At 33.9% G+C, this 72,089-nt stretch overlaps 4 protein-coding genes and 2 pseudogenes across 12 annotated transcripts; 4 read left to right on the forward strand and 2 right to left on the reverse strand.

Moving 5' to 3' along the window:
- Positions 1 to 6,537: 6,537 nt before the first annotated feature.
- On the forward strand, positions 6,538 to 10,316 carry LOC147401255 (aquaporin NIP2-1-like). 4 transcript variants are annotated; one of them, XM_086442463.1, is made up of 5 exons: positions 6,538 to 6,796; positions 6,962 to 7,186; positions 9,481 to 9,564; positions 9,773 to 9,834; positions 9,934 to 10,136. In XM_086442463.1, exons 1-5 carry the CDS (start codon positions 6,554 to 6,556, stop codon positions 9,995 to 9,997), a joined length of 678 nt encoding a protein of 225 aa, XP_086298589.1. In that variant the 5' UTR covers positions 6,538 to 6,553; the 3' UTR covers positions 9,998 to 10,136. The 4 variants fall into 4 exon arrangements, with proteins under 4 accessions (XP_086298589.1, XP_086298587.1, XP_086298586.1 ...); XM_086442461.1 differs by having other exon boundaries at positions 6,539 to 6,796; positions 9,929 to 10,316; XM_086442460.1 differs by having other exon boundaries at positions 6,539 to 6,796; positions 9,481 to 9,675; positions 9,929 to 10,314.
- Positions 10,317 to 17,288: 6,972 nt separating this feature from the next.
- On the forward strand, positions 17,289 to 24,434 carry LOC147401256 (uncharacterized). 3 transcript variants are annotated; one of them, XM_086442466.1, is made up of 8 exons: positions 17,289 to 17,502; positions 18,023 to 18,383; positions 20,765 to 20,836; positions 22,404 to 22,471; positions 22,702 to 22,810; positions 23,227 to 23,311; positions 23,404 to 23,495; positions 24,106 to 24,434. In XM_086442466.1, exons 2-8 carry the CDS (start codon positions 18,108 to 18,110, stop codon positions 24,202 to 24,204), a joined length of 801 nt encoding a protein of 266 aa, XP_086298592.1. In that variant the 5' UTR covers positions 17,289 to 17,502; positions 18,023 to 18,107; the 3' UTR covers positions 24,205 to 24,434. The 3 variants fall into 3 exon arrangements, with proteins under 3 accessions (XP_086298592.1, XP_086298590.1, XP_086298591.1); XM_086442464.1 differs by having other exon boundaries at positions 17,293 to 17,502; positions 22,654 to 22,810; XM_086442465.1 differs by having other exon boundaries at positions 17,300 to 17,502; positions 22,654 to 22,810; positions 23,227 to 23,298; positions 23,406 to 23,495.
- A 5,681-nt stretch (positions 24,435 to 30,115) lies between these two features.
- LOC147401257 (malate dehydrogenase, chloroplastic pseudogene) lies at positions 30,116 to 32,691 on the reverse strand (annotated as a pseudogene). 2 transcript variants are annotated; one of them, XR_015178383.1, is made up of 2 exons: positions 32,547 to 32,691; positions 30,116 to 31,765 (listed from the first exon to the last, which is right to left on the reverse strand). The product of XR_015178383.1 is annotated as a malate dehydrogenase, chloroplastic pseudogene, transcript variant X1 (transcript). The 2 variants fall into 2 exon arrangements; XR_015178384.1 differs by lacking the exon at positions 32,547 to 32,691 and adding an exon at positions 32,400 to 32,540.
- A 2,184-nt stretch (positions 32,692 to 34,875) lies between these two features.
- On the reverse strand, positions 34,876 to 47,288 carry LOC147401258 (beta-1,3-galactosyltransferase GALT1-like). Of its 2 annotated transcripts, XM_086442468.1 has the most exons (9): positions 47,014 to 47,288; positions 42,424 to 42,486; positions 40,657 to 41,771; positions 39,308 to 39,540; positions 38,922 to 39,203; positions 37,791 to 37,919; positions 37,512 to 37,691; positions 36,050 to 36,157; positions 34,876 to 35,430 (listed from the first exon to the last, which is right to left on the reverse strand). In XM_086442468.1, the coding sequence occupies exons 3-9, from the start codon at positions 41,414 to 41,416 to the stop codon at positions 35,221 to 35,223; spliced, it is 1,902 nt and encodes a 633-aa protein (XP_086298594.1). In that variant the 5' UTR covers positions 41,417 to 41,771; positions 42,424 to 42,486; positions 47,014 to 47,288; the 3' UTR covers positions 34,876 to 35,220. The 2 variants fall into 2 exon arrangements, with proteins under 2 accessions (XP_086298594.1, XP_086298593.1); XM_086442467.1 differs by lacking the exon at positions 42,424 to 42,486.
- Positions 47,289 to 58,388: 11,100 nt separating this feature from the next.
- Positions 58,389 to 61,135, forward strand: LOC147401259 (uncharacterized). The gene is made up of 4 exons (XM_086441563.1): positions 58,389 to 59,139; positions 59,341 to 59,727; positions 60,210 to 60,430; positions 60,762 to 61,135. Exons 1-4 carry the CDS (start codon positions 58,470 to 58,472, stop codon positions 61,008 to 61,010), a joined length of 1,527 nt encoding a protein of 508 aa, XP_086297689.1. The 5' UTR covers positions 58,389 to 58,469; the 3' UTR covers positions 61,011 to 61,135.
- A 6,684-nt stretch (positions 61,136 to 67,819) lies between these two features.
- Positions 67,820 to 68,777, forward strand: LOC147401260 (E3 ubiquitin-protein ligase MPSR1 pseudogene; annotated as a pseudogene).
- Positions 68,778 to 72,089: the final 3,312 nt, after the last annotated feature.

A 72,089-nucleotide genomic window follows, 5' to 3' on the forward strand; every position in this document is an offset into this window, starting at 1 on the left:
CTTGCCCGAGTTGCAATGCTAATAGTAATTGTTAAATTGGAAAAACGAATTTCTTTGAGTCCAACTAGCCTTACTAATTTAGTAAGATTTCAATTCTTGCTAACAATCATTGACCTCACCTTTTGGTACCCCAAAACATGATCTAATTCCACCAAAAATTGGGAGATCCATGGATGTATTCGATAGCCATCCATTTTCAAAACCTTGGAAGCTCAATAAATAATAATAATAATAATTTTTTTTATTATTTGAGTTTTTACATGAAATCTAGAGGGATGCATTGTTGGATTGCCAATGTGGCATTCCATTTTAGCAAAACGACCCTCTTACAGGACTTAAAATAGCAATAACTATTCTCTTTTGTAGAAAAAAAAATATATCAATTGTTTGAGTACTGTTCCTATGATATTCATGTAAACCAATTTTAAATTATGATTATTGGAGAATTATTTTTTTTAAACAAACCAAGCCTAACTATGGTCATGGGTTTGAGCTTGGTTCAAACTGAATAGTTAGGGATTGGTTGGGCTTCAAACAACGAGGCCCATGCTTGGCATGACTTAATCCAATACCAAGTGGGCGCAAGGTGAGAATCAGGTTGGGCCAAGCTTTGGGCCAGGCCAGGTTGAGTCGGGTTGGAGCTATGCATGATTTTTATTTTTTAATTCTACACATGAGGGAAACAAATAGATAAATTTCTCAAAAAATGAGTTATACATGTTAGAACATTAGTTTATGTTTTTTTTTTTAAAGTAATGGGGGGTATTTAGCAGATCCCCAGCCGACAAAAGATGGTTATAATCTCACAGAGGATTTGCCCAAGGCATCCTCATTTATAATGGTAAGAAACTGAGTTAGGAACTCAAAATGAGACAAAGTTGAACTTCGAAATTATCTAAACCACAATGTCAGGAAGTCAACAACGTTGTTTGTTTCTCTATAGATGAACGAGAATCTAACCTCTTGAAAAGACCTCGAGACCTCCTTGATAGAGTTGATCATCCTCCTTGCATATTAAGGCATAATTGCTTGACCCGAGATAAATTGAACATCAAGCTTAGAATCAGAATCCACGCATAGCATGTTAACTTATAAGGAGATAGCCAACTTCAACCCTTCTTGGATAGCCCAAAGCTTATGCATTAGAACATTGTCTCCTATAATGCAACTAGCACGAGATGCTAGAGGAGACCTTGGATCATCCCTTACAATGGCCCCTTGGCCCCCATAGAGCCCTCTAAGAGATTCATTTGTATTAAAAGTGTGCCATTCTCAAGGAGGCTTTTTTCCACTGGCACCTAATACACTCCTCGTGGTAAAATATCACATTAATCATCCAAGAGTCAACAAATTGTCTAGAATAAGACATGTCTTCAACCTTTAACCTTAAGTAAGAGAATCTCATTCGAACATAATTAGTGATCAGTCCTTCAACCTGAGTAGCTAACAAGTATTCATTTTGGAAGATTCTTCGACATCTTTTTGTCCATGCATTATAAATAAATGCATAAAAGTTGCTTCTTTTAATCTCAAAGACTGGGTCATTACCTTTCCAATTTCTTGTAATTCACTCAATTTTAGAGTCCCTAATTTATGTTAATTTATATTAAGGTGTGTGGAGATGCACCAAATAATATTTGATGTTAATTAGGATTAGATCATGTAAGAGCTTCTCTAGCCATAACTTAAATTTGAGTAAAAGATTCATTTAATATGAAGAACTTTAGTTGCTAACTAAAAAAATATAAAGACAAGGTCAAATCTCCTTTTTTATTTTTTCCTGAGATCACATTGTTACATCTTAAAACATGATACAATCCCTTAGAGCTATAGAAGACCAAATTTTAAGAACTTAAGAGGGGGAGGGGGGGGGGGGGGTTGAATTTTAATTTTAATTATGACGGTTTGGTAGTCATCCATTTTCAACACCTTGGATGAAGTCAAATTTATTTATTTATTTATTTATTTTAATTTGAGTTTTTCCATAAAATCTAGAAGGCTTTGGTCTTGGAATGCTAATGTGGTAATCCATTTAGTCCCAAGATCCTTAGTAAGATTTGGAATCTTAATTGAAATATGACCATTGAAGATTTGAGTAAAATTTTGAATCTCCTTTATTTGAATCGAGGTTTGAGTCTCCTTTGATTTGGCATGGATTTGAATAAAACACTAGTGGAGCACCTATTTTATATTTTCACTTAAATTTTGAACGAGTATGGGATTGAGTAAGGACTGGTGATGCTCTAATTAGGTTACTTATATTGCATTGTATTAAAGTGTATGGAGATACACGAAATCATGTCAATATTATAGTTAAGAGGTGTAGTTCAGTTACGTAATTTTTATGTGCCCATCGTTTATTTATTATTGAAATTTAACTAGGGATCAAAATTTTATGATTTTTCACATCATCTTATCAAATTCTATTATGGTATTAGAGCAATTGATCATCTGATCAAACTAAGATTTTGTTGTCATACTGTGGATGGGCATACTACGATCTTCATCACCGTTGTTTTATTACTTTTATTATTTGATTGAAATCATCGACAACTAGATCTCTAGGTACTATTAGTGAATGAACCAAAACAAGAAAAGGTAGTGCTTCTTACATAGTACTTTCGTCAATACCACATCCCTCGTTGTTTTGCATCGTTGACATAACTTGGATATGTTGAGTTTAGTCCCACAACATACATTCATTGTCTTGTCTTTCCTTATAATCTCTTAGGCCTCACCACCCATTTTACTTTTTACTCTTAAAAAGTAATTTTTGATAAAAGTAAAATGTAATTTTAACGAACTTAACTCACTCAATTCTGCAAGTAAAAAAGGTTAATAAAAAGATGGGGAATATTGAAAGATGATAGCTAGAGTGGTCCTAGACCACAATAAAGTTACCCGAAAATGATGTAATTATGACCGTACGATCTTCAGTTGAGATGTTCAGATCAGGCCCATCACCTGAAGTCCTTTTCACATTTATAACAATCATCTCCTTCTACATTATTATATGAAAAAGAGGAAAAGAGATTAACAATTGACCACTAAAAAGAAAAATATCACAGCAGCCATTATCATACAGATAACGATTCATTTGAAGAGAGAGACTTTATTTGACTCACATCCTCTAATAAAACAGTCGTGCTGGGGTGACACAGGATTTACTGTGATTCTCACAATTTTGACGTGGAGATGCATGCATAATCATAGATGATTTTTTCTAGTATTATGAGAAAATACATCTATGATTATGTGCACATCCCACGTCAGACTTGTGAGAATCACAGTAAATATCATGTGTCATTCCAGCATTTTCCTTAATAAAATGGAATATATTAAAATTACGTCTCTAGAGTCATCCAATATTTAGAATATTTTGAAAATATGTAACAAAAAGTCTCTTCTAAAAAAAACCTGGACACTTTAGTACTCATTTGATCAAATATTAGACTAAAATGATTCTTTGAATTGAAAATGCCGTAATTACCCTTTCGATGATTTTTGAGATTTAAGGAAACGTATTTATTTGAGAATATTTGAAGTACTCATATGTTTTAAAACTAATGACAGCCCCCTTTACCTCTTATAGATCAATGAAAAAACAGATGTAAACAAATTTTTTTTTTAAACCCTTATTTGCTGAATGCCCTTGACACACCTTTCTCTTTCTTGCCTATAGTGAAAAAAAACTTTCTGATTTGATCATCTTGTGACATTCAAAAACATGATCTGATGCAATGCAGTTGTAGAGGACAAAATTATATGAAGGTTTTTTTTTTTTTAAATATGAATATTTTCATGAAATCTAAAAGGTTGTATTGTTAGATTGTCAAAAAAGAGTTCTCTCTATTGTTGATGGCATTCGCGCCACATGTCAAATGTTTGTTGGACTGTGAGCAAACAAGTTAGAATGCGTTAAAGGTGTGCATCAAAATAACGTCAAATTATCAACAGTCTATAATTATCCCTGAACAAACCTTGAGGGCTTGGCTCAATGGCAATTTTAAACCAATAAACGATTAAATGCTAGTAGGTCGTGAGTTCGATATCAAGTATGGACATTAATTCCTCAAGGATCACTTATAAGGACATACCCTTACTTACCTAGTGCATGTGATGTACGGGCATTGCACGTGCTCCGAGACTAGTCCTCGGATAAAATCATGATCTATGAATTGGACAAAGTCTAATACGAGCCTGGTCTACTATCTATAAAGATACTCAATTATCAAAAAAAGAGTCGTGATAAGATAACACCCCCATCACAGAACGAAGATCAATTGTCTCGGGATACACAAGAAAAAGATTTATGATTATGGGGTCGTGTGTCAGAGGGGGGATTTTATTTTAGCTTTAATATTCACCACTTAGAGGTTAATTTTATCATTTCAAAACACACTTTATCAAAACCGAATGAAAAAGTGAGAAGGAGACAAATAAACTTTCATAACCTAGAAAACATGCTCCAATACGCAAGTTTAGTGCGGGTGTCAAGTTAAAAAAATCACCTCCGTATTTTAATTTCATTTGGAAATCTGAATCATATACTCCAGAAGTAGGATAAGATTTCTCAACTCCACTCCACCTTTTTATTATACGAAATACTGCTAGCCCACAAGCCTTTATACATTTGATTTTTTTCTTCGAAAACTGTATTAATTAAATATAATTTAGCACTTGGCGGTCGGGATTTTTTTCATCATGAACTCCAACTCCAACCGTATAATAGCTTAAATATCCTCTAATCGTGACAAATTCCTTCTTGTCCCAAAAAGATCTTCTAAATAATACTCATAATATTATTTATGACAATCTCACTGGTTTTTCCTATCGAAGTGAAAATCCCGAGGAACTAGCGAAACCTACAAGATAGTGAGATTGTCACTTTAGAACCTCTAATATCATTAAGAATACCCTAACCCTCTATGACTCACATTAATCAAGATCTTATCCACCATCAACAATCATCTATCATGCTAATATTTGTGTTCATTTTTTAATAAAAAGAAAAGCAAATAATTTTATTTTTATTTGTTACTTTTTCATCTCTCTTGTTTTTTATGTCTCTTAAAAGTGTTAATTAAATATTAAAAAACGAGTGCACGTTATTATTGCAATCCTTTTCTACGTTTGGTCGCAAGTGGCATCCATCCTTTCTCCATGAGTCGGGGTAGGCCACGGGGCGTGGAATGATACAATGATACGATACGGTGTGGTGTAGTTTTTGACATGCAGCAATGTTGTATTATCCCACCAAACCAAGAGAGCTGCGATTGGATCCCCAACCTTTCCTTATTACACTCTAATTTCTTAAATTATGAGTCCGCCGCCACCAATAAAAGATTAGAACACACTATTTAAATAATACAATGATTTGGCTATTGAAATCCCAATTTTTACTTATTACACCCCAATCTCTAAAATTATTTGTCACATGGTAATTAAAAACTAAAACACACTATTCAAATAATACAATGGTTTCACTCAAGTTATTATTTCAACATTATAGAATGCATTCAAACAATTTTAATGTTTATTTACAATTATGATTAGGCTCATATAAAATCCTGAACCTAATAATAGAAATTTGGCAAAAATAAAATAAAGGAAAGAAGTACTTATTGGTAGTCGACTCAACTTAAACTTATTCTCAATCATTCACGTATTTTCTTTATTCACAAGTAATTGAATTTTAATAAATACAAATTGAAGTGCCAATGGCAATTTTCTGAACCACTGTATCTAAAGACCTATTATTGGGTATGTCTCTTCCCATTGTAATGTCATAGATTGTTTATAGAAGGGAGTGGATCCTCTGCAATACTTCGTTCCTATAGTGCGATGAGACAATTTACAGAGCGCCACTTGACAAACACATCAAAAACCATTTGTGAAAATTTCGAAATTCATTGAGCATTTTCAAGGCCACAAATCAAGCTTAAAAAATAAAATTTTTAATTTTTAATTTTTTTTTTCAAATATGATCTAAGTCATGACCATGCATTACATGATCTATGTGTAAGTTTTTATTTTTCAACATGACCTCTTCACCATTTGAAGGCTACTACAGAGGATTTGCTCCCTTTATAGAAACCCATATGCTCCCTATTATTGCCCCCCCTCTTCTCGCCGCTCAAAACTATGGTATTTTGAAAATAAAAAACATTCTAGAATTTATGCTTTGTTCCCTAAGTTTACTCATTGACGTGGCATGTGCAAAAATAGTAGCTTTTCCCTCAGGATACACAACTGTGCATCCCCATAAAACATGTGCAGTAATGTATACCGAGGAAATAAATCTACGATTCTTACATATATATGCACAAGCCAAAAATAGATCCAAGAAATGAATTAATTATCTCTACCTACCACTACAAATTAGGTTCGTTCCTGAGTCGTGTCCAACCAAGCGAACCCACAAACCAGTTAGCATTGGGTTAAACACTAATATTGTTGAACTGAAAGAATTTATCAATTAGCATGCAAAATAGACCTGGAGTAGGGTAGCTATCCATCTCCATGCATTACAGGATCACTTTCTTTGCATAAAATGCGTGCAGTTCCTGCATCTTGGGCACTTGGGCTAAGCTCTTTAATATTGCTTCTCCTTCATTCATCAAGTATTTGCAGGTCTTTGAACCCCCAAAATATGGCAACAGATCCAAAACCCAACAACTTAATTGAGAACCATAACGTGGCCTCAGTAGAAAACCCACCAAAACCCAATATTCCAAATCTCAATTTCCTTCGGAAATTATTTGAAGAACGTTACCCACCTGGCTTTCTCAAAAAGGTTATTTACCATACAACTCAATCAACCATCACTTCTATATATAATTCTCTTTAATGGGGTTTTTGAATCTTATAATTTGTAAATAAAATTAGTTTTATTATATGGGTTTCTTATATTAATTTGGTTTAATTTTTAAATGTTCAATTTTCTGAGATAATTAAACAGGTGGTTGCAGAGACAATAGCAACGTTTCTATTAGTTTTTGTGACATGTGGTTCGGCTGCACTGAGCGCTGTCGATGAACACAAGGTTTCGAGATTGGGAGCTTCGGTTGCTGGTGGGCTTATAGTAACAGTGATGATCTATGCTGTGGGACATGTTTCTGGTGCGCACATGAACCCGGCGGTCACGTTAGCATTTGCTGCAGTCAGGCACTTTCCTTGGAAACAGGTGCGTGTTTTTTTCTTTTTAGAATGGCTATGTTCTAACGTGCGCCTTAGACCCATTTGATCCATAAGCATGTATGGTATTAGTCTGGGTGATGTGCACACCCACATGGAAATAGGTTGGGTGGGGCCGAGCCCATGGTTCTGCTGTACCTACATGTCTCAATTCTTAAGCTTGGCTTGTAGTGGCAATCATTGAGCCTTGTATAACTTAGCATAACTCAACTTATGGAAATTAGAAGAGGAAGCCTGACCATGCCCACCTAAACACATTAAAGCCATGGAAAATTATACTCACAATCGAGGCATCAAACCTACGGCTGAGATGGAATGAAATTCTTAGAGATATGGAAGTAAAGTTGATCCTATAATGACGAGTACTGATTCTTAGGAAACCTAGTAGGCGTTTGGATAGGCCTCCTTGGCTACTTCTGACTCTTGTGGGAAGTTAGAAGTCATTTGGATGCGTTTGGATGAACAACTCCTTCGAAGAGTTACTCCGCGCATGAGCAAGAAATTACTCTTTGTAAAGAAGTCGAAAAAACCTATTTCTCAAAACTCATCTTGCGGGGAGTCAAAATCTAACGGTTCGTTTTACCAAAATACCCTTAACTGTATTAATTTTCTATGAAAATATTCATAATTCATTTGCCCTTAAATCAAACAAAAAAATCTTTATTAATATTTAATTTTTTTTTTTAATTTTGAGTATAATGGATTTAAACACATTATATTAATATTTAATATTTAAAATATTATATTATATTAATATTTATAGTTAAAATGTCAAAAAAGTATAGTTTGAATGCATATTATGACATTAAAAGACAAAAAACAGTAACTGGTATAAAATAAAGGTATTTTGGTCTTTTTTCTAGAAGTCATGAGAAGTCAGTATGATTCCCAAACAGATTTCCTGTACAAAAGTACTTCTACCAGTATTTCACAGAGTTGATTACCAAACGCCCTTTTTACACAGAATTACTTTTCCAACTCCTCCATAGAGTACTTCAGCTCCTGTTCTTTGGAACATTAGTTCTGCTCCTGGTATCCAAACAAGACCCTATATTTTTCTCCCAAAATGACCTTTTAAACTCTTTCAAATCTTTTTTGACAATTTTATAGGATTCATATTTTTGCCATGTTTCTGATCCTAATTAAAACTTGATATAATTTTAAAAATAATAATCATCGGTGGAAAAATTTAGAGGTTCATGTCTTGAGATTTATTTTGACAATCATGATTAAATCACACACAATAAAAGAACAACAACCCAATGAGAGGGAGAGAACCCCCAAGATTTTTTACGAAGGTAGTTGCTTGACTTGTTGATTGCATCGCTAAACTCTCATATTTGTTTCACTTTATGAGATTCATGTCACAAAATATATACCAAGAATTTGGTAGTGCCAGCTAGTTTAAATGATAAAGTCATTGGGTGATGATACCATAAAATTGGGTTCAAATCCTGTCAGCATTGAATTACTAAACTCATTAAAAATAGGTGTACTAGTCAAAAAACAAAAACAAAAAAAGGTATATACCCACCATTTTCTCATGTCTTACACCTATTTATAAGAGGATGTGTGGTTGAAATGTTAAATCAAACATAACATGCACAAGTTAATGAGTACTTCTAAGTGAGAAGTCAAAATATAATGTCGATCATGCATCTTGATTGGTTGGGTGTCATCTAGTTTGTTGATCACTTCATGCCTTTATTGAACATTACAATTCTTATACATTTAGTGCTTGAGATACCTCCATCTCAACTCTAAACCAGACAAATGTAACTCTGAACTAGCTTTCGACTATACTAACCAATCCTAGAGCTCTGAATCAGGCAATCATTCGTCATAGATTAAGCTACCTTGTTTTATGGATTTAATTTGGATTTTCAGTTCATGAATACAATGATGATTAAATTAATTTGGTTGGGACCTTTTAGATATTGCAGTCAGATTGGGTTTCTTTGTTGTCGAATATAATTCATACATTGAATTATCGTATATGCGATCCATGTCAAATGCAATTTATTACATCCATAATACTTATTACTTTAACCGATAAATTAATAAAGAGTGCCCTAAGGGCACATATTATATAAGATACATTAAATACACTTCGGAAATAATTAAGCATTTTAGAGCATGGTTTCAAAACTCAGTTCGACGTCTCCTTTTATAGCACCCGACTAATCCTCGGGGACTTATTGTTTGGCATAACCAACACTAGGGCAGGTATTGTGATTATGATGATGATGATGATTATTGGTGGACTAATTGTTTTCTTTGTAGATTCCCTTTTATGCTGCAGCCCAACTTACAGGATCAATATTAGCTTCATTTACACTTCGCCAGCTATTAGACCCAATTGAAAAGGTGGGCACTACATCTCCTTCAGGAACACATCTTCAAGCCTTGATCATGGAGATTGTTGTTACATTTTCAATGATGTTCGTCACCTCTGCTGTGGCCACCGATACCAAAGCAGTATTTCTCATCATTAATTAATTTCCATTACTAAATTATTATAATTATATTTTTAAATTCTATATATGATGCATTATTTATGTTTTTAATTTCACAGGTTGGAGAGTTAGCAGGGATAGCAGTTGGTTCTGCAGTTTGCATCACTTCCATCTTAGCCGGGTTAGTCAAATTACCAAAATATCCTTCTTCATATCATAAAATACAAACCTCACCTAAGCTAACATTAATTTGAATTATTAATTCAATTTCTTAGGCCAGTGTCAGGAGGATCGATGAACCCTGCAAGGAGTATTGGTCCTGCAATTGCGAGCCATTATTATAAAGGAATTTGGGTATATGTGGTTGGACCAGTAGTGGGAACGCTATTAGGAGCAATGTCATACAATCTAATAAGGGTTTCAGATAAGCCAGATCATACAATTACCCCAAGATTGTGTTCGTTCAAGCTTCGTCGACTACGGAGTGATGATCATGATCATCTCCCCAACAAGGATCCTCTCGAAACTGTATAGTTCTTTTATGTATGTATGTAACTTCTGTGAGCCCGAAACATCTTACAATTCCATGTATTATATGTAAATCAAGTACTATGTATTCTATTCAGATATGCCTTCTCCCTCTTTGATATATTAAAGGGAAATTTATCAAGAAGGAAGAAAACATTATCCTTTTTTGACTAACTCATTAGTCACTCAAGTTCCATGACCGCAACTAAAAACATGATCAGGTGCCACAAGGATGTAGAGCACAAATTTGAAGAACTCTTTTAAAAAAATCCCATTGAATTTAAATTTAACTCTAATCTAGGCCATGAATTTTGGAGGGTTGATGTGTTATATGGGTCATTGTTGCGCGATTTGAGCGGAGGAAGTGTTTGTAAGGGTGGGTGTGACTAAAATAGTCATGAAACTTGAAAAACTCTAGCCAAAATATGTTAATAGGACAAGAAGTGTTAGTTAGGCTAGCCCAACTCATGAAACTAAGGTGCATTGATGTTTAGTGGGTCTGTTCTGATAAAAACTTGGTCCACCAACTCATGGATGTTTTCCATTAATTGGCAGGATCATCACTCTAGATTTAATGGGCTGGGGTTAGATTTGAGCTTGCCTAAGCTAACCCAACCCAGGAAGATATGCCATAAAATTAAGCCTTGTACCAGTGCAATGGGCCTGTGAGAATGCCAAGCCCAGGTTATGACCATTGGTCTCCAAGCTTAATGGGTCAATCCAAGTACCAACTGATTAACACCCCAAACTATACCAAGGGGGATGTTTTACAAGGTTAAATAGATAATGGTTGGTCTTTGACCCAACCCAACTTCATTCTTCTGGGACGGGACCCACTTAGGAGATCTTCATTGCCAAAAACCAACTTGATCAATGTGCCTTGTTAAAGCTTGATGTACCACATTTTGTGATCAAGATCTCGTTTGATGATCATTCGATCAATTTGAATTTTAAAGTACAAGTCACTCTCGCCTAATAAGATCCAACAAGTTATGATTTTCATTCATGCATCTACGACCTTGGAATGCATTACTTTTTCCGATTAAGACATCTGACATGCTAATTGTCAATCATATTTAAAAATAAATAAATAAATAAAAGAAAAAGAATAATGGTGAAGTAACATTAAAATGTACATAGTGTGGTGGTACATACATAATCAAGGGCAGAGCTAGTAAGGAGCTGGCGGGGGCAATTGCCCCAGAAAACTTTGAGACACCCCTATTTTGTCAACTAATTACATGCCCCATTTGTCCTCACTCCCTCACTTCTCTCCCTGTTTGCCCCCACACCCCTCATCTCCCTCTAATTTTTGCCCTCACACACTCACCTCCCTCCCTTTGAGTTCTTCAACTATACAACTAATGATAGTTTGCCCCCATTACAAGAAAATCCTAGTTCCGCCCCTGATCTCAATGGGTTACTAACGTTGGTTTCGGGTTAAAAAAAGAACTCGAGCCTGCTTATGGAAAGTAGAAATGAAAGCAGTCAAGTTTTGAATAAATGGGTAGTCTGATAAAATGAGAAAAATAACGAGTTTTCCAACAACCCTTAGAAGGATCGCGATAAAGGAGTTTGGGGGAAGTATCCCATTTATTTTACATATTGATATTTTGGATCAGCTCTAGATCCAACCAAGACTGAAGGGGACTGGGTTCAGATTACAAGTAGACTATACTAGTCAGGCCAAAATATGCACTTTATATCACATTACAATGTAGTCTTGTAACTCAATTGGACTTACCACGATGAACCCATTGCGGAGGGTGAAATAATCAGATTTGGTGACGGAACCGCTGAATTGTCTAAGGAAGTTCAAAAAGATAAAAAAAAATGTTTAACATTCTTCTTTAATAGTGTTCATGTATCTGATCATGTATAGCACCAATGCCACGATGTCGAGTAGCAAATAGATTTGTTGGTTGTGTGAATAACGCAATTAAGCAATAAATACTTGATTTACAATTAGTGGAATAAAAACTAAAAAGTGCAAACAGATTGAACGGTATTACAAATATTTAATATATAGTATGTCGAACTTCCTTTGTAATATTATATATTTTGGTTGTAGTTCCTAGGATTTTCAATTTCAAGTTTGGATCCATGAAACTAGAGCAAGTGTGGAGGCTCAGACATGATCAGAAATCAGAAATTGAACCATTTCATACTCTTAATAAAAAGAAAAGAGATTCCAATTTACGAGTCCAACTTTTAAACGACCAGCTTCAAAATTTTGGAGGAACCCTCCTCTGCTACATGACATAATCTTTGCGAATATTTCACACCCCCTACTTTTTTGTTTATATTTGGGATACCTCCCTCAAAGCACCACGTGTCATACATCTAAAAGAAGGGGTTCTACCAAAATTTTGAAGTGGGATAGGCGCTTGAAAGTTTTCCCCCAATTTACTATAAAGATTCTAATTATCAATTCTAATATATATATATATTAGAATTCTCTAACAATTCTGTCCATAAATTATAGATGATTAATTAAAACAATAGATTGTGAAAACTTACTGGTCAGATCAGAAAAGGTTGGCCACTCCAACACTTCAGGTGTCGCCTTCGATCCAAATGATGTTTGACAGGTAAGTCTGAATCTTCTTGGATCTGTACATTTGAGATTTTGGTGAAACCAAAAAGGGACAATGACTGTAAAGACCTATTTTTTGAAAATATGTACTAAAAAGTCCCTTTTGAAAAATTATGGACTCTTTAAAAAGATTTTTGAAGCAAAAATGACATAATTACCCTTTCAAGGATTTGTAGGGTTTAAAGAAACGTGTTTATTTGATAATATTTGTAACACTCCCATGTTTTAAAATTAATTACATGCCCTTGACTATGATCATCTTTTACATATCAATGAAAAAAATATCTTACTGAAAGAAGAAAAAAACTCATTGTTTTCTCTTCCCAAAACTAGTAAAATCTTTAACTCACATAAATGATAATGACGATGATAATAGAGATGAGTGTTGTCATCATTATCAAATTGATTTCGTCTATTGATATTAGATTCATTAAAATATATAAATAAATTTAAATAAATAAACCATAATTTTAAAAGTCAGCTTCAATCTTTATCGATTTGATTTAACTCAAAAATGAGCAAGTTGACTCAAATGAGTTAAATAAAATTATATTAAATTTATGAATAACTTTTAATAAATAAATAAAAATCATTTTTTATTTTCACAAAAATATTAATAATAAAAAAATTGGTCAAGTTTTTTATTTGACTAAATATATTTTTAGATCAAATCACGTAAAGTTGTTAAAAGGGTATTTCAGACATTTTTCTTAAAATACTCTTCAAAAGATCCTTAATAGATTAATACTTTATTAAGTGAGGCTTAGTTGGTCCTTATTCTTTACTAAGAGACTAATTGGTACATATTCGCAATAAACAGTAGTTGAATATAGTCACTTTTATATGGATGGGGCATATAGAGATTCGAAGGTGAGACCTGGGGAGCACACCCAGTCTCCCTTACCATCTCAACTAGTCCTTAGAGGTACCTAAATACGATATAAGAACATAGTATAGTATTATAATATTGGTGATGCCATCTAGGGGCGGATTTACAGTGGGGGCACTTGCCCTCTCAAGAATTTTCATAGTCTATAGATTAGTGAGTTATTGGTACAAATTTTAACGATGGATAAAATAATTTGCCATATTGCCCCCATAATTTTTTTTCCCACTCTTAATTACTCCCACAACTTGAAAGCGCCCTCGATCCGCGGGGTACGCGGATCCACTTTTGACTTTTGAGGTTTGGGAGTTGCCACCTAGTTATTACGGTCTAGGAACCAAACTTTGACTCTAAAAGGCAAATAAACTAATTTACGAAAGAAAAATACGGGTCCGGGGATCACGTTACGGGGTTAGAAAGTGTTAGGCACTAATCCCGCCCGACAAACGCCGGTCTCTACTAATTTTCAAATAAAACTACATTGCTAACAAGACCTAAATAATAATAAAAAAATAAAAATACTCACCTTTTCCGAGCACAACGATTTTGTTCCCTCAAATCTGATAAAACCGCTCCTTGTTCCGTACTTCTTGCTTCGTTCTGTCTCCGGATCTAATTTCTGATCTCCGAGGTAAGGTATATCTTTCTTAGATCTAGATTCTTCGAACTTTTTTATGGATTTTGTGGTGTTTTTGAAAGGCTTCTAGGTGTTTTTCAGGCTAAAATCGAAGTATGGGTGTTAGGTAAGGAGTTGGGGGCTTCAAAATTAGGGTTTTGAGAAGGTTGTGGAGGCTTTTTGACCTACTTTTTCTAGGGTTTTTTCTTTGATATGAAAATATGGTGTGAGGACCCCTATTTATAGATATTTTTAGGGGTTGATTTAGATAGAATTAATGTTTAATTAGAATTCTTTTAATTACAGTTATATTTTAGTTAGAATTGTTTTAGGTAGAGTTGTATTTTAATTAGAATTGTTTTAGGTAGAGTTATATTTTAGTTAGAATTCTATTAAATAGAGTTATTATTTAATTAGAACTCTATTAGGGTTTTGACTTTTGGTCTTATTTGATTGACTTTAAGATTTTGACTTTTAGTCTTACTTGATTGACTTTAATATCTTGACTTTAGTCTTACTTGAGTGACTTTAATTTTGACTTTAGTCTTACTTGATTGACTTTAATATCTTGACTTTAGTCTTACTTCATTGACTTTAATTTTTTGGAGAACCCCCCTCTATTTTATCTTCAATTCTTTTGGACCCTCAAATGGAGGGGTCCTTAAAGAAATATCTTGACAACCCTCAACAATTTTGCCTGAGAGCCTGATTGATCGATTTTTTTAATTTAAAATTTAAAATTAATTTTATTAATGTTTCACTTTAATTATTTAATATTTTATTTATTAATTTTGAAAATTTTAATTATAAAAATTGTGAAATTATCGTTTTGCCCCTAGAGAGGACTTTTCGCGTTTTAAGTCGATTTTTTATGTTCTAGGATGTTTTAGAATCGATTTTTCGTAAGGAATTCAATGGAAATATTGGTTTGTGTCATTTATAAAAAAATTTGTGTTAAATGGTCGTGAACTTTATGAGGGGCATTTTCGTAATTTTGTCAAATTCTGTGAAAATTGGCCAAATGATTTATTTAGTTCTGATTTTGTTGTTTTATGTATTCGAAAGGGTTTTTCTAAGCGTAATGTAGGCTCTAGATATATTTTAAGGTTAGGGATATTTTGATAATTTTGTCATTTTTTAGCGATTTTTATCGTAAAACTTCTTTTTATCTGCAAGATGATGATTTCTAAGCTTTTGGACTTATATTTTCCTAGCGTAGCGTGGTTTCTACAATTTTGTCAGTTCGAGATACCTCATCCGAATTTTCGAAACATATCTGATAACAAAATAAAGCATTAAAATAAACATCCATCGTTGGGGACCATTGCGATCGGGTTAACAAGTTGATTAATCAGGCGAATGCAAAAATGGGGTGTCTACACAACTATTTTTATTTTCACTCTTAGTTGTTCTCACAAAAAAATTTCTACTTTTGATTGCCCTCACATGGGCAAAATCCTAGCTCCGCCCCTGTACATAATCATAGATGCTTTTTATCAAGATAGGAGTGAAAAGCATCTATGGTTATATGTGCACCACCATATCAGAGTGTTAGAATCGATGTACATTTCAATGTTACTCCAACAAGACTCTTAAAAAATAAAATAATTCCTAACGTCTTAACTCATACTAGGTTGTCAAAGCTCTCGATTGCCTATTGCTCAAGAACTTCAACACGATAATAGTATGATAGATTGCCCTTATGATTTACTCAACTTTTACTAATATAAGAGAGATTCTATTGGTACAACTTTTACTAATAAAACACCAATCGTTTTGAAATTGGTGTAGGTTAAATTGATGGTGTGTTGTCATTAAAAGTTGGTGAGCCAATAGAACCTCCCAAATACAATTGTAAGTCATCCCACTCTAGAGGGGGCGGCTATTTGCACAAGTCGAAATGACTCATTTCACCTATTTTCTTGCAATACCCACCTTAACTTTAAAATAACACACCCCTATTGATATATACTTTAACTTAAACTGCTTATTCTACACACCTAAAAATATAGAATCATTTTTCTTCTTTTATTTCTTTTTTGCATCTAGAAACATTTCAATGAGGATTTTAAATTTTGATCTTATTTATTTATTTTATCTTAAATACTTTTAATTGAGTCGAAGTCATTCACATTAGAAAGTTCTATTTGGTAAGTACCTATTGAATCTATTTTTTAAGATTCGGTAGATACTTACCAAATTAGTTTTGTAATGTTCGATAAGTACCCATCGAATTTGTTTAGTAATATTCGGTAGGTACCTGCCGAATTTGCTAAAACAAGTTTAGTCTAAACTTATCGAATAAAATTATCAAAATAATTTCGAGTTCTTTGATTCAAAATCATTGTTTTAAGATTTTAATAGTGATTTTTCATCTTCTTTGTTGATTAAATATAAAAAAATAAAATAAAATTTTAAAAAATAAGATATATTTTTTTTTAAAATCCTAAAAATCTAATCTTCATTGATTTAACCTCATAAAATTCAGAACGAGATGAATAAAAAGAAAAGAAGAGAAGGAGGAAGGAAAGAAGAAGGAAGGATGGAAGGAAGGAAGAAAAAAATGGGCCTTGAATCGGTAGGCGATGGGTGCAATAAGTCAAAATGAATGGGTAAAATGATAATTTTTAATTTACAAAAGTCATTTAAGCGGTGCATTTAGCCATTTCGATGTGTGCAAATAGCCGGCAGAAGAGGACGTCTTCCTATGGTCGGATGGTTCTCCAACAACGATCTCGAATCTTGAGGATCATCCAACAGCTTCAATTCTAGGGAAAACGTCTTCCTCAGGGAGGACTCCAAGGTTTCCTCTAGCAGAGAGAACAGTCAAAGTCAAACGAAAGAATTCAAAAGATTTAAAGAACCGTCGCCTATTCGCCATTACGGTCTTCACGTTGCTTGGTTTGGAAATTTTATATAAAATCTCCCGAACCTGAAATATATAGGTTATTCATGGATTGCCCCTTGAAAATTAAACATAATTAGTAATACCCTTAGAATCATGATTCCAGCAGATACGAGGCAAAATCCATTCTTTCTTCACGTTGACTGCCGTTACTGAGGCTGAGGTTCGTTACGTCCGAGCCTCCTGCACTAATAGTAGCTATAAATAGTAGTCTTGTTTGAGTTGTCATCTTGTATATTCAAACAAGAGAAAACGCGGAAGAAAGCTTTTCTTGAAGATAATTTCAGGACCAAACGCGCGATCGAAGAGCATTGGAAGGTACATTTGATCGATTTCCCCTTTTTCTTTGTTGATTATCTGTTTGTGATTGTTTGGGACCGATCCGATTCTTCGAGTCGCTGTGATTTTCAGCGAAAATCACATTTCTAGGGTTCACCTCTGCGTTTGAAGTGTTTTGCGATTTGTCGTTCGTTTTTAATGTTCTAAGCATCTCTGAAGAATAACAGGCTTTGACTGACCGAAAAAAAAAAAGTGTGTGTGTGTGTGTTTTTTTCTTTAAAAAATGATCGCGTAGGGTTTTGTCGAGTTAGAAATCCACAAAGTTTGGGAATTTTATTGATTTGAAATACTTTCTGACTTTTACTTCGGTTTTTGAAGTTTTTCTTCGAGAATGTGGCTTTCTTTAATAGAAATTTTTTAAAATGTAAATTTTTTATTTGTAGTAACGTGTGACAGTTCTGGTGGAAGCAAGAATATGAGATTTTAGGCTTTTGTTGATATTGATTTCTCCACATTAAGTTTAACAACCGTTATGACCTGTAAAATTTTGTAAATTTAGATAAAAACAAAAGCTTTGGCGTCAAGGACAGTGGGCGAAGTTGACTTGAATCAGCTCTTTACGTTCAACAAAAATTTGCCGAGGAATGAGTGATAACGTGGTTTTGTATGTCAATCGTCTCATTACATCTGCTACCTTACAGTCCGTTCTAGGGTCTGAGGCTCCAGGGTGTTATGGAGAAGACTCTGTTGCCCACACCGCAATTCCTTCGAGTTCTACCAGCAATTGCAGAAGAGTGGACGAGCACATGGTACCCGAAGAAGAAGAGCTACATATTCAGATGGTAGAGTGCCGAATTTGTCAAGACGAAGACCACATTGAGAACTTGGAGACCCCATGTGCTTGTAGTGGCAGTTTGAAGGTATATTTTGAGTTAACCCTTTCTTCATTTTGAAAATCACTGTAGAATTATGTTATTCAAGCCAAGTTTCTGTTCTTGCAAGGAAGAGCCACGAATTCCTTCATCCCAAGATTTTTAGTTTCCCCCTATGGCACTTAGAGTTGCTGAATTACTCTGATTCTACTTTTTTCTAGGTAGTTAGAGGCATTTATGGTTTTCCCAGCTGTAGCATATTGTATTGGGATTAAGGATCTTGTCGTTACAATCCAAAGCGTTGCAACACTATGGCATGAGTTCTATCCCAGTTTTGAGTCCATATATATATATATATATATATACTTATCGTGGGTATCCCCACCCTTTGCGTGAGACTAATCCCATGGTCATGTACATCGCCCCCTCAGAAAGTCCTACTTGCAACTGGTTGAGTCTAGGGTCACTCTAACCCTGGAGGGTGCCCCCAAGGAATTCATTGCTTCGTGAGGTTTTGAATGCTTGACCTACCCTTCCTGAGGAGCTTATCAAGGCTTGGCTTGCCACTAAGCCAACCCCTTGGGGTTATTTTGAGTCCAAATATAACACGTCGTTTTATTATATGGGTTATGTTTCTTTGAGCTTATATTTGGAAACTTTATGAGAGATGAACTCCGGTTGCGTGAATTCCATGGATGAGAAATGCTATCATGTCTTGGAGCCTTTATGACAATTATAGACTCTTTAGATATTGAGTCTGACTAGCCTCACTAAGTTAGTAAGAATTTCACCCTTACTAAGGGACCTTGAGCTCATCTCTTGGTTTCCAAAAACATGATCTGGTGCTTTAGGGTTGTAGTAGACAACATTTTATGAACTTCAAAAAAAAAAAGTTCTTTTTCACCTTTGAATTTTCTATTTTAAGTAGGACTGCAACTTGGGCAGGCTAATCCGAACTCAACCAAGGCTCAACCCGATTGATGTGCGAGCTTGAGTTGGGTTATATGGAAAATGAGTTGAGCATGTGCTAGGAAATCTCAACCCGAATTAAATTCCGGTTGAGCTTGAGTTGAGGCTCCGGGCAACCTAACTCAACCCGAACCCAATGCTATATATTTACATATAAATATTTTTATTTATTTATTTAAAAAAATATTAGTTTTCTCCTCTTAAACATATTTGTAAAACTAAGGAAAACAATTATAATATAAAAATTAATGGATTTGGAGGTTTTGTGCAAATTTATTTACTATTGATTTTTTATTTTTTATTATTTTTTATATATTGTATTTATTTTTTAAGATATAAAAGAAAATTTATGTGTTGATCAAAATGAAATTAGGCTTGCTCAATGAGTCCAACCCGCCCAAAATTACCTAATTTGGGCTAACCCGAGCTCAACATGATTTTAGAAGCTCAATCTCGGGTTGAGCTTGGGTTCATGAGCTCTAGCCCGATGGTTAGGTTGAGTTGAGCTAGGGTTGAGGGTTCTACAACTCGGATTGAGCCTGGATTACTCTCCAACCCACCCTAATTTTAAGTTTGGGAGTTATGTGGAAGTTCGGTAGCTGTCCATTTTCAAAACCTTGGATCTACCTCAAAAGAAATTATTTTATGAATTTTTTTTTCTTTTGGATCTGAGTTTTTCGATGAAACTTATTAGTATGTGGTGTTGGATTTGTAATGTTGTAATCCATTTGAGCAAAACGACCCTTAGTAAGGCTTAAAATCTTACTATGTTAGTTAGGAACGTACTTCACTTAGATATTTCTCATTCTACTTTGGTTCCCCCTTTCTTCTACTGCCACTTGTGATGGTGGGTGTGCTTTGTGCGTTTGACTCACATTGTATTTTCTGTTCAGTCATGATGATTAGTGTTTTGGACTAAAGACTGACTCGTCCCTTCAATTCTGCATGTTCGATGCTTTACATGCCATAGTATGGGTATGGTAGGCATCTTAATGTTTGTGATGAAAAGCCTCAATTCTTAGGTGACTTTCTCTTATTAAAATAGTCATTTTGAACGAGAAGGTTTCACTGCCTCTTTTTTTTTCTCTCTGGCAAACAGATCCTGTTATGCACACTGCTATTTGAAAGCAGAAGCACTTATGAATTTTTTTGCACCAGCCAAAAAGTGTTATAACCTTATGTATCTCTTATATTGCAGGAATCTGGGGAATTTTTTTCGTGTTTATCTAGTTTTTCCAAGAAACAAACATGAGTTTGTTATTGGCATGTACTTTTGTATTTATAGTCATAAACCTTGTCATATTCCAAGACATAGCCCAAATAAGATAATATTATTTTAGATTTCTCTGAGATCCAATTGTTTGTTGGAATACATTTCTCTTGTCCTATCTATCTTCTCCAATGTCATATGTGAGACATATAGATTGAAAATACGGAGCTTACAATCATGTTTTATCCAGTTTGCTCACAGGAATTGTGTACAGAAATGGTGTAACGAGAAAGGTGATACTAATTGTGAAATATGCAAACAGGTATGTTCACAGCTTATTATTTTTTTGATTATTTATCATGAACCAATATATATCGCTTAAAATTCATGAAAACATCTTAGGTGCTTGAAGTTGTCAAATAAACAAATTTTTGGAGTTATGACTAATCGCAAGAGTTGTCTCACAAATATAAACATGAATTGGGTTTTATTGAAGTATAATTAAAAGTAGAGCTGACATTATTTCTTTTTGGTCTGTCTAAACTATTGAAATCTTTGCAAGATGTGTTTTTCAACTACCATTGTATTTCTAAAAAGATTAAGTTCAATGAATTTCGTTCATTCTCTTTGTTAATTTTATGTTGGTGTCGATTCCTCGAAATATGCTTCATAGTAAAATCTCAATCTTCAAAGAAGAACATTTATTCACAATTTCATGAAAACCAAGAAAGGGTAGGAGAGGAATAGAGACGCCATATTTTTTATGAGGCTCATTTCAAGTCTGATGATTACATCCGTAGGCTTCCTTGATGTAATTCTCTACTCCTTCCTATAGCTCTCTCTTTTCTAAAAGCTTTTGCTTCCCTCTCGACTATGCCTTTTCCTTTTCTTCAATAAATAATCTTTGACTTATAAAAAAAAAGGATCAATAAATCAACCTGAAATCAATGGATTGATTCTCTTTCTTAATTAATCTCTGAATCCTTCACATTCCTTACATGTTTCATATAATGATGCCATGGAAAGCACTTGGATGAGAACTCCCATCTTCTCCAATTGTTGATGTATCCAATGTATTGAATATATGTATCTCGAGTTGGTTTTGAGCATGATATGCGTATTTTTGTGATACCGAGTATTAATACTATGTTGACGTGAATTATCACATTTATCAATTGGGTGCATATTTTGTCACCCACATTACCATCTATTTGTGCATTTCACTGTACGTATCTTCATATATGAGTTTGTATCTTCACATATATTCTTTTGGTAATATATCAAATTAGTATATTTATCCATCCAGACCTATATAACAAAGCCCTCGATGTGTAGTGGTGTCCAGCACTGGTACGAAGAGTCAAGCATACTCTAACTTTCACAAACTCGATAAGCTAGTTTGTACATTTTTTGTATGCTGAAAGAGATATTTGAAAATGCTTACTTCATATTAAGTCTATAGTACAAAGAGAATGTATTTAGATGAGGTTATATACCTTAAAATCATATGGTCAATATATCGAAAATGTATGTTTGAATAAGTTAAAGATTTCTCAGTAGTGTCCTAGAATGTGTCTAATGTGTAGTGCAAAATCAAATGTCCTTATTACATTGATCTAGAACATAAAAGACATTATTATGTATGTATCTGTACATAAAATTCTGAGGGTACTTGTTGTTTTATTATCTTACTGAGCATATTGTTGAGTAGGTCACCGATTTATCTAGTACGATGGTGTATCCAATCTTACTCAAAGTGCTGATATTCTCCGTCATTTGTACATATACATATCTGTTCCTTATTTAATTTATTGTAATCTTTGCACCATACTGCAATATAATTTATTCTGAACTAACTGTCAATCATGGATTCTGCTTCCGATGTTCAGCTTTATCAGCCTAATTATACTTCCCCACCACCTCGACCTTCCTATGAGGATACAGCCATCGATATCAGGCAAGTTCGACTTCTCAGAGTCTTTCAGTTTTGTAGTATTGGAGGTTTGTAACTTTTGTGATGTTGACTATTTGAAGTAAACTCATAATTTCAATTACAGATGTTCAGTTTGCCAAAAAAGATCTGAACATTACCTTCTTATATTTTCTCTTTGTGTTTTGGAATTTGGACTTCTCTTGCAGTGAAGGTTGGTCAATATCTGAAACTTCTCTTGACTTGCATGATCCTAGGCTCTTGGCAACAGCAGCAGCCGAACGCCATTTTCTGGAGGCTGACAATGATGAGTACGACACTACGAATGACAGTGGCGTTGCTTTTTGCCGCTGTGCTGCTCTAATTGTAAGCCCCCACGATCATGAATTACCTAAAATAATTGTACCTGTCAATTGAAATGATACAGGAATGATGTGATAGTGCACTGCTACTATTTACACAAGGGAAAACCACATTAGGGTGCACTAATGTAGTAATAAACAATTCCATTCTTGCAAATTCTCTAAGTAGTCTGGTTCGTAACTAGAGCTTAATAACCATCATTGACGAGGTGTCCATTACTTGCTTGGTGAAGCATGGGGCTTTTTCGCGATCATCTGGAAACTTTTGTTGACATTTTGTTTTCTTTGTTTTAGTGATTTGATATTGACATTGTCATCTGAGTCAGAAATTTCTGGCCATATAGTTTGCCATTTTTCTATAAATCTTCTCAATAAAAAAACATTTGGTTTTAAGCTTATTGAATTTTTGTTTCATTGCAGTTATTGGGGTTTCTGCTTTTGAGACATACATTGGCAGTCACCAGTTTAGATGATGCTTCCGCTATTTTCTCTGTAAGTGGATGGGAGATACAACTTTTCCCATATTTGTTTAGTTTTAGATCTTTTTTTTTTTCCTTTCTGTTGTTGCAGTCTGTGATTGAATGTTTGATGCTGAACAGATTTTCTTGGTGTGGGTTGCTGGATTTCTTTTGCCATGCTACATTATAGCCTGGGCCATCACTGTCTTGCAGCGTCGAAGGCACATGGAGGTCAGTTAATTTCTTAGGAATGTTTAATATGGCTTAAAATTCCTCCTCTCTCTCTCTCCCCTCATCTATACAATAAAACAGGACGATTGCCTGCTCCCATCTCAATCCCTCCCATAAAGAGGGGTAGGGATTTAATCTTGCCACGAATCTCAAGGATAAATTATTTAATAAAGATTTTATTTACTTATTAAAAAAAAGGATAAATTCAAACTTTATTATTTTTTCTCTTCTCCCCTTTCCAAGAATACTCTCCAACTTTATGCTTTTCCTCTTCTCTCACTTTCCAAGAATACCCTCCAACTTTATGCTTTTCCTCTTCTCTCACTTTCCAATAATACCCCTCCAGCTTTATCATCTTTCCTCTTATATCCGCTTAATCCCAAAGAGGATGCCCATGTGGGTAAACTCTAGCTATAAAAAGGGAAAACTATCCATGAATTCAAGTTGGGCATGGATATTTTGAGGAGTAAGTAGAATTGGGAAGGGACATATTTTTTTATATATAGAATATAGATGTAACTATTGAAAACCTCTGATTGCATGATTCATTTAGGAAATTATATGAGTTTTGACTCTTTTGTAAATATCGTCAACTATTTCGGTCAATCAGGAAGGAGCAGCGGAAGTCGCATTCATCCTACAGTCTGGGCAGCAACAACGTCTGCAATTTACAATAATGCCAGGACCTACCATGACTACTCATCAGTAGTCGCTTCACTAATGAAATTGGAAGGGTTATACGTGTATTGGCCTGGTGTCTCTGCAGCTCTATTGTATCTTCTTTATTTCTTTTTTCCTTTCTTTTTACCTCACTTTTCTTGGAGAAAGAAACCCGGTGGTTCTCCAGCATAGATTGTTTCAGAGTTGAAGGATTCTTTTTGTATCTAGCTCTATTGAGAAGTGTGTGTTTAATAATAGAAGGAAATTTTTTCTCAAGAAGGAATGTGACATAAACAAGAAATGTAACATTGTATGGGCTCAACAAACACTAAACAGAACCTGACCGGTCCCAAAATATTCAATTATACAGCACAAACCCTACCCAACCTTGTACTTGGGGTTGCTAGTTCAGGTCCAACTTCAACTAAACATAATTCAACCAAAGCCATTGGATTTATATTTATTGTGTGATTTTCCGTAGATCACACACCTCAAGATCATTGTTGTTGCATGTTCGAGTTTGTTATTGACATTGCCTTCATTGTAATTGGATGTTTGTGTAGTATCTGTTAAAAACTATCTGATGCTCAAGTTGGAATTAAAATAAATAAATTTTAATTCGGGAAATATAACAAGAATTCTTAAACTGCACTTCTTGCCACATTTATAGGTTTGCTTAGATTCTATTAATTAGGTGGGTTACTATTATTCCATTTCTTCCACTATATTTTTCATGATCTTAGGGATCATTATCATCTGTGTCCTGGATTTATGTCGTTAATTACATGTTTGGATCGTTGTCTCATCCAAGAAGACTGATCTTACAAATAGGTGGATTTTATCCTATCCAGGAAAGTGGGTAATCCTGGTCAGTGAGCTTAAATATATCCTGCTCAAGAGCGTATCCCTTCATGAGGTATCAATATTTCTTACTCTTGCCAAGTTATCTTGCGTGGGATCTAATCCTATCTTAGTTAATAAGTTTCAAGGGAGCTGTTTTGGGGTGTGATTTAGGGATGCCCCTCATGTTCTGCTGAATATTTGAGATATCCCCGTGTTTTCGAATGAATGACATACCCCTTGGATCTTGTTCTACTCTGGAAGACTAACTAAATATGACCTAAACATCTTCAATCTCTAGCTAAAAAACACATTTTGTTTCTTTTTCTCCCAAAAATATGTAATCTTCAAGTTTTTGAATCTAGTTTTCAATCTATTGTCTGTCAAAGGCAAAAATAATTATTTTAGATGTTGCATATGATTGGTTTTGGAGATAGAGAAAACGAGGTGTGTTTAGATCATATTTAATTAGGTGGTGTTTGTTTGCGTTATTTTTCTACGCTCATTGCTGAAAAAAAAAAAAAAAAAAAAATTCAACACTTTTTGTTAAAATAGCGCGTCTATTTACTCTATATTTTCAGCACTTATTACTGAAAATAAGTGAAAAAAATTCAACACTATTTTAATATTGAAAAAAAGTGCTAAGCGGTAAACACTTCGCTTTTTTCGACACGAATAAGTATACTCTTCATTTTTTGGGCATGGACAAGTATGCCCTTATACTTAAAATGATATTCTTATATCCTATGAATAAGTATATAAATACCCCACAAATTAATAAACCCACACCATGGTCAAAATGTTTTGTCTTATATGGGTTAAAAGTTTTGAAATGAGTTGATTTTTGATGAGGATGATCTCTACAATGAGGAGATCATCCTCACCAAAAATCTGCCCATCATAAAACTTTTAATCTCATCAAAACAAGTTTAAGAACTGTAAATCATCCATTTTTTTTTTTGGAAACTAGTTTTAACATGGTTAGAAGTTTCAGAATGAGTTGATTTTTGGTGAGTATGATCTCTAGACCATATAGATCATTCTCACCAAAAGTTGGTTCATTCCAAAAACTTTAACCCATATAAGACAAAAAAAATTGACTATGGTGTGAGTTGCCTTTATTAATTCGTGGGGTGCTTTTATAATTACACATCCTTCATTTCCATCGAAAATTATTCATCCCAAATTAAGTTCTTTCAATGTTGACTTCAAATTTTGGTGACTTGTATGACATTATTATTTTTAATTTGAAATTTGTGAACTTTTATAAATAAAAATTATTATTTATAAATTGAAATTTTGAGTTTTACTTATTATTTAAAAATGAATTGTATTTTAATTTTATAAGAAATAATATATTTTATTGCATTTAATAAGAAACAGGCATTTGAAACATGCAGACAATGTATAATATGATTGTAAGGGTAAAAAAGACAATTTACCAATTTCAGCAATGTATAACAAACATGATTCTACATCTAAACAAATAACTTTTTCAACACTTAAATTTAGCGCTTATAAGTTTCAACGCTTAATGCTATTCAGCACTTATTTTTTTCAATTTAACAACCAGCACCTTAGTCTTCCAGAGTAGAACAAGATCAAAGGGATACGTCATTTGTTCGAAACATTTACCCCTAAAATTTTGACAATTGCACTTATCTCGCTTATAGTTATCTAAGGGGCCCATTCAAACAGATAAAAAATTATTTTATATTTTTATAATGATCATTTTACCCTTTTTAAAATGTTATTATTTTTATATAAAAAAATATCCCTATGAAAAAAATGGGTTCATGGAAAGTTTAAAATTTATTTTTGGAATTAAAAACGGATTAAAATGAGAGTAAAATAACATCTGAATTCTAATACCATTAGTGAAAGAGTGGAGGTAAGTGCAATTATCAAAATGTTAGGGGTCAATATGAATTTATGCCAAACTACATGGGGTCAAAGTGCAATTTACCCTAAAACTAGAAAAGGGAAAGATAGTCTACATTGATAAAAGAGGTAAATAAAAACGAGAAAGAAAAGAAAAGAGAAAAAAGAGAGAGGGGATACATAGAGAAGCTTGTAATGGGTGTTCTTTCAAACTTTGAATGATGGGCTTTGGGCTTTAGCAATCCAAAGAAAAGCATAAAGAAACCCATTTAGCACAATAAACCAAGGACTGTTCCTTTGTTTCTTGGAGAGGAGAGCCTGGAATTATCAAGTAAAGGAAGACCTTTGAATGGCATAAAGCAAGTGTTTGGTTTTTTAAGGGAGGGTTTTAGTCCCCACCCTTCCTCTCTTCTCTACTTTATGTTTATGGCTTGCTTGCAACTGTAGCAACCCCAATCTTTGGCTCATAGTTTTTGTTAGCCTTAAAATCTTAAAAAAAAAATGTAGTATTTCCAGTGAGTTGAAACATTGAGGTGAACTATTTTCTATTTCATTATCATCTCTTTTCTTTCTTTTTTTCTCTTGTCTACTAAAAGAAACAGAGAATCAGGATTCATGTTAGGAGATGGCAAAGTTTTTACATTTGCTACCAATTAGGCGTAATAGTGTAAAAGACACTAATCAGTGTAATTTGATATTTATAAATTGCATTAAAACCAACTTGATGAAATACATCTAATGCAAGCTGACCTTGTGCATACTCACACGTACATATGACAGCCCCTTGAGCATGTACACGTAAGCATGGTCGGATGATGTGGGCGATTGGCTAGTAGTCCAAGAGACTGGATTGGTCCTTGTTTAGCAGACAAAAGCAAGACAAATGATAGAGATGCTATAAGGAGCCAATAAAAAGATACTAGTCTTCTCAAAGGTGTTGTTCCAACTTCCAACTTTCTCTTTATTCATAGCTGTCAGAGTATTCTAAAACAGCCTTAATTTGCTTGGATTGAAGGCTTACGATTGAGATGAATCTAAAGCTTCTCTAGGTGTTTTGGGGCCCTCAGTACTTACGCTTTTAAACTCACTAAATCCAATATAAGATAAACCACAGGCTTTATATCTACTACAGTCTTGGGATCTATTATCTACAAGAGATACTTCTATTCCTCTTGTCTGGAAGTTAAGAAACCATGGGTTTTTGTCCTTGTAGGTTGCTCATCCTCCTTGCCTGTATTGGGTTCTTAGTTGTTCAACCAGAAAAAGTTTATGGTCTAAGAAGCATAGATTTGGTCCTAAGAGGGAACAAAGAACTTGGGCTAGAACGAAAGAGTCCACGTGTTCTAAAGGTGACAAGCTTTGAGGAGATGAACACTAATAAGGAATTGGCACCTGCACCAGCGATGTTTGATCCCAATCAGTCGAGCAAAAGAAGAGTTCAACGAGGATCAGACCCAATTCACAACAGGTGTTGAAATGTTCAAGCTGTTTCTTCTACCACAGAATCAAGAAAGGCAAAGAAGTCGATCTGCAATTATAAAGAGATGCTTCTCTACTTCCCGTAGAAGTACTTCCATGTGGGTTCCTTGGTTGGTTGGTTGGTTTTCTCTATTTTTTTTAATTATTTTGAGATTTAGTTACAGAGGTGTATAGACAGAGCTCCTAAGTGATTTGTCTTTGAAGCCTATAAGCGAGTTAGCTTCATCTCCATATCATTAGTCTGAGATGCTAACAAATGATCGAAGAGAAGATAATGTTAGGTCGATGATGCCAGCTCTCGACAACAAGGTTACAATGTTTGTTCCTTCTTTTTTTCTTTGAAGAAAGAGATTTATGTAAGAATTTAGCAGCTAAGTTCTTGCAGAATATAGGTGAATTCTTTGACATGGGTCCATCCTTTAAAGCTCTTTCTATGTAATCCACAATCCAACCATTAGTTCGCTTTACAACTCCCTCCCTTTCTCCTCCTAGTAGTTTTGCTACGAAGATAGAACAAAAGAACTAAACGTGTTTTCTTCAAATACAGCTTATTTTATTTCATTCTTTTTTTCAGGGTGTTGATTTTATATTTGTTGGGTAAAGATCGTGTGAAAGAATAATTACCAAACAACGATCTAATTGATGTGTAAGGAAACCATAAAACTTATACACCTGAATCCAAATTACAAGTCATATGAACAAAAGATGGAAACAGAGAAATCTTTGAGAATCTTAATGAAAAAATAGTAGGTTTTTTTTTTCTTCTCTCCAGGACTGAACAAGAAACCCAAGAATGGAAAACAAAGAGATTTTAAGAATCCATACAAGGGAAAGAAATATCTCAAGCCTTCTAGTGTACGTTTAAGGATATAATCTCTCTCATTAGCTGAGATTAGCGGATTCTATTTACACTCTGAAGTCTGAATTGAACAAAAGAAATCATAGGGAAACATCCTCCCAGATCATTTCCACGGCATTCCCCGGATGTCGGGATACTGATACTCGAAATTCCATGAAATCTCCTTTTAGTCCTTTCCCACATTTATGAATGTTTGGGCCACCCATTGGTTAACCTGATGATTTCCATACATGTTTAGAATCCTAAGAAATGATAAAATCCAATGGCTAAAAATCAACAAGAGAAATGCTTGAGGATCCAAAAGTTGGAGTGATCAACTAAGTTAAATTTTGGTGTGCAAGTGGACCAAGAGATGGATTTAACATTTTTGGGGTAAAATGAACCGAGTATTTTGAACTGCTACCATCCATAACACCCAAGGGCGGTCAGATACTGTGGCTTGGCCATCAATGCCCTTCTTTAAAAAATAATGTATATCCATTACATGGTCAACACAAAGCGCAAACAATAATACAATCTAATTTTCTTAGGCGGAATACGAACTAATAGTGAAACATTCATTTTGTGCTGTAATGTAAGTGTTCAATTGGACACCACCAAAGCCAATGATACTTGAAATGAATCTGCATAAAAGTCAATTCTACAGAAAACAAAGTACGAGGTCGAAATATTGCAAAGCAGAACCCATAAAAAATGAAGATAAAATATGAGAGATTCTATTGCCAAATCAACTTTTGCTAACGCCACCCCAATTATGTGTAATCACCAAACAGTGGGAAAACATCTTGGGGTGGTGTTAGCAAAAATTGGAATGGCAATATAAGGTCTCTAAAATATAGGCTGAAAACTTGAAGTTTTAAGAGAGAGAGAGAGAGAGAGAGAGAGAGAGTGACAGTGAATATGCATACAAAAGCATGGACACTATTATATAATAACGAAATAGAGTAGCATATTGCATCACAATGTAAAAACAAATTGTTCAAGGCTACGGTACAAAAAAAACAGAAATGAAGTGATACAAAATCATTTGTATTTTGAAGAACATACCAAGATTACACGAAATTCTGCTCTCCTGTTTTCTATTTGAATCACCAAATTATCTTGAACCTCCTACATTTCCATCACCAATCTAAATTTCTCTCTACTTAAGTCACCATCCTAAGATGAGAACCAGACAAGTCTTCCACATGACAAAACTGAAACCACTACTATAATGGATGGATGTAGAACACCCTCCAGTCAGTCCTGTTTTATTACTCTTCCACTACAACTTAGAATAAGCGGTTTGGCCTCAGCTCTCAAACCGGTGCTGGGGTTGCTTGCTTCTGTGCAAATTGCACACCCTTCTCAATGCTGGCCTTCAGCTCTGGCTTAAGAGCTTCAAGAGCCTTCATCTCATACTCAGTCAACCCTTGTAGATCAGCAGAGATCACGGCTTCAACCCCTTTCTTTCCAAGCTTAACCCTTGATGCAAAGAAGGGCAACTCAGTCAGCTCCGACTGGATGTAGGAGCATTCGTAGACATCTGAGTCTCCATCCAAGGCACGGAGAGATGACTCAACAAATCTTGCTGCTGCATACGCCATAGACAGTGTTGCAGACCCTGCACCTGCCTTTGCTTCTACAACTTCTGTTCCGGCATTTTGAATCCTCACTGTCAACTCTTCTACTTCTTCATCGGTAAAAGTTACAGATGGTCTCGTCTTTGACAACAACGGTAGAATAGTAACACCGGCATGCCCTCCCACAACTGGGACATCCACGTTAATGAGTTTCAAGTTTTTCCTCTGCGCAACAAAAGTGTTTGCCCTAACAACATCCAGTGTTGTAACACCAAATAGCTTCTTCGGATTATACACACCCTTCTGCTTCAATATTTCCGCTGCAATTGGTACAGTAGAATTGACAGGGTTGCTAACAATGTGGATAAAGGCATCCGGACAATTGTCAGCAACAGCTTCTATCAAGGTCTTCACTATGTTGGCATTGATGTTGAAGAGGTCATCACGGGTCATACCTGGCTTTCTTGGAACACCTGCTGGTATTACGACCACGTCCACACCTTTCAAAGAATTGGCCAACTCAGATTGCCCGGTGAAATCCAAAACTTGTGAGGGAGTATTGCAATGGCTGAGATCGGCAGCCACTCCTTTCACATTTGCAATATCGTAAAGATGCAATGACGAGACCAACGGGGACATCTTGATCAAAAGCGCAAGGGGTTGACCAATCCCTCCAGCAGCTCCAAGAATGGCCACTTTATAAGTTGAAGCCTGAGGTTGAAGGCGGTTATGATGTTTCTGAGTTTGTTTTTCAGCTCTTGGTGCGAAGGAGGCTCGAATAGCAGCACTGCTTTCCTTGCCCAAGAAGGATGTCTCTGATTCACATCTTACAGAAGACTCTGCTTTGAGACCATTGAAGTTCTTAAGATAGCTCACTGAGTTGAATCTCATGCCATAGGGTTTCGATTTAGATCGTTGGGCACCACAAGATGCAACTGATGCAATTGAAAAAGTCGTTGCTGCTGCTGCCGCCATCACTCTCTCACAATCTAACAAGGAACACGAGCAGAATATCAAGGCTTGACGAAAACAACAAATGAGAATTAATCAAGCAATGTTGAATCTATGAAACTAAAAACAATATGAATTTTTTTTTTTTTAAAGATTCACAACCACATCAAATACGAAACATTAAAAATATCTGATTGTCGAGCTAATCTGTGCCTAAAAAACAAAGCCAAGAAAATTTGAATCTCCAACTTCCTAAGAGTTCCAGCATCCAACTCCATCGAAATTTTAGCAGAAAAGGAAGAAAGCAAGTTTCCATTTAAATTTCAACAAACTTGAGAGAGCATGACTATGAATCGGATCTAAAAACGTTAAAATTCCATTTGAAAAAAAGAATTGAAGAATCAAGCTTCTAATTACAGCTATTAATAAATAAAACACAGAAATCCAAAAAAAAAAGAGTTGAATGAATTCTAAAGAACCACAAAAACAGATCTCCTGCACTCGATTACCAAAAATGACAATCTACACCTCACAAAAAAAAAAAAAAGCAAATAATTTAAATAAAAAAAATGTATAATCTATTTCAGAAAGGCGTCATGGTTCCAAATCAGCTATCAATCAAAAAAAAAAAAATATCTACCAATCAAGTTAATCTACACCTAAAAAAATTACCTTAGAAAAAAGAAGATTTAATCTCAGATCTAGATAAAAAATCTCAGAACTTAGAAATCAATCAAAGATATCTACGAATCGAGATTTTAATATTAGTTACAAACACAGAAAACATGAGATCAAGGAGATAGAAGCAAGGAAAAACACCTGAATTTCAGAGGTGAAGCTTTCGTTGTAAGCTAGCCTTCAATTCGGAGCCCTTTTTCAGATTTTTTCCCCCCTCTCTCTCTCTCTCTCCGCCTTTTTCGGTTCCCCACCTAAAGTGGTCCCCTCCAAAGATTTGGTGAACGACAATCCCAATCAAAATTTCGCTTTATCTACCGTTGGATCTCTTTAGCCCTCTATTAGATCTGACGGTTTAGATTTTCTGTTAGTGTTGAACTTTGCTTTAATCGACGACATGGAGAGTTTGTGTAGGAGTTTTTCTACGTTGCAGACTTTACCAGTGTTGAGTTAGTGATGAGAATCTCGAGGAGAATCGGACTGGGGTGTTGCAACTTGCAACTTGCAAGACATTTTTAAATACAAATAATATAATAAAAAAAGTTCGTCGGTTAGGCACTTAGGCCTAACCCTTGACTTAGGTTTTGTGAGAGAGATAGAATGATATAAATGCCATTATTTTTAACAATAGTCAAACCCCACCCATAAAATTTGTAATCTTTAATTAGTTAACCTCTATAATAAATTATTGTTAATCTATTTCAATCTCGTCTTCAATTCATCATTTTTAGTGTATAATAGAAAATCCTAAAAAAAATTTATTGAAAAAAAATCTATTTTTATTCTCTTAAAATCATTTATTGTTCTTAAGATTTGAAGTTGAAGGAGATAAAATCTTAAAGTTAGAGATGACGGTAAAAATTTTACCTTAAGGTTGAAGATGACTGGATTTTAGGGAAAAAATAAAAGGATTTTCAACTAGAGATTAAAGATGAATGTATTTAGGTCATTTATGTCAGTCTATTAGAGAAGATCTAGGTCGGGCGGCATGTCATCAATTCGAAAATGCAACTTGATGTGACATGTCCAAATCACATAAGAATAGCTTTTTTTTTTTTCCTGCTTATCATGAATATCCCCACCCTTTGAGATGGTGGCTCCAAAGAATTCATTGCTTCATGGGATTTCAAACACTTGACCTACCCTTCCTGGGAAAGCTTATCAAGCTTCAGCTTGCCATCAGGCCAACCTCTTAGGATTACCAAGAATGAACTTACCAAATCTTAATGATTCAAAAGTAAAGTTAAAAGAACTTAGACACACCTTGTAAAAACACAAAGCTAATAGTCTTAGAATATGTGAGAGCATTTTTCGAAAAACTTGAGCTAGACGTGCATCATCTTGATGATAAATTAAGATCTAAATATTAAAGTTGACATAAGAAATCGATCATCTCGACTAACCTAACTTTGAAACAGCCAACTCGTTTTAAAATTTTGGAGGAACACTCCCTTTCACATGACATGTGTCCCCTAATATTTTGAAAGTGATGTTTTTATGAATATCTAATGAAATGATCCCATCGATCTCAATCTAATCATATAGATTAATGAAAATTGACTCTAATGCCCCCATCATCATAATTATCATTATACCCTTAAAAAATCAACGGTTTTTAAAGTCATTTTTCAATATTTGATAAGAGAAGACCGTGATCAAGGGGCATGTCCATAATTTGAAAATATAAAGATATCTCAAAAATTCATAAATGTCATGCGACATATTCTACTGGATGTCACATTTGATAGAGGAGACAAAGAAAGAGATCAAATCAAACTAAACTTTATGAAACTTCTTATTTTAAAAATGAAAATTATGAAGATGTCAGCGTCGTGAGTTGGTAAAGTCTACCAATGGTTTGATCAAAACCATACCTTAACCCACGTACCTACAAAAATGTTCAAATCAAAAAATTGATTGATTGATTGATTCTCTCTTTGTATTTTTGTTTGACTGTTTATTAATAAGAAACCTCCAGACAGAATACAGAAATTTTTGTTTGACTGTTTATTAATAAGAACCCTCCAGACAGAATACAGAAATAAAACCTTATCTAATTGTAGAAGAGAGATTCATTGGCACACCAACTTTCACTCACAAACACACCAATCCATTAGCAATTGAAGGATCTGTCTACATGTAAATTGATGTCATAAGTAAAAGGTGATGTGTCTACAAAAACTCTCCAAATAATAAAAATCACACGAAATCCTACCATGAGTGGAATCTCACTATCTATAAGTCAATTGGATTCCTGTTGTGAACGTAATCTTAGGGTAAAACAACTCTAGGAGTGGAAGTTTGGCATATATATATATATATATATAATCGCGTTGCTTGGTAATTCTTGTTACATACTGCAAACCCATTTGAGTATAAACTTTGCCGCACAATAATGGTCTGTGAGGAGTGCTTTATGCACTTACAATGCTGCAGCACTGACACGGGGTTAATTATGGTATCATTCGTTGCGGAGGTAAAAAGCAAAATAAAATAACTAAAGAATGCAATCAACCTTCAATGAAGGCAGCCGCGAAAAAAATGGCATCACAGCGAACCCTCTATACAAGCATATACCCTCTCTTGTACGTGTACACTCTTGGCTAAATGCTACATATGTTACAGAGATCCCTCAATATGGTATGAAACCCATAGCAATTTTCAACTAATTCCCTAAACCCTAACTACTCATGTTTCCCAGGTAAAACCGTAGCTAGCTACGAACTTGTCACATCTTGTTAGTAGCCATATTTCTTCCAATAACACTCTGGTTAGTTGGATTCTTTCATTCAACATTATTTCCCTCTCTACTAATCAATCAATCACCACAGCATCTAGGCTCCTTTCCCTCTTGCAGCTTCTGCCATAGGCAGAGCATCTCCATAGGACCTTGGTAGTGCGCAACGATGTACCCATCCTTGCACCCTATATTGTTGATCCTCTCCTCATTCTCATACCTAACCTCCAACCCACCTTTCTTCATTTCTGCAACCCAGATGCCCATCGCTACATCCTCCAGCTTGAACATCTGCCACATCTCACATTATCAGCTTTAGATAGGAATACATAATTTGAATACAACAATTAACTGTGCAATATAGGGGCCCAATTGGTAGCTCTAAGCTATTGGTCATAAATCATCTTACTCAGTTAAGAATTGTTTCCACTGTAATAAGGGTGTCAAAGAGCTGAGTTTGCATTTGATAGTTTTTTAATAAGCCCAGCCCAACCCTACTGTTATACTCGAAGGTCAAGTTTTTTTTAGATAAATAGACCAACAGGTATGTTTGGAAATGATTGTGAGAACCAAAGCTGCAAAGCTAGATACAAAGCAAGAGGTGTAACATCATTTTTTAAAGAGGCAACCAGGATACATGTCAGTGGGGCAAACATGCTAGCAAATAGGGATCACTAGGTCAAAGTGGTGAGATTTGATCCCAAGTATGTGCCATTAACACTCAAGATTTTACAAACTTAGCATGCTGACACGATGCACCTCTTTTTGGTCAAGTGCTTTACATTGGGCTTTGAACCCACAGAACTGCAATTTCATTGTGGCAGATGGGTGACTTACATAGTGTAATGCAGAAATAAGAGATACAGCAAGCAAGCATGCTTGCTTGCGTGTGCACATTTGTGTGTCATACCTTTAACTGTCCTTTTTTGTATCTCTTGTAGACCGTCTTCGCGATGTCATGTGACACAATGTAACCAGGACCATGAGCCCAAGGTGGGTAAGTTTCTTCTGGCCATTCCTAAACAAATCAAGATAAGGGTGAGGAAAGATAAGAGCCAAAAAACCAGCCAAATGCAGTACATGTAAACAGATCCTAAAAGAACAAAGAAAAATTAAGAACAGCACGTGAATATCAGAAATAGCCTACCCCTAAAAACCTTGCACGTGACTCTCAGTTGATCCTAAATTCAGCAGAATATTTTAAAAACCAGATTCAGAATTATTGAGCAGACTCAGTCAAGTTTTGACATGTTGACAAGTTTTTCATATCAACCTAAAATTGCATTAGTAGTGAACCAAGCATAGTATAAAATCTCAACATATTTCCATTTCCATAAGGCTTGACAAGAAATTAACAGACATGTTTTTTTGTACATCTTCCCATGGAAAACACTGTTCATTTTGCAAAAAATTTGGCTGAACAATAAATTAGAATGAAATAATCAAATTTCATGTATAAAGCGCAAGATTTCGATGGAACGATAAATAATAAAATTTTATCCAAATATTCTAAAATTATTAAAATAAATAAAATATAAATATAAATTTGTTGAAGAAAGGACCTATAAATTACACATAATATTCATTAATTATTACAAATGAATTATGATTAAGATATATGTATATCATTTTATTTTAAGTATATCTGAACGTTCATTAAAGCGCATGCGTACAACCATCCATGTTCTAATTTCTTGGGTATATTAATAATATATTCATAAATATTTAAAAAATAAAACATATAATTCCTTAATGTAGTACTTAATAATTTGTTCATTTAAGAAAGTATTTTGACATGAAAGTGTAATTAATGCAAAATTCTTCTTCCTATTTTCAAGTAAAATATTTGTTTTGTAGGTCACTGGCTCTAAGATACCAGTGCCAACGCATAGCATAACACTAATAATCTGTATTTCCACACCATATAGTTGTTTATTGTAGTTTGAAGACTTATCAGTGTGTTTGTGTGTGTGTGTGTTATGATATCTATCTTATCATTTCTTACCGTTTTAATGAAAGTTTATCAATATTTCCATCATTTTCATAACATTTATTTTATTTCCATGAAAATTGTATTTATTTCCACAAAATGAAATATTTCAATTTCCTGATTGACCAAAATAGACATCGGAATTTTACAGCTTTACAACAGGTATTGATTGATCTTTCACAATTAGCAACCACTCGTCCATTTAAATGCTTATAACAAGTTAAAGTTGGCAATCGATACTAGGAACTCAATAAGACTGATAAACCAGGCTGAGTTCCAAGTCACAAAGCAAACTTTGAGAGTTGAGTTTGATCCATGTTAGTGTATATCCATATCTAACAAAAAGAAATCCAAGAGTCATCAACCATGCTGCAAGACTTACCTCTGTGCTAATGAACCATTTGCTATCAGGATCCCGATGAGGTCGAGAGTCTGAGTTGATAAGGCCGTATAGTAAACCACGGGTCACATGGATCCTATTTAAAGAGACAATTACCTCATCCACACGCACAAATGCATCATCATCTGTCTTCATTACATACCTTGCTGAAACAATCTGTGTCTGTTGAAGCAAATAGAAGAACCTATCAACTAAAGAAGAGCTCTTCACTAAGCCACAAAGGGAGAACTCTCTTAGTTTTATTAAGTGACAAGAAATTACCCCAAAGATACAGATAGCTACAGTCTTCCATGTGATAAGACTGTAGTAATCGACAAAAGGCATCAGTTGTGTATCTCCGTACGTCCGTGCCTCATTCCATAGCTCCTCATTCACAACTTGGTTTTTGTGCTGCAATGCACCAAAGATTTCAATGATAGGCTCCACAACTATCGCTCTTAGAAAGATAACATGAATATCATTATTTAAGAGAAAAAATGAGGCTCAAAACTGCAAGCAACTAATGTATAATTACTACCTAACAAGCAAAAAAACCTAATTTTTGGGCTCCCTGCAACTAAAAGCTTTTTTCCAACATTCACAATCCCACCAATGTGCAGTTTGGTCTCTTAGTTTTCAAATTTCAACCCATCATTAAACAATGCTCCATCTTAACTATTTGGGGCCCACAACATCAATTCTTTTCTGCCATAAATTCTATCTGGATGACCTGAACCTTTTGTGAACTAACAGAAGAAAATCCACTATTACTACTACTTTTGACCCTAAATCCTAAACTATGATTGTAGTGATTCTTTCAAAGCTGTCTATGTATCAATGCCATGAGCATGTATTGATGTCTGACATAAATACAAAGTATCTAATAGGGCCCTTAGACAAGGCTACAATGTAATGTAACACAATGTTTTTGTTAAACGTCGACAGCTTTGTCACATAGTGTTCGAAGAAAGAAACAGACTAACCTTCTTCTAGAAATCATTATTGTTAATAGAAGAATCATTAAAATAAAGGGTTACACTGCCATATAAGTCGAGATGTGTTGGGACATCTTGACATGTGTATCCATGCCAATACATTTTAAAAGAATCATTAAAATAAAGTGTCATTTTGAGCGGTAATATTTCTTATTTTCTTAGAATAAACAAACAAAAAACAATATCTTCTAGTTTTGCCACATGGTAGAGGTTTCTTTGGCTGAAACTTGACAAAGATAGTTATATAGGTAGAAATGTGGAACCCCTTATTTCCACGATCCTAGTTGCCGCATGCATTGATGACGGTGATTAGTCCCACCACCCTAATTGCTGCATGTAAGGGAATGAAGTCTGCTGCCACACCCTAGATGATGACGATGATAATAATACAAAATTGCAACTTATAATGGGTGCTTACCAGACCAACAAAGAAACGCACTGCAACAGCTCCTGACCGTACAGAAGAATACTGCATCCATGTTCTCCGAACAGCCATCCTACGTTTGAAATTGTTCGCTGTAGAGAAAACGCCAATAAAGAGATCTAATGGCTTGTGAAGGGGCAGAGGAACTGCTCTGAGTGATTCTAGATCCACAATGTGCTCTAGATCCTCTGAGGTCGGTAAGCCACTGGCCAGGACAGAAATTAACTTCAGATCTCCAGAAATCCTTACTTCACTAACAAGCCATGGCTCCAAACTCTGAAAAGATCACCAATCATAAAAAAGAAAACGAGTTTAAACAAAACGAAAGTTTTTTACTAAAATTTGAGTGTAAATCAAGTGAGGAAAAAAACGAGGTTTACTTCACGATAAGCAAAGGATGTTATGTGCTTTCCATCGACTGTCATCTGAATCCCTTCTGTTCCCACCCTAAGAGTGGTAACAGACAAATAACCTTGCTTGAAAGGAAAATAACGTCTCGGTTTACTTCCCTCCTGTACCAATGACGAGCCTCGAGAACCATTGTAATGTTTACCAGATGACAACATTTTATCATCTTTACCAACCATCTCATTGCACTGGACCAACTCGTCCACTGAAAGGAAAAAAGCAATATCATGATATCAGATGAAGGAAAGATATAAGATGAATATTCATAATGTGGACCTCATTGAAATAACTGTAAAAATACAAAAAATCAAAGAGAATTCATAATACAACATTTTGTTTAATAGAAATATCGATTAATAAATAAGAGCCCCGGTTAGAAGTCCAAGAAAATACAAGATGCAATCAAGTACTATGACCAACCAAACACCAAGCCTTAAATTACGTAATTAAAACACTAAAAAATTAAAAAGATTTCACAGAGAACACCCATGCCCAAACCATGGTTTAGATACATAAACTGATAAGGATACATGCACTGATAACAGATATTATACAGGTTGAATGTATTGAGATGAGAAAAGAATATGGAAGATAGGTGATGGCTTCCATTATAAAATTACGACACAAATTGAATAGTTTCGAGTATTAGACTTCCATGTTGCTAAATCTCAAATACCGATAGTAGAAAAGGCCACAAACACTACGTGAGAATAGAATATAAACTTGTAAGAACTAAGAATTAGACATCAGAACTGAAACCACAGCAAGTTTCATGTATCTTAAATATCATAAGCATACATGATCATGGAGCAAGAAACATGAACATGTAAAGGTAGTTTTATTAATATTTTTGGCAACAAACACGACTGGGAAAACAAGCAACACTAAAGTAAAGTAGGGCCTAGATGCCTCTATTTTAAACTAACCCAAGAATCACATCATGGAAAAGAGGTGGGGAGCAGAAGATATAAACAAGCCAACAAGGTGTTGCTTATATCATGTGCAAAATCAACTTTTTTACTATGCCCAACAATATTGGAATATTACACATCAATCTGAAGGCAGTTTGTTGAATGATTTTCAAATACTAGGTCCACAGTAACGTGAAAAGTAAAGAATGTACAATGGCTGAAAATACAGAAACAGATCCTAATTATAATTGATGGGACAAGTATAAATGCATGTATTCTAGAAAACAACATAAGAACAAAATTAAATGATCATGCTCCAAATAAATCAAGAACACCAAATTTAAATAATAGACCATAAGAATGACTTCCAGCAGTATCAATTACAAGAGCACATTCACATGAATCTATACCTTTCTTATTATTCTCGGGAACAGGAGACGGACACCGCTCCTCTTCACCCCAGTCATGAGCTATGGTCCATGTGTTTTGGACAATAACAGGATCCTCAGTTATCTTATCACCATGAAGACGGACATTGTAATGCAAAATAATGGGGGGATCTGGCTCGCCAGGAAGCGGTTGCCCTGTTAAGTCGATACGAATGTTACCAAGAAGGCCACTTGGAATACCGATAATAGTAATGGAAGAACCCTGGATCAGGCCACATGGAATCTGTAACTTGTATCCACCAAATTCTGTAACATTCATTTTATTAATATAGGAAGGACATTGTTTCTCCTTCATCTTTTGAATGGAACTTTCATTTTTAGAATTGAGTTTTTCCTCTTTTACTGAGGTCATTAAGCTATCCCATGCAACTCCAGCTTGTTTCATAGCCTCTACTGCATTAGGTAAAATCCCAGCACGACTAATTATGTGGTTTAAATGGTTCCATGTCTGCAAAGATTGCTGTTCTTCATAAGAGAAATTCCTCCGAGTAAAAAGAGTGGAAGCTAACCTATCAGCAGAAACTACTTGAGAGTCAGTTTCTGGATTTTGAACTAGTGGAATCCCAGCATGCACCCATTCAAGAGGATTAGTTCTATTGAAGAAAGGGCTTGAAAGTGAACCTTCCCCAATGGGATCTTTCATTATGCCATACCTCAAAACCAGTAACATAAACAAGGATGCAACTACAACACCTCCATACCACCTCTTATATGGAACCATTACATCCAGGATTAGTGCCTATGCTTCTGGAAAAAAGAACTTATATGGTAATGGAAAATATCACTTCTTGGGTCACTAGCATACTAGTGAGTCTCTGAAATGTCATTTCAAATGAAACCCGTCCATTACATCCAGGGACTAATAAACAGGAAAAACAAGCCATGTTTGGATCGAGGAAGTCAGTCCACAAATTAGACATCATCAGCCACAAATTAGACTAACCATCAAAGTTCGTGATTGTGGTTTCAACAACAATGCAACCACAGAAGCAATTCTTCAAGAAGCTTCCATGATAAAATCCTAGGTACCAATTCAATCAATCTTCAAGAAATACATATAGTTTGTGCTGTGATCCCTGCAAACAAAAAAAAAGTTTTGGGTCAAAAGATCTACGAAAAACGAAACAAGAAGCAAACATTTCACCAGCTATTAAAGCTCAGGTGTCAATAAAATGCGATATGTAGAATGAATAGCTATGTAGGAACAGACACTGATGTCTGACATGGCAACTGTCCCTGGAAATGAATTACAACTTTGTTTCAGTATGAAAAGGTTGTTAAAAAATAAATGAAAAGTAACAGAAACATCCACAAACTTTATCTGTTCAATAACTTAATAGATACAACATGGTCTAAATTCCATTCCATTTCAGTATGTTTCACTGGAACAGAGCATTCCAGTTTTTGGCTGAGTCATGAACGAAACATTAACTCCAAAATGTTGACTGTTTCGGATTGTCACAGAATGTTACAGTCAAGACCATCTTGATTTTCTCCTGAACAAAACATTTCCCCGAGATGGATTTTAAACTTTGGATATAAGTAGACTCATAAGAGGGAAGAATGTCAAACAACTATTATTTACATGTTTTAACAACTTAATAGAGAAGTGCAAGAAAAACAGAACACCCTCTTTCATTAATCATTTTTTAATAAAAAAATATTAAAACTTCGGGACATACCAACATGGTCCATATAACGTGGACATAAAGCTCAATAAATGAATACCTGGCATAGAGTTGTAACAAAAGTCATGCCATCCAATTGACTCAAGACTCCAAATTCCCAGAGCTGAAATACATCTTGCACGTTTAGACGTTAGAACACATGACATCATGGGTATGAATCATAAAAAGAGCTGCAATTGGTACTCCATCTTTTACTTATTACACCCCAATTCAAAATTAAGAAAATAAGTGAATGGTTGAGAATAAGTAAAAGTTGGGGTGCCAATAGAATCTCTCTTGTTTTTTTGGGTTTAGGATTTTATATGAGCCTAATCAAAATTGCTGAAATTGTTTGAACGATTGTTATAATGTTGAGATTATAAGTTGAGCCAAACCTTTATAATGTTTGAAGAGTGTGTTTTGATCTTTAATTGAGGTGTGCAAAATAATTTAAGAGATTTGGGTGTAATAAGTAAAAGTTGGGGTGCCAATAGCAGCTCTCCTCATAAATTATGAATATAAACATATTTATGAATATGGAGTTTCCGTGAAGTTCTATATTAAACTGTTTCCAGTAGTAAACCCACCGTTTGGATAATAAAATCCATTAGCAAGTAAAGAACCAAGTTACCACTCATTATGGATACACATTTCTTAGCCATGTAAATAATTTGCAGATACAACTACCAAGCTAAACCACTACATACAAGAGGCAGCTGAAAGTCACATGCCAATCGGATATTCAAATTCCAATTGATTCAAGATTCTAAATTCATGGAGGTGAAACACATCTTGCACGGATAGACCAACATTGATGTCATGAGTATAAATCAAAATTTATGAATATGGAATTTCCATAAAGTTCTACATTAAACTGTTTCCAATTGTAAACCGAACTTTTGGATAATAACGGGCGGATTTACAATGGAGGCACTTGCCCCACAATTTTTTAAAAAAATTACTTTTTTCTCTTGATAATTTGATTATTTTGAGTTTGCCCTCATGCCCACCCCACTCAAGTTTTTGGGTTTATTTGAGTGATATTTGGCAATTGCCCCCACCCCCACTGATGACATTGCCCCTTGACTTCAGTCTTTATCATTGACTAATGATAAATGACCTAAATGCCATTCTCTTCAACCTCAAACAAAAACCATTGAATTTTCTCCTCAAATTCATGTTCTTCAACCTTATCGGGAAACTATAGTTTGCCCCCTCTACAAGAAAATCCTAGCTTCACCCCTGGATTATAAACTCCATTAGCAGGTAAGGAACCATAATCATGCATTCAAAAAATCAACAAATCGACTAAATTTTTATGCTCATTGTCATCAGCTAAAAGAAGCATGCACTTAGGCCACTTAATGTGGAATGTAACCAATTATGAGAATTACTACAATTTTATTTCGCCAGTGGCGAAATCTTCCCAGTCGAGGAGACTTGATGGGGACATCAAATTTGGAAGAGTAGATTTTAGTTTTTATTTAGACTCTTATTTTAAGGCTTTAATTTTATGTTTTTTGGGTTTATTTTCATGTTTTATTGGCCCATGGTCTTAGTATAATATTTAGGGGCAATTTAGTAACTTTAATTTGTCTTATATGAAAGTTTATTAAGATTTGAAAATTAGGATAGAGAAAGTTACGAAAAATAGGTTTATTTATTTGGTATTTTAGTTTGACTAGGATTTTTGATTTATTTTTTGCATTAGGATTTTTTTTAATAATGAATGAACAATGAAGAATGATGAATAAAAAGAAAGCTTGAGCTTCATCTTCACAACAATGGGTGTGGTGTGAGGCCATTTTGGAGTGAAACCAATATAATATTCTTTTCTTTTAGTCTTTATTTTTCTTTTCTATTCTTTTGTTTTTCTTGATTTTCTTTTAGTTCCTTGTTCTTAATTTTCTTGATTCTTGATTCTTGGTTCTTGAAACTTACAAACCTCAACACTTAATCATTACCCCATAAACCTTAACCTTTAACCCTTTTCTTCTTTCCCGTCGTAATTGCGCAAAAAAATATATTTTACTTTTAGGTTTACCCTATCCTAGCCCAAATCATAAACCCAATATCAAATCCTTAACCTAATCCAAAATTCCCCAACCAATTTCCCCAATTCATCAAATTTCTTATTCTCCCCTCATCATCCTGCACCAACCACCCTCAGAGATTTATCCCATAAATTACTTGGTATGTGTAGGGGGAGGGGGCAACACGTGCCCCGAGAATTATTCAGGTGATTTAAGAGGTCCGGATATCTCTGTTCTAAAAAAAAAGAAGCATGCACTTAAGGAAAACCCACATACAAATAGGAGGTGACACGCTTGTCAGAAGAAAAATAAAATAATTCAACCCATCTTCCACGAATCCCAGTTTGTGTTTATTCCCTAACCATAGTTGCAACAATGTACAAGTTGGCAAGCCATGGTTCTCAAAGGTGGTTATAGAACTTGAGCTCAAATTGCAGTCAACAGAAGACTATAGTGATAATTATGTTGAAAGTCATAAGCCTTCTATAGGAGGTTACTCCAAGATTCATTGCTGTGTCTAGTAGTTTTAGCAATCCCATATAGTATTCAATCTTTGAAGCTTAATTTAATTGCTTTGGTTGCTTGAGCTTGAGAAAACTTTACAGGTCAAGGAATGCCTCAAAATCACTATTGTTTATAGTGTAAGCACGAAATGCCAATAAATACCATCTGACCAGCAAATGACTGGATTGTGACCTCACTACAATACAGATACATTAAGCCTTCAAATAATTTGATTACTCTCCAGCCCTGAAAGGGTGACAAAATGAACAATGATTGATAACCAAATCCAAATCCTTCTCCACTAGATAGAAAAGAGGTCATCCAATTTAAGGCTTTAGCATTCCATCTTTTATATGCTTTACTTTGCAAATTTCCACATATCTTTACATTTTTAAACATAAAAGATTCAAGGAAGAGCTTTGCACATTCTCCCAACTTCCAATGATGCTTTACATCCAGCAATGATTTCTCCAAATATAAGATGATTTATCTTCTAAGAACACCCCCCCCAACCAAAAAGAAAAAAAAAAAAAACGACTCTAAAAGCCACTATAGTAATTCTAGAATTTCTCAATTAATTCCATAAAAAGACGTTAGTTACTGAACGAATCATGTTCCTCCGTTCCACTCTGTCCAAAGCAATGTTTTCTATTAGTGAAAGTGTTTCCATATCTGATTTCAATATCTCAATGCACGGTCTTTTAAGTCTTCCTCTCACTCTTTTAAGACATCTCATTGGAATATTTCTTCTAATTGGAGCTATAATTGACCTTCGTTAAACAATGTCAAAACCATCTCATCAACTTTTTCTTAGTTTATCGCCTCTGGGAGCTAATGATACATTTTATTGAGTGTGTTCATTTCTAATTTTCTCTTTCCTAGCCTTTCCACTCATCCATCTCAACATCCTTGGCTCAACAACGCTCAACTTAGATGCTTCTTGACCGCCCAAAAAGATTCATCTCCATAAAAGCATAATTGGTCTTACGAAGACTTCTTACTGCTGTCTTGGTATTCATCAATCACATAGCACTCCAAAAGCACACCTCCCCTTAAGCCATCCAGCTTTGATAGTATGGGAAACATCTTCCTCAATCTCTCAATCCTATATATAATAGACCCAAAGTTGATACTTGATATGATACAAACAAGAAATATAACATTCAGCAAAATTAATTGCTTAAAAAAAATTAAACATAATATAAATTGAGTAAGAAACCAAAACAGAATGAGAACATACATGTGGTTCTAAACTTCTTAACTTCCCTAGATTGTTAAAACTACCTATCAAACAAAAAAAAAAAAAACCATTGTCAAAACTAGGTAAGGAACTTTGATTTCTTTCAATGGTTTGAAAGGAAGAGAGCCAAGGAAGTATGATAGAGGATCTGTAAGCAACATTTGAACAGATCCCCCAGCACAATCCATTACATTAGAATTGAACCACCATTTCAAGAGTCATAAAATAATTTGGGAACAAATTAGTCTAAGAGTATTAAAAAAAAAAAAAAAACAACCTAAAATTCAAACACAATTTCAAAATGAAACGGAAATTTTGAGTTCTCAATTACTAAATTTTACTTCATTTGACTACTAAACCAGATAATTCAACTCGTCTGATCCAAAATTTTCATCACAACAGTCTTGTTCAACCAGTCAAAACCCTGTCTTGAAGAAAACATAGTACCCCCACCCAAAAACAAAACAAAAAAAAAAAATAATAATAATTAAAAAAAAAAAAAAGAGAGAGTAAAGTTTCAATATTTAACAGAATCATAAAAAAGTCACCAAACCATACCATCCGCCAAATCAGCCAAAATCTTCCATTTTTCACAAATACAAAACTAATTTTCTTCAACAATCTTCAAGGAAATCAAACAAAAACTCAAAATCAGTAACGAAAGCTATAACCTTCAAACAGATCGGAACACCAAAAACTCAGATTTCACTAAAAAAAACAACTCGAATTACTTAATTCAACTAAAATAAACAAAATGCAGTCAAACAACATCACACACAGCTCCAAATTTCACGAATTTCCACTCAAAATGACGCCATTAAAGATCACAAAGCAGAGAAAATGCTCCAAATCAGCTGCACAGAGAGAAATTTACCTTCGAATATCGAGGAACACGAACTAGGGAAACAGAGAGAATGAATTCGTCTCTCCTCTCTCTCTCTTGTTCTCTTGAACTTGAAGTCTACGCCAAAGTCGTAAAAAAAGAAACCGATCTATTGTGAGTCTTTCCAACTCCTAAGTCCTTGAGAAGAAAACGTGTTGTCCAGTCAATTTACAATTTTGCCACAACAATCTCTCAGTCAAACATTAAAATTACAGATTTGCCATTACTGATTCCCTCATTTCCTCTCTCGTTCGCAAGAACCAAGCCATTTAATTGGAAAACTATCTTTATTATGTCAAAAGCCGCTCTTTTTTTTTATGAATCACAATCGAAGAAGAAGGTGCCACCTGTCAATATTAAATTATAAAATTACCCTCGTATCTTTGCTTAATGACAATAATGGGTGATTCACATCATAGGTAGTGTAAGACTAGGGGCATTGGGCTTTTTCTGGGCCCACAAAAACATTAGTTTGACCTTCGCCATTCTCTTTTGGTAATTTTTTAATTAAGCAGAGGTTTACTCGGTCATTCAATTCAAAGATGAGTAGGGATCCAGAACGGTGTCCCCGTACCTAACTACCGTCAGGTGGCACCCCATTTTATACCACGTGGCACTTTTGAGGACCTACTAACCATATGAATATGTGGTCCATCCTTCGGTGAACCTAGCTACAAAAGAGAATACTATTTGACAACTTGTATCTACTAGATGTAATCTCTTAAAAAAGAGTTTAAATCCAACGATTAAAAATCATTCTTAAGACAATGCTATAATCAATGGATGAACATCACCAATCAAACATATCTTTTTGTGTGTAAATTCACTAAGGGATGGACCATATATCATATGGTCAGCGGGTCAACAAAAATGCCAAGTGGCATAAAATGAGGTGCCACCTGATCGTGGTTAGGTACAAGATACCGTTCTGTATCCTTACTCTTCAAACATATATTTTGGACGGACAAAATATTTGATTATTAATAAGAAAATGCTGGAAGGAAACAAATGGAGACACAAGGGTGAAACAAATAATGTGGTGGCGCACACATAAAAGTAAATGCAAAAAGCATCTACAGTAATGTGCACCACCACGTCATTGTGGCACCCCCTGTGTCACCCCAGCAGTACTCTTATTAATATCGCTGGGTGCAGGTTTCTTCTTCTTCCTCTTCTTTTCCTTTTGGATGCCACAAGTTTATAAAGTATAAAATTCTAAGAACTTTAAAAGGAAAAGATAAATTAGTTTCATGTTGGATTTCAATTTTATATTTGGGAGATCAATAGTTTTCTATTTTCAAAATCTTAGATTTGACCAAAGAAATGTTTTATTTATTTATTTATAAAATTTCTTTTTTCAAACTTAATCTAATTTATTAATTTTTGAGGGTCGAGATGTCATTTGGACCAATGTGACAGTACATGTGGCCCAAATGAGAACCTCAGATCAAGCTCTACATGGTCTTTCGGTCTAGGTAACCTTATATGTAAATGGGTTAAGATTAGGATACATTCTTATGTTGAAAGTTTAAAAATGGGATGATTTTTTGTAAGGATGATCTCCTTATCTATTCTAAAAGTTTTAATACCATAAAAAATTATTTACAAATTTGATATTCTCACCATAGAGATTATCATCAAGAAAAATCAATTTATTATGAAACTTTTAACTCATGCAGGACAATGATTGTGAACTTATCACAATCTTATATACATATATAAGTTATTGGATGGTACATCAGATTGATCTAATCTCAACATCTCATGAATAAATACACCATTTTTTATTGTTCAAATGTCTTTTTGTTGTTGGAAAATGCTGGAATGACACAAACGGAGACACAGGAGTGACACAAATGACGTGATGGTGCACACATAAAACGAGTTAAAAACATCTACAGTAATGTGCACGCCACCACATCATTGTTTCACCCCTGTGTCCCCCTTTGTGTCACCCGAGCACGACTCTTAATTGTTATCATTGATGACATAGGTAAATATATAAGATGAGTATTTTTGCTCCCCAAAAAACATAAACTATACAATAATTTGATGTTTTGCTTGGGACCTATGGGGGATAGCTGGCTACTTATGTTGTTGAGAACAAGATAAACATAAGTCTTGGAAACAGAAATTGAGAAGCGCGTTTGGGGCTGGGCAAGTTTGACATTGGATAACCATGCTAGAGAAGTACTCTCATGTTTATGGAAGTTGGGATTATTTTTGGAGGGGACAACAATCGGTTTCCAAAATCGGAGGCAAAGTTGACGTTCCATGATTATTCAACTTATAAACTTAAGTTAGAAGTTTCAAAATGGCTGATTGTGAGGATGATCTCCTCACCATACAGATCATCCTCACAAAAATAAACAGCTCATTCCGAAATTTTTAGCCCATATAGGACCAAAAGCTTTGACTGTTTTTTGACTCTTGAACCTAACGATATTATTAGGATAAAAATAACTTACAATTTGTGGATTTTGTCAAAATAACTAGAATGCTCATATGTAAAATAAAGCACCAATTGATATAGTTTTGAGTGGGAAAATTACTTACTTTTGGGTAGTAACTTGATAATCTATTTACTAAACTTTTTCCTTCTCCATGCTCCATCACCTTAATAAAAGTTGTCAAGTACCTAAAGTACCATTTGCTCACCCGTCTCTTAATTTTTATTTTTATTTTTAACATAACTAAGTTTTTCAATGGTGATTACTTTCTATTCCAACAATTTTTCAATGTCAATGATAAATGAAAAATGATATACTCTTAAGTTTGAAGAATTAGATGTATCTTTTGATCTATTTTGACAATTTGTGAGAATGAATAATGAAGAGTAACTATATATTCATAATTTTAAAGATTTTGTCTTGACTTTTTATCCAAATGTCTATTTCACTATTATTATTTATGCATTTTTGGGCAAATCTATCCATTCTTGAGCTCAAAAAAATTTTAGAAAGTAAAAGTAAACTTAAAATCATCAATATCAACGTTCAAATCGTTCGTTTGACATTTTTTTTAGGGGATAGACCATAGATAGATAGCTATGAAAGCTTATACAATTGACTACCTGTGGCCATGGTGTGATAAGCCAAAAGAAAAAAGATCATTTAAGGGTTTATCTAATGGAGGACAAAGTGAGAATTTTAAAAATGAGAGTAAAAAAGATAAAAATCCAGCATACAGTCAATGGTAAATTATTTCCCATAAACGATAAAATTGAAAGCAAGTACAAACAGAATGTGGCTTCTAGTGTTCGTAGAAAATTAGAAGCGTAAGTCAGAATTTAAAGAAAACGTAAAGTTTGGATCAATAAGTGTCAACTCTCAATGCCAAAAGCATTGAAAGCACTTCTCTAACGCATTAATTCCCAAACATAACCTTGTGAAAATGCATCTCCAATTAGAATTGATTTTGTGTAACCGATTCACATGTCATCGTCCACTAATAGCTACAACACATCTACCTTAAATACACTTTAATCAATCGTTGAATGGCATTAGTATCAATTAACTTAGTTTCAGTACTAACTATTGAGTACCAATACCATAAATCGATCAGGGATTTTGTTAACATGTGGCCTAAGGGCACACGATAAAGTGCATTAAATACACTTTGGGATCTTATTTTAATATCGAAATTACCCTCAATTTTTTTTTTTAATTATCTAAAATACCCGTAGGTGCTTGTTTTCAAGGTGTATGTAAAGCATTTTCAAAGGGCACAAGTTAACGAGACTTTAATATCAGTTATAGATATTTGTTAGAGTCCAATTGTAGCTAATGGGTCAATTCAAGCATCCTTTGAAAATGATGTGTTGTAACCATGTTCAAATTGTGGTAAGAAGTGTTGAAGGATTCATGATTCTGGATATAGTGGAATAAAGGAATATGATTCGTTAATTAATCGACTCCTTGAGATATAAGCTTTTGATGGGACTTATACTGCAAACCTAATTAATTTTTTTTTTCCCAATATTTTCTGCACAATAAATATGTATCTATTATTTCATTAAATAGGTTTCCATTTTAGTTAAATTGATATTTAGAAGGAACCCCCATTGATACCCCTAGTTGAATTAATTTTTTTTTTCCCAATATTTTCTGCACAATAAATATGTATCTATTATTTCATTAAATAGGTTTCCATTTTAGCTAAATTGATATTTAGAAGGAACCCCCATTGATACCCCTAGTTGAATAGTGGAGAACTGATTGCACCATCTTAGTAGCTTTTAGGACTACTTTAGAAAAAAAAAAAAATACTTAATAACCTTTGATATTACGATTTTCTCGTGAAATCCTCATAATTTTTTATTCCCTACTTAACAATTAATCTAATTAAAAGTGTTAGGTCAACTACCATATGAAATGATTTGAAATATTCAAAACACCCTTTCAAGTACTAAAGACTCCTTCTTAGTCTCTCTAATCATATTTAAGAGTTCTAATAGTCAATCAATTTGAATGGCGAAAGACAATGAAGCACGATATCTAAAGAAAAAGGTTTTAAGTTATTTAATATCATTTTAATTGTGAAAAATCAATGATGAAACAATAGTTTTAAAAGCAACAATTTTGTAACAAAATAAATAAATCTAAGCTACAACTTCATGAGATGGTCTATGGGCAGTGACACCGCAAACTTGAGTTCGATTCTCACCAACCTTGAGTCACTTCTCTCATTAAAACTTAGGCTTGTTAATTAAAAACCGACTTCATGAGGTAAATAAAAAAGCCTTATTAGCTGGATTTGTTAAGTTTACGTCCAAAAGTTATCGAGCATTTAGTAAGAAAATCTTATTGAGGGAGAGAACCTTGTTTGTTACTTACGACTATAAAGTTGGTTAGTGTGTCTAGACTTTCATAATGACGTCTCAAATGCAAAGTAACTTTATTTGCGGACCACCCACCAAATAATCTTTCAATAGCCATTAGTAGCCATACACATCGAAATTCAATTTGATTGATGATAGCTTGCCTTAGAATTTAAGTATTTAAAAAAATAATCTATCAAATAAATTTTTAGTGTGCAAGTCAAGTCAATGAGGATGAATATGACCACCATTCATGTTGTCACCAAAGCAAATGAGTGTGTCACTTCTTATACTTTTTTGGTACCGTGCTATCATCACCATGACCATCATAATCAAAGTTTTTTTCAGGTTTTAAAGTGTTAGGGTCTATGAACAGTTGTTCTTGACTTTTTGTACCTTGGCTTCTCCATCACCCTTGACTTTTTTGTTTTTGAAAGCTTATCTAAGTTAAGGCGGACCCAAACCAGCTACAACCTCACATAATGCATTCCCCTCTTATCCTGAATAAAGATAGACAAAAGAGTAATAGAGAGAGAAGTACGATCCAAAACAAGGTAACCTGAACTACTAACTCCCTTGAGTTACCCGTTATATTAAATGTTAGAGAACTTTGAATATTTTAAAATAAAATAAAAACTTCATGTTATTTTCAGTCCAACCATTGCATGGAATTGAAATAGATTTTTTTAGTAATTAATTTAAATTAAAATAAATTTTTTTTTTTCAAGTTGCATTCCTTGTCCCTTGATTTTTTTTATCCAAAGTTGCTTTGGCAAGCAATGATCCATGTCTTTAGATTTGAAGGATGTTTAAGTACTTTCTATTCGCTCATTTTCGCTCATTTTGCACATATAACTCAACTACAAATCTTATTTTATTCTCCTTACAAGTTTCATTATTGAGAAAATTTCCAAAACTTGATCAACTTTTGACGAAATTCCATTTGAGGCTCACTATTCATTTTTATTCCCAAAATGTGAACATCAAGATCATAGATTTTTCAAGTGACGATATCGTAGGTTTAAATTGTCAAACTCACAGATTCGCAAATTTTCAAAACTTGATCAACTTTTGACGAAATTCCATTTGAGGCTCACTATTCATAGATTTGTTTGAGTAATAGCAATGAGATTCTCCAATATCATGCTAAGAATAGTTAGGATTTCTAAAAGAAGATGTCATTCGTTTGATGAGAAATAAAAAGTAATATCGAAAATTAGAGTGGTTGAAGCTGAAGCAATTACTTTCGAAGTAATAGAAAGAAAAGCAACGACTGAAGTGGGAGAGTCAGAGTCAAAAGAGGATTCCTCACTTCTTTCTCTCAGATGGGTACATTTGAATTCCAATACTATTGTACTTCTCTCACACAAAATATTCCCTTCCCACTCTTCAAAATATTCCACCATTCCCACTCTTCTGGATAGAGGGTTGAGGGGAACCGTGAGGAGAAAGATTACCACTAGATGAGCCAGTACCTTAGTCATTTCTAGGGCAAAATTCATGCCCATTTGTTGCAATATTAGATGATGGGGTCATCATCAGTACCTAATGTCATATGGCATGGCATGGGACATTATTTAGGTACCATTGTCGCATTTGCATATACTTTCACTTGTGTGGACATGTGCTTGTCAATTGCCTTGGTGGTGGTGGGCTTTTTATTTTATTTATTACTCAATGATCCATGTCTTTAGATTTGAAGGATGTTTAAGTACTTTCTATTCGTTCATTTTCACTCATTTTGCACATATAACTCAACTACAAATCTTATTTTATTCTCCTTACAAGTTTCATTATTGAGAAAATTTCCAAAACTTGATCAACTTTTGACGAAATTCCATTTGAGGCTCACTATTCATTTTTATTCCCAAAATGTGAACATCAAGATCATAGATTTTTCAAGTGACGATCTCGTTGGTTTAAATGGTCAAACTCACAGATTCGCCACTTTTAACGAGATCATCACTATATAAACCAATGAGATTGTCATTTTGGAATAAAATACCAATAAGATTATCACTTGAAAAACTTGGGATCTCATTGTTCTTGCTTTGGGAATTAAAATGAACAATTATCAACTTGGAATTGAACTTTCGTTATATTAAGCTCACGAAATTGTAATTTACCTTTCATTATTTTAATAATCAAAGTGATCATAACTATTTTGGCCTTCAATGAAGAAAAATAATTGGTTTGACATGTGGTGTAAATGACATCAACAATGGAGAAAATTTTCAATGAAGAAAAAATAGTTGGAGGGATTAGGGTGTAGAAAGGTGGTTCTTGTATAACGGTTTGTAACCGTTTTAATATGAATAAATGGGCCGGGCTTGTATTGGGCCGACGTTATGCAGCAAGGCCATGCTATGCTTGGCCCAACTCATGCAGTTCAATTTGCTAGTGGGGATGAGTGAGTAAGGTGGTGTTTGTTTGCGTTATTTTTCAGCGCTTATTGCTGAAAAAAAATTAAATTCAGCACTTTTGTCAAAATAGCATGTTTGTTTACTCTATATTTTCAGCGCTTATTGCTGAAAATAAGTGAAAAAAATTCAGCACTATTTTGATGCTGAAAAAAAGTGCTGAAGCGGTAAACACTTCGCTTTTTTCAACACGGACAAGTATGCTCCTTGTTTTTTTGAACATGGACAAGTATGCCCTTATTCTTAAAAGGATATTACCTCTTATATCCCATGGATAAGTATATAAACACTCCACATATTAATAAACCCACATCATGACTAAATTATTTTGTCTTATATGGGTTAAAAGTTTTGGAATGAGTTGATTTTTGGTGAGGATGATCTCTACAATGAGGAGATCATCCTCACCAAAAATCAGCATATCTTGAAACTTCTAACCCTATCAAAACAAGTTCAAGAACCGTAAATTGTCCATTTTTTTTTTTTTGAAAACTATTTTTGACGAGTTAAAAGTTTCAAAATAGACTGATTTTTGGTGAGGATGATCTCTAAACCATATAGACCATCCTCACTAAAAATTTGCTCATTCCAAAATTTTTAACCCATATAAAAAAAAAAAAAAAATCCTTATTAATTCATAGGGTGGTGCTTTTATAATTACACATCCTTCATTTTCATCGAAAATTATTCATCCAAAATTAAGTTCTTTTAAAGTTGATTTCAAATTTTGGTGACTTGTATGACATTATTATTTTTAATTTGAAATTTGTGGGCTTTTATAAATAGAAATTATTATTTATAGATTGAAGATTTGAGTATTATTAATTATTTAAAAATAAATTGTATTTTAATTTTATAAGAAATAATATATTTTATTGTGTTTGACAATAAATAAGCATTTGAAACATGCAAACAATGTATAATATGATTGTAAGGGTAACAAAGACAATTTACCAGTTTCAGCAATGTGTAACAAGCATGATTCAGCATCTAAACAAACAACTTTTTCAGCACTTAAATTCAGTGCTTATAAGTTTCAGCGTTTAATGCTATTCAGCACTTATTTTTTTCAGTTTAACAAATAGCACCTAAGATAAAAAAATGGATAGGGAAACCTAATGGGCCTGAATTTTAAACCCAAGTCCGGACCTTTTATTATATGGGCCTTGTTCGGCTACGTCTAAAATCAAACGAGGCCTAACTTCAACTACCAATCTATGGGCTGGACTTTTTATGTAGACATTTATTCCATGTACATACACACATCAAATGAATGAATGATTGAGATACGTGAACTCATATGTAAACATGCAATCCCAACCATTAAAACATGAAATCTAAGGGTCATGACATCTTAGAGATACGTGACAAATATATGGGATTCATGCCTTATTCCACTCGTTGGTTTTTATTTATTTATTTTAATGGTTGGGATTATCTGTTATATATGAGTCATTTTTCACGAGTCTACGGATCTTGACTCATATATAGGTCAATCAAACCGATCAAGTAATCATATTAATCACGACCATTATTATGTATTCGAGAAGTTGCTTGAGTTTTTCATGATTGATTATTTTTATATCTCGTTTCTTAAAGGAATTGAAATTAGTCTTTTATCTTTGAATTGGTCGTTCTTGTGTAAATGAAGTCTTTTATCATATATTATTTTAATTCATTTCTCATATTTATAATCATGGGCAGCATTCGGGGGGCCGACCCTAAAGAGAGCCAAACATTTTTTAATAAAGTATTTTTTTTATTAAGTTATTTAATTTAGAAAACAAATAAATCATGAATAATTCGAATTAGTTAAAAACTCGATTTTTTTCAAACAATTAAACTGCACAACTATATTACTTAGTTCTTGTATAATTTGAGAATTATTCATTAAATTGCGAACTATGTTCTAGTTTATAACTAATCTCGTTAATGGTGTTTTGTTGAGTGGTCAAAGGAGAGGAAGACCAGATCGTTAGGTTAAGTACGTAAGTAATGAAGTATGTAAGAGGCATTGACTTCTTGATGATTATCCTTTGTGATGTAAGACCTGACATGTGGGCCATGATGTGTTCTCTTACATTTGTCCTACTTGTTTGCTTGTCTGGCTGAGGACGGCTTTGTTGTTCCAATCTTCAACAATGACACTTTGAAATAGACACTAAGGACAGTCAAGGGCAAAACTGTCATTTAGTCATATTTGATTAAAATATGATTTTTCAGGACTTCTACTTCTTTTAGTAGTCAGTTTCTGGAGCTTCAACTGATTTCTGTAAAGAACAGACCTTTAATATCCAAGTTCCAACGATTTTGATTCGAATTTATTACTATTGGCCCAACCCTTTGCAATTTCAAACTCTAAAAATCACGCTGATTGGTGATTTTTAGCCATTCGATTGGAGCATTAATTATCGTCCTGGCCTAGAATCCATATAAATTGAGATAGATATTATATCACCCATGGGTTTTGGTGCGAGATGATTAGGGTTGTAAATGGGCTGGGTCTTGGTTTTACTTTTGATAGTTTTTGAATGGGTCAGACAAAATGATCCAACTAATTTTTTTTTAAAAATTGGGCCCCCATGTCGGTGAGTCATTCTTGACAACCACGTTTACTTGGAGATCATCGCTTACATACATTTGATGAAGCAAGGAAAATGCTGAAGTAACATTGACGTTGACATTGTTTCACACATTGCTGATGTGGATGTGTGTACAGAATCATAAAATATTTTCACCGAGATACGAGGGAGAAGCATACATGATTATGTGCACAAGAATGTGTGAAACAATGTCAATTTCAATGCAACTCTAACACGGCTCTTTTAGCAAATATGACTCATTTCCTATGACCTAGACCAAGTGGCAGAATGGCACACATGATTGTGTTGAGTGACTTCTATCTGTCAACTTTTCTATTATCACCTCGGAAAATCAAGGTTCGGTATAAAGTTGCTAGATTAAAGAGATCAAACAAGTGTGGGGAATATTTGTCATCTTCTCGAGGAAGTGTTTGTCATTACGAAGAAATTGATTTATTGAAAAAATGTGGTTCGCCCGCAATAATGGGAACATGCATCATTTCTTACGTATTATGGAAAAATGATTATCCCATCGGGCAATAAATTTATAGGCCAACTCTTTAGTGTTGACCAGTTGCTAGATTTTAATCAATTTTTTTTATTCTTATCGTGGATATCCTCACCCTTCGGATGAGTCAAATCAGGCGGTCACATGCACCGCCCTCTTGAAAAGTCCTACATGCACTATTTCTTCCCCACTATGGAAAAATGATTATCCCATTGGGCAATAAATTTCTAGGCCAAGTCTTTAGTGTTGACTGGTTGCTAGATTTCAATTAATTTTCAAAATCTAATTTTTTTTTTCTTATCGTGGGTATCCTCACCTTTCTGATGAGACAAATCACACGGTCATGTGGGCCGCCCCCTTGAAAAGTCCTACATGCATTATTTCTTCCCCACTGTGGAAAAATGATTATCCCATTGGGAAATAAATTTCTAGGCCACTCTTTAGTGTTGATCCTCACTAGATTTAGATCAAGTTTCAAAATCTAAGTTTTTTCTTTTTTGCTTATGGTGGGTATTCCCACCCTTCGGATGAGACTAATTACACCGTCACACGCCCCTCCCGCTCAAAAAGTCCTACGTGCAACAAGTTGAGTCGAACACTTGATCTACCCTTTCGGAGGAGCTTATCAAGGCTCGGCATGCCACTAGGCCAACCCCTCCGGGTTGAAATCTAAATTTTTCATATGCAATTAAGCGTGGGCTAATGATCTTTTTGTGGATTCTTTCAGCAATCAAACACACCCTAAATGGAAACACTGGGGCAATGGATTCCATATCCCCCATGGGTAGAATTTAGATACAACCAATATAAGTTAAACCAATAATAAATTGTGAAAAATTGAAAGAAGTTTGTCAAAAGATAATCAAAATATATTATAAGCCTAGGATTGTCTTATCTGAGGAAGTAATTCTAACTAAAAACTTCATGGCCCCACTCACAAACATTATGTTTCTTAATGAAGAGATGACTAACTTCCAAGTCAATCCCTCCCTATATATTTTCCATGTAGGTAACAACCAAGAAAGATTATAAAGAAGACTAAGGCAATCCCAACTGCCTCATAAAAATATAAACTTCCAAGTTAGTGTGGATAGAGATCATGAAACTTTGAGCTTGAGATGGCTTTGCTCGCAACATGTTGGTTTATCATTGAATATGTTCTCATCCCAGATGGATTCCGGAAATGGTATTGTTTGAGATTCTTCATTCATCCATCTTTGCTAATCTTCTGTCAGATCTTCCTTTGGATCAAGCTATTAATAAGTTGGATAGTATCTCATATTTTTCATCCTCTTCGAATTATTTTGTTTGCGAGTTTACGAGTGTTTAGATTTTTTAAAAATTATCTTATCCGCTTGTTTCAAAGTGAAAGATCGAATAATTGTGAAGTTTTACAAGAGGTTACAAATTGCGAAGTTATTGAAATTTGTAACCTCGCAATTTGTAACCCAATGCAAAGTATCCCCTTGTATTATAGTTATAGTGTTCCACAAATCCTAGATAAGCCAAAAAGTATAGTAGAAAATCATAGAAGAAATGGGTTCGATGAAGAGCAAGATAACAAGGAAGAATTAGTCCTCCATGTCACCGAGGTCATGGACATGGACATGGACGTGGATACGGATATGGATGAGTCTCCATCACTTTCATGGAACTTTGAGGCACCGTTCGTCGAAAGGGAAGTACAACATGACATAGAAGAGGAAGAAACTGATCCGTTCTACAAGAAATACATTGAGAGGATGAGGTGGTTCGATCTACTCAATTACGAGAGAACATGTGGAATAAGTGGGTATTCATTCATCACATTGTTCATGAATCATGCTTCTTAACAGTTACGATGGGTTCAATGTGTTAATATGTGTCGTACCATGTCATAGCATGGTTAAGCGCGTGTTTGACACTTTAATCCATTTGGTTTATGTTAACAAACAAACCTAATTAATTATATGTGCTAACATTTTGGTCCCCATAACTTGCTCAATGTAGGTGCAATCTTGAACAAGCAATTAGGGACTCCTACTTCAATGGAGAGCGTAGAGCCCATGGATTTCTCTCTTCCATTTTTTACTTGGAGCAAAGTCTCTAGAGGAAAGCTTTTAAAAAGCTTAGAAAGTGATTTTGAAAAGGTTTATGTAGGCCAGACATGTTTGTGTTGGGAGGCACTCCATCACCAATATAAAAAGGTTGAAGCACTTGTATGCTCAAGTTCTCAAGAGGGTCTCTTCTATGATAATGAGGTTGGAAATTTCCAAAAATTTCAGGTCTTGTTAGAGAGATTTATGGAAAATGAATGGGCAGAAGGAAAAAGGTTATGGAATTATGTTCAAGGAAGATTTTCTCTCAAAAGTCTTCTTCAAGTACCAAAGGTTTCAGGTATATTAAACCTTTCAATTCCTTGTATTTTCTCTTTTTATCTATAAACTAATATATGGCCATGTTTGTTGAGGTAATCATAATAGATTGCTGGTTCAATTGATCTAGACTTATAGGATCAATTTGGTTTATAAAATTTGTTAATCCTTATCCTTCTCAGATATCTACCTTTCAATTAGTTTTGATTTTCTAAGATTAATTAACTTTTTTATAAAAAATATATAGATTCAACCTCATCAATCTTGGTCCCAAGACTGATGATACATGCCATTTTTTCTACCATGCCCACGTCAATATATCCCTTTCCTTGGTCAAAGATACCCCTAAACTTCTTTTATTTTCTTTTAATGAAAAATATTGTTTAATTGCAACTTACTTATAGTGGTAATCTGTCCAATAAAATATGGACATTTTATTCTTTTCTTGTGCTATTGTAGATTAATATATATATTTCTTACATCATTGTTTTGTGGTCCTTCAAGACTACTTGGAGGAAGAAAAAGAAGGTATGAGAGGAGAGGGCATGAGAGCAAGAGAAGTGTTGAAAGCCATAGAGAAATCCATTTGGGCTTTTTGGGTTTTTATACAAACAGATAATAAAAAGTCTAGGTGGAAATTTGGAGGTCTTCTATGGCATAACCCACCAGTGGAAGACCCTAAAGATTTGGGGCTACTAGCTGACCTCACAAAGGGACTTCAAAAGGTATGTTCAAAGCAGTTATTTCTTCTTATTTACATGTAAAGCTTTTTGATTAGCTATATTAGTTAAAAAAAGAAAAAAAAAGACTTTAGACATCACTTTTTAAATGATGCCTATAGGAGTGACGTATAAAAGAAAGGTTTTGGACATCAATTTTTCAAACCCTTTCATTTACACATTCCTTTTAATTGCGATTATAACTGGCCTTTGTCGCATATGACCAAACCATAATTTAATGTATAACCGGAACACCTCCGACACTTTCACAAGATTATTCATTTCTAATTTTTTTCATTAAAAAAATTAATACAAGGTTGGTTTATATTTTTTGTAGAAGGAACTAATGTTGAAGGATTTACAAAGGAAGAAGAGATGTTGCTTGAAGAAAGCTAACCAAATTGAAGAGTCCCAAAGAAGTGAGATTTTGTATAGTATGATAGACATGAAACTTGTATCAAGAGTGCTCAAGATGTCTATGATTTCTACTCAACAACTCAAATGGTGCCAAGATAAGTTGAATAACATAGAGTTCAAAGAGGGGAAAGTTATAAGGCCTTTCACTAGTTGCCTTTTCCCTCCTTAGTCACAAAATCAAAGGTGATTCTCTTTCATCTTTCATCTTTGATGGAAGTTAGTGAAGCTCAATTCATGAAAACATATGTACATATTGGTCTTGTGTATGATAATTTTGTAAATGCAGTATATATAACCATGGTTTTAAAACTCGGTTTCACATCTCATCTCGTCCATGCCAGATACAAAATCGTCTTGAACGAGTTTTTCGATACGTTTGAGACGTATCGTTCAACAATGAGAAAAAATGAATGTGGGGTTTTACATCTCATCTGATACATTGGCTTGTCCGTCTGTCCATCTTGTTGATGCCTGACACCGAGACAACTCGGGCGATACATCACCCCCCTTCTCCAACTAGCATACCACATATTTTTTTTTTCTTGGATGATTTGACTTATACATCCTTCTAGTCTTGGTGTATCCTTGATAGATCCCCATGGGTTTTCCAAAAAGATGGCATACCCCTTGACTATAGTCTTCAATAAGATATTAATAAGGATGAACAAAATACTATTGTCTTCAATCTCTTATAAAAAACCTTGATCTACTCCCAAACCATAGAGGTTGAAGATAAGGTGATGACTTTTTCAAATTGAGAGAGAGAGAGACTATTTGGGACTGTAGTTTTATTGAAAAGGTGTATTCTAATACAATTTCATTTTTATAAACATACAAAACTTGGAAATCAAGTATCAAACACATTAAAAAAAAATTTCAGATGTTTCTTATAAAAGACTAATATAATCCTTAAATTTTAAGAAGGAACTTTGCGTGGGTAGTGGTATTATAGATGTTAGTTGATAAGTGTGGGGTTCCAACTCAAAATCAATTGGCAATGAGTGGAGAGGCCCTGGAACTTATAACGAGAGAGAGAGAGAATGCAATTTGTGTCCGATGAGGGACTAAACTCAACATTAGTCTTTAATTGATGCCACTTATAATTCCAATCTATGCAAAAATATCAGTTTTGAATCACAGTAAAGGAACAATAATTCCAGATTCAGGATAATAAGGACCGATCTTCTTGACTACCTTATATAATTCTCATATAATGGATGGTATAACTGTTGAGAAAAAGAGGAACAATTGAACCAAGAAATGAAACGAAACAAAACACAAATCACAAATCACGCATACAAACACATAATTTTATGTGGTTCCTTAAGATTGATTTTATTTAAATAATAGTATCAAAATAAAGATAGATTCTATTGGCACACCAAACATTACTTACAACACACTAATCTTCTGAAATTTAAAGTAATTTGCATATAGATTGGTAGTCTGTAAGTAAAAGTTGGTATGATTAAGTTGGAGTGCCCTCATTGAAAATCCACCCCGGTGATTGGACTATACAAAATCCAAATTACAATCATCCCCTCAGAGATTCAGCCGAAATGGGAACAAAATCTATTTTACAGAAATTGCAATCGTCCGAGCCTTGAATGTCTATCAATTTCTTCTTCATAATATTCCCATATTTGAATTAAATATCCAACAAAACTATAAATGAGATGTAAGACCATAGTTTGCTCCTGATTTGGTCAATGTTAGAATGTAATTTGTAAGTATTACTCAAATAGGAGGTACATCAGTTCGTGGAACAGATTTGAAGATGTATGTTATGCGTGAAATTAATAAGATATCTCCATATGTCATAGAAAAATATTTTCTTTACTAGCTTAGCAAGGAAAGTTCTTCATGCATCACTTTGTGGTATCCAAAAACATGATCTGATGCCACAAGGATGCGGAGGACAAAATTGTAAGAAAATATGAATTTAAAAAAAATCATTTTTCTCTATTGAATTTTAATTTTAAATTTGGGAGTTAGGCAGCCATGAATTTTCAACCTTCATGTTTTCCACTTATTTCATCAAAACGTCGTGAGACAGTTCGGTCCATATCTGGGGTGGGCGTCAGAGCATTGAGGGGACCTTACCATAGTATGAGAGGACCAGGAAGGACGCACCTCTAGTGTACCAGTTCTCGTGCCTAAGATAAATGCTAGGTAGCTAAGTGCGGAGCGGATAATTGTTGAAAGCATCTAAATAGTAAGCCCACCTCAAAATGAGTGCTCTACGTGAAAATTAAAAACTATGATAAGACCAAATCCATTTAATGATAGCTTATGTAGGTGGGCTTTGCAATAATGCCATATTGTAATTGGATTTGATGATGCCTTGGATATTAAAAGTTTTGAAAACCCATATACCACAGCCCATTCAACCATGCAATTACAACTATTAAACCAAATTGAAAATCCATTCTTATTGACTAAAGATGATTCACAAAGTTACCGAGTAGGAGTAAACTTAAGAGAGTTGCCAAAAGCTAAGAAGAAAAGTTGTTTGATATTCAATGGGGAAAACAAAAATCATCATCATCATCTCTGCCTTATTCCAAATATTATGGCGCAAGTTAGAAAATCAATTTTTTTTTCCAGAACGAAATTAGATGTACATGAATCACACCTTAGTCTCTTTTTTTTTGAAGCATGACATCTCTGAGTCTAGCGGGCCAACCATGGTCCATTAAGTTTTGCCCAACTCATAGGACAATCTTATCCATCAAAACTACCCTCTAAGTGTCACGTTCCATCCAACACCCTGTTTCGTGATACCATTTAAATAGTTATATTGTTGTGGGGGGGCATATAAAGATTTAAAGTCAGGACCTGGGGAGAATACTCAGTCCCTCCTTACCATCTTAACTAACCCCCGGTGGGTGAATCGCACCTTAATTATTCCAAGTAATATTGTCATATAGCATGCTTTTCAGGATCAGTCCATAAAATGTTTGGCCCAAACTTTATCATTTTTTGAACTCGACTCACTTTTCATATAGATTTGTCAAGAGTCGGCCAAACCTTGATGTTGATATGTTAGGTGTGCCACATGTATCGTTCCCTGGAATATTTGACGGGACAATTAACGCTGGGTCAATATCTTTTAAGTCAACAAATTTATTGAACATTTACAAATCTAGATCTAAAAGCATATCCAAATGAGCTCATCTTCACCAAATTCTTGTAATATTTGCTCTGTTTTCTTGTTCAGAGAGTTTGAGACGATCACCAAACATTTGGTCCAAAAGTTTAAGATCTGTTGAACAAATTTTTGTTCCCTGTCCGATTCTTGATGAAGTTATATTTATTTAGAGAGTCGAGATAATCTGACTTCCCCACGTGACAGACTCAATCGACTCTCCTAATGTGACAAGTTCAGGAACCGTGAATCTGTTTTTTTTACGCCTTGGGACACATTTTTTCCTCGGGATACACATTTTTATGGGAAAATGCAGTTTTGTATCCCTAGGTGTTCAGATCCATGGTTTCTTGAACTTGTCACATCAGGAGAGTTGATTGAGTGTGCTATGTGGGGTAGTCAGTTTATCACGATTTATTTATTTATTTTAGCTTCCTCAATACAAGTTCATCTTGATTTTTCTTGTTTATTTATTATGATTGTTAATATGTTTTATATTTCCCTATAAAAACTATAGATAATAATAATAATAATAATAATGATAATTGTTCCCTATCATGTGAAGCCACCATCCCTGACAGCATCCTCTCATCTCTTCTGATAATGAAAAAAGTTGAGGTATCTCCCATACTCTCTAAGTACGGTCTAGAAAACTCATGAATCTATATGAAGAAATTACTAAAATGGTTATGTATTTTATCAAAATTATTAAATCAGCCATACTTTTTCATATTTATGAAAATGGTTATATATCTGATTTCATAATTTTCTTTTACAAACACGGTTATCTAATGTAGGACGGTCAATGGATTGGGTTCAAATTGATTTGATACCATGGTTTTAAAACTTGTTCGAGACCGAGACGTATTGTCTAAGTTAACTTGGTATCGGAGTTGAACGAGACCAACTCACAAGTCATTTTTTTTTATACTGAGATTTAATACCTCACATTCAATTTTTTGATTTTTTGGAGCAAGACATCGCAAATGTATTGGAAAACTCATCCGAGACGACTTGGTATCAGGTTGAACGAGACGAGACGCGAAGCCGAGTTTTAAAACCGTGCTTGATACTAATTCAATTAATAAGGAAATTATTAGAACTGAATCTTACGAGATTTATCATTTATAAGTTCAAACCCAATCCAATGTGTGATGTATTATTTTGGTTCGGATTTGATCCAATTCAAAAAATCAAAAAAATTTTTTTTTTTTTTGCTTGATTCTATTACAACCCAAATATATATGTGCAAATTCAGTGACACATGAAGAATGACTCGTGGAAAAAAAATGATCTTGGCCTTATAAACACGAAATCAAATGGTCGAATTTTATCATTAGGTTAAATATCCTTGAGATGTATGTTATCAAGATACATATAAATCTCGACTGTTGGATTTCATGTTTACACAATCAGGATCATGTGTTTTCTCACGAGACATCGGAATTTGACCCATGTACAATACCTTTAGTTATTCTTTTTTTATAACAAACTAGTTTAGTTGGTAAAATCTTTCGATGATGATAACAAAGATTTATGTTCAAATCCCAACAGTACCAAGTTATTGAATTTTTTTAAAACAGGGTTACCAACCTAAAAGATAACAATAAAAGTAAAAGTATTTTAATATTTGTGTGATGGTAATTTTGTAAATATTAAAAATATCATTAGTATTTTTGTAAAATATTTTAGGGTAAATTCCCAAATAATTATGTCAATATTAGCAAAATTTTGAAAATACTTTTGTAATTATTTGGGAATTTATACAATATTTAAAACATTTAATATCCAATTATCAAAATATTCTTAACTTTATAAATTAAGATTAACATCTAATAACCAAAATATCAAAATATCTTTACCTTTATCAATTAAAGCTAAAATAATTAAACTTATTATTAGAAATAGAAAAAATATTAAATATAGTAATAAACATTACTTGAAAATCAATTTTTTTTCAAATTAGTTTTGTGAAGAAAATATCCAACAACAGATCTTAATTGTTATAAAAAAGAAAAAAAAGAAAAAAGGTAGAAATGAGAGCAATGTCCTCCCTTAAAGTAACACGTGCATCTCACATGCAGAAATGCCAAGGATTACGGACACAAATCTTTACTTAAGCTTCCAATAAGTCCAACATTCCAAATACTTGAAATTCTAAGGGTCTCTACCATTGTTCAGGCAAAATGGGTGGGAAAATAAATTTTCATTCCATATATACTTTTTTTCTTAGAAAATATTTTTATTCAAAAGCAATATTTGCCTTGAAAGGAAAATGTTTTCCACCACACGCTTTAGATAATGAATTTCGTCAAGTTCCACCCAAAAGCTAAAGACACTGTTTTTTCTATTTTTCTAAATGGTGAAAATCATTTTCTGAATACATTTGAACCTCTATTATCATTTTCCCAGATATTTCTAACTCTCTTCAAAGTTTTTTCCATAATGCAGAACTGATTCTATACAACATTAATTGGATAACTATCTCACTTCCTATCTCATCTCAGACCAGACCTGATTCTAGGGATCGACAATTTTCTTGATAAGCAACATGGACTAAAAGTCTAGAACCAGGCATCTTAATAATTGAGTGATTAAGCTAATGAGAAATTTAATAGAGTTTAAATTTGAGAGATGAAGATTTCGCACTTGATTTCATGTATGAGGTGTCTATTTATAGGTTCTAGAGGATCTTTGGTTCCATAGCTCATTTCTTGGATTTAAAAAGGGTCAGATTTAGGTTTAATATGAGTATATCTATACTCATAATCAAAATTTTTTTATTCAGATCTAAATCTAATTCAGATCTTACTAATTAAAATTATATTTGAATCATTTTATTTTTATTAAACTCGAATATAATTCGATCGAATTAATTAATTGAAGTAAGATAATTTCAAATCGTTTAAAGTTATTTAAAAAAAATTGTTAAATATGATCAAAAAGTAACTTAAAACTTTTTCATTTTTGGAGAGAGATCTTGATCATTGTATCTAACACTTGTTAATTGAAGAAAGATAATTTAAAAGATGTAAAACAACAACTCACAAAATAATATATCATTCAAATCTAGATAAATATAAGGATGAATTTGTATCTTACTCGGGTTAAGGATATCAACTGATATTCAACCCATTTTTTAATTTAGATATGCTTGTAGGAAATTCCATTAAGATCGGATAACTCGAATTTCAAATAAATTTCAACCCATTTTAAGCCCTGCTGTCCAATCTCTTATTTTCTTTTTTGAACACCACGTGTCATAATCTTGAGATCTTGGGTTCAGAAAAAAAAATTAAAATCTTTTTTTTTAAATCTGTGTTCGGTTGGATGGAAATTGAATGATTGTTGACCTCCAGCAATCCAACGTAAGAATTTTTTATATGTATATGACGTGGCACTTTCTCAACCGTCAATCCAAACTACAGGAAAGAAGTACCACAGAGGATCCGCATTCAATACAGGAGGCCTCATGTGATAGGCAGATTCCGCATTCTATCAGAGAAAAAGAAAATAGTAAATCTCGAGGAGTAACCAGTGCCCTCAGTACAAGAATAGTAAATCTCGAGGAATAATCAGTAGTCAGTAATAGTGAGATGTAACGTGTCACGAAATGGATACCGTAAGCCAAATAGCTAACCAACTCTATGAGGTAAGAGATTTCCCCATAGAAAATATCTATATATTTTAATAGTGAGAAGTATTTTAATTTGATTTTGATTCGATTGATAGATAGATAAACATCAACAGCACTATATTCTAGATTTTTCCACAACCTTCCTGTGGGCGCTTCTCTTTATATTTTCGTTCTTCTCTGAAACCTCGAATCTCACTCATTCTTTCTCTCTCTCTCTCTCTCTCTCTCTCTCTCTCTCACATAGTTTCGATTTCTTCTTTACTGATCTTCCATTAATGGCGTCAGATTCATCTTCTGAAACTTCATTTCTGGAACAAGTCATAAGTTCCAGAAACAGAGATCTCTCATCTTTACTTCCTTTCATCTTCGGTTTCTCAAACTCCCCAAGAACAGAACCCAACGATCCAAACCAAGAAACAGAACAAATGAACGATCGGATCGTACTTATAAACCCTTTCACTCAAGGTATGATTGTTATAGAAGGAAATCGAAGCTTGGATGCTCTGCTTCGTGAGGTATCCAACAAAGAAGGTCCACCACCAGCTTCAAAGGCATCGATCGATGCGATGCCGAAGGTGTTGATAACAGAGGAAGATAGAGATGGAGAGTGTTCGATTTGCTTGGATGGATGGGAAGAAATTGGTGGGGAAGCAAGAGAGATGCTTTGTAAACATAGGTTCCATTCGAATTGTATAGAGAAGTGGTTGGGGATTCATGGGTCTTGCCCTATTTGTAGGTTTAAGATGCCTTTTGATGAAGATGAGTGTAAGAAGAGAAATGAAGAAGAGAGGGAGAGAGGGAGAAGAGGTGAGAGAGAGATTTGGGTGAGTTTTTCTTTTAGTGGTAATAATAGAAGAACTTCAACTGAATCTGATTCTTCTTCAAATCCTCCACAAGAAGATGTTGGCTTTGTTGATGAGTCCTCAAACAATTAAGAAATTTATAGAATTTTTTTTTTTTTTTTTTTTGGATGTATAGAGAAGTTATTTTCCATTTTTCTTTATATGAATAAGTGATTTTTTTTTTCTCTTCCATTAAGATTAGGGTTTTCATAGAGGTGAGAAAAGTTTGTCCCCCCCTCCCCTTCTTATATATTTATTTATTAATTTTTAATGTATATGGTGTAAGTGGAGAGATAATGTTGATTTAAAGGTTATCTTCATGTGGCATTAGATCATTTGATAAGTTTTTTTTTTATTATTCTTGGTTTAAAGGTAATAAAATGGGTTACATTAATCATTGCATGTTTCAAAAGTATTGAAAATTTATAATTTATAATTCATGCTCGAAATTTTTTTATAATATTTTATTAATTTTAAAATATTAAAAATTATATAAATTTTATTGATTTGATCGTCGGAATATTTTTATTATGAAATTATTAATTTTATTTAAATAAATTTATTTAATTGTAAAGTTTAGGATTCATATCGCTATTAGTTTAATGGATGTGATTTGCCTTTTTTACCTTTGAAGAAGTGATTTTCCACCCTCACTTAATATTATTCTCTCATAATTGTCGACATCGAAATTAAAAATTCAACATGTTAATTTTTGACAATTTTTCAAGTGAAATCAAACCTAAGATTCATTTTTCTTTAGAAGTCATCATCGCGTGATCATTTTTTCAAGCATACGGGCCTAAGTGGAGATGATTGCAACTTCCATTAAGGTCATGTATTTTGTTAATTTTTTTATTTAATTATAAATAATTTGACAATCTTATACAAAATTAAAGATGATCATAAATTAAAAGATTATTGTAAATGACATGTAATGAGTTGATAATATAAGGTTATTTTTGAAAAGTGATAAAATTTAACAAGTCAAGTAATCGAATAATTATTTCGACAACTGTAATCCAACATCTTTAGGGAAAGTTATTTTAAAAATTAATCGAGATTGAGATGATCGGTCTGATATCATTTTTTATCGAGAAAAATTTTCAGTGTCAATCATCCTTCACATTGACTCATCAGAGATTTCATATGATGAGTCCAATAGTACGAGAAAAATGATTTGAGTTTTAATAATTTAAATATATATTATTTAAATTGAAATATGATTTCGAGCATCTTTTAATTCACTTATTTTATAATAAAGAAAAAGATTATAAGTTTTAGAATATAAATATGTATTATTAATAAATAATTTTTAATCAAGGTAAATGACTTATCTCATCTAAGGTAAGATGTTTGGTGAGTCAACTCGGGTAACGGAAGAGATGGAATACTAGGTATTAAAACCATGTTAGCTAGTGACTCACTTTACATACTTGTTAAATGAGGCGAGATTTGATAACAACTTAAATTAAATAAAACAATTTTAATAAGATACCAATAAGTACGCATCGTGAAGTTGAAGTGTAGTCCAATTTACTTTATTAAACTTATATTCTTATCGACAACAACATACATTTGCTTTTTCTTTGGGCATGTCGTCGATGGGCCAACCTAGAAAAATATATCACATAAAAACATAGAAAAATAAGGACATTGATGATGGCTAGTGTCCTATTTCAAGTTCACAAGATTCTGTTGGATCAAGGAATTCGTTTTCAAGTACAAAGGAAATTTTTAAAAAATTAAATTCCATTATTTGATTGCACTTTAGAAAATGTCCTATTGTGAGAGGATAAAATTAGGATATAGGAAAATCAATTTGTTGTCGGTGGGAAAACATTTTACCTCTTAAGGTGGAAAACGAATTTTAGGAAAAATGCATAATCATACACATAAAATCATATTTTTCAAGAGAATCATTTTTCCACTTATTTTCAATGCCCAAACGTGCAAACCCGATGATATATGTCTTGCCATATTGTAGTACAACTTTATATAAAGTGAATGGTAAATAATGATTTTATTTGTAAATCCCAATATTTAGGATAAGACGTAAATGATGATAATGGTAGAGTGCAAACTATAATTAATGGAAAAGGGTAGGGCTTGAAGATGAATGGTTTTGACTTTTGGAGAGGAAATTCAAGGTTTTTTTATTAGAGATTGAAGAAGAGGGCATTTAAGTTATTTCTCATTAATCAATGAGAGAAGGCCCAAGTCAAGGGACAATGTCATTTGCTCGAAAACATTGACTATCTCAAATATCCACCAAAATGCTTACATGTTCCCTCGACGTCGATCTTATCCAATAGACAAATGTGTAAATGACTTCATTACCCTTTTCAACCTGAAATCAAAAACCTAAAATTAGTCATCTTCAACCTCATTTTCAATTTTAAGATCATCTTTTAACCTTTAAATCTAAAGAACAAGATAGGATTCTATAGTAGAAGATGACGAATTTTTTTATGAAAAATTATAAGATTTTATATAAGGGATTAAGATAATGTTCAAAACTATGGATTGAAGATGAAGTTAAAAAGATAAAACAATTAATTTTCTATAGAAGTTTAAGAACTTAGAAGATGAATATTTTAGAGGAAAAAGAAACTTTTGAGTTACAAGTTGAAAATGAGGTTATTTAGGCCAATTTTTATTCGACTAAAACAAAGAAAAGGTCAGGGGGCATGTCATCAGTTGAAAAAACATGGGTATCTCAAATTAAAATTAATATGCAAGGGTATCTCAAATCGCCAAAAAAATTGAGTGGGGGCGATTGACCCCATACTAGCTTTTCTCTTTATTCAATAATGTGCAACTTCTTCATAATGTAACCATCTTAAGAAATTTATCTGATTCTCTCGAAGATTTTGCCCTCTATTTGTGTTGTCTATTTCTAGCTTTCATTTTCAAGCATAACATGTACCACAACCTAGTAGGGATGGTATCGATAAACCCCAATAATAGTCGTTATCATCAAAGTTTTATCCTGAAGATTTGAGGTTAGATAATTGAATCTTGTTCCTTCATTCACTATGTCCAAAGCCACATATTCTGCTATTGAAAGCGTTTTTGGAACCTTCAACTTACATATTCTTTCGTCTTATTGAATGTGTTAATTTTTTTTTTCCCCTACTTTTTCCACTCATCCATTTTAACATCCACATTTTGCTTCACTCAACTTATTAATATGATGCTTTTTGAATGCCTAACATTCAGCTACATAAAGCATAATTAGTCTTAATTTTATCTTATAAACTTTTTATTTTTTTCTAGTTTAATCGATATGCTTTGGTCCCGACATACCTCCAATTTAACTATTTATTTATAATTCTTTGGACAACAACTTCCTTAAGCTCTCCATCCTTTTAGCAACTCTAACGGGCTCTTTAAAGTCAGTTGGTTCTCTATTTTAAAGAGTGAAAGGTGAAAAAAGGATCTCTAAGATACTCTTTAAAATCTACTCGTTACATGTAGAGAGCTTCAAAGACAAGTTATAAGTTAAAAAAAAAACTAATAATATAAAACTTGACAGATTTTTAAGATTTAAAAAAAAAAAAAAACCTTTCCTTTTAGATTTCAGTGGCAATAAAACACCTCCTTTTAGATTTCATGGAAAAC

Source organism: Akebia trifoliata, chromosome 5 (genome assembly GCF_017979445.1).
Source record: "Akebia trifoliata isolate Shusen 1 chromosome 5, ASM1797944v1, whole genome shotgun sequence".
Taxonomy (NCBI): Eukaryota; Viridiplantae; Streptophyta; class Magnoliopsida; order Ranunculales; family Lardizabalaceae; genus Akebia; species Akebia trifoliata.

Bases quoted from the DNA above. Each gene is read 5' to 3' on its own strand.
- LOC147401255 (XM_086442460.1), top strand. From the start codon at position 6,554: ATGCGTGCAGTTCCTGCATCTTGGGCACTTGGGCTAAGCTCTTTAATA. The intron at 7,187-9,480 runs GTGCGTGTTTTT...TTTTCTTTGTAG, and splicing joins GGCACTTTCCTTGGAAACAG to ATTCCCTTTTATGCTGCAGC. The intron at 9,835-9,928 runs GTTAGTCAAATT...TCAATTTCTTAG, and splicing joins ATCACTTCCATCTTAGCCGG to GCCAGTGTCAGGAGGATCGA.
- LOC147401256 (XM_086442464.1), top strand. From the start codon at position 18,108: ATGAGTGATAACGTGGTTTTGTATGTCAATCGTCTCATTACATCTGCT. The intron at 20,837-22,403 runs GTATGTTCACAG...TCCGATGTTCAG, and splicing joins ATTGTGAAATATGCAAACAG to CTTTATCAGCCTAATTATAC. The intron at 23,496-24,105 runs GTCAGTTAATTT...TCGGTCAATCAG, and splicing joins AGCGTCGAAGGCACATGGAG to GAAGGAGCAGCGGAAGTCGC.
- LOC147401258 (XM_086442467.1), bottom strand. From the start codon at position 41,416: ATGGTTCCATATAAGAGGTGGTATGGAGGTGTTGTAGTTGCATCCTTG. The intron at 37,920-38,921 runs GTAAGCACCCAT...GGTGCATTGCAG, and splicing joins TGCGTTTCTTTGTTGGTCTG to CACAAAAACCAAGTTGTGAA. The intron at 35,431-36,049 runs GTATGACACACA...GAGATGTGGCAG, and splicing joins ACAAAAAAGGACAGTTAAAG to ATGTTCAAGCTGGAGGATGT.
- LOC147401259 (XM_086441563.1), top strand. From the start codon at position 58,470: ATGGCTTTGCTCGCAACATGTTGGTTTATCATTGAATATGTTCTCATC. The intron at 59,140-59,340 runs GTGGGTATTCAT...TGCTCAATGTAG, and splicing joins CGAGAGAACATGTGGAATAA to GTGCAATCTTGAACAAGCAA. The intron at 60,431-60,761 runs GTATGTTCAAAG...TATTTTTTGTAG, and splicing joins TCACAAAGGGACTTCAAAAG to AAGGAACTAATGTTGAAGGA.